At 47.2% G+C, this 72089-nt stretch overlaps 2 pseudogenes across 2 annotated transcripts; both read right to left on the bottom strand.

Moving 5' to 3' along the window:
* Positions 1 to 34433: 34433 nt before the first annotated feature.
* Positions 34434 to 45680, bottom strand: LOC102131334 (putative uncharacterized protein encoded by CRHR1-IT1; annotated as a pseudogene). The gene is made up of 3 exons (XR_006693008.3): positions 45567 to 45680; positions 44139 to 44229; positions 34434 to 43297 (listed from the first exon to the last, which is right to left on the bottom strand). The product of XR_006693008.3 is annotated as a putative uncharacterized protein encoded by CRHR1-IT1 (transcript).
* A 432-nt stretch (positions 45681 to 46112) lies between these two features.
* LOC102127053 (ADP-ribosylation factor 2-like) lies at positions 46113 to 71750 on the bottom strand (annotated as a pseudogene). Its single transcript, XR_010581918.2, has 5 exons — positions 71535 to 71750; positions 68371 to 68530; positions 62485 to 62595; positions 51707 to 51831; positions 46113 to 48304 (listed from the first exon to the last, which is right to left on the bottom strand). The product of XR_010581918.2 is annotated as an ADP-ribosylation factor 2-like (transcript).
* Between the last annotated feature and the right edge of the window lie 339 nt (positions 71751 to 72089).

The raw sequence follows: 72089 nt of genomic DNA, 5'->3' as shown, positions 1-72089 counted from the left end.
TTTTTGAGACAAGGTCTCACTCTGTCACCCAGGCTGGAGTGATGTGACACGATCATGGCCTATGCAGCCTTGACCTCCTGGGCTCAAATGATCTTCCTACCTCAGCCTCCCAAGTAGCTGGGACTTAACAGGCATGTGCCACCACACCGGGCTAATTTTTTTATTTTATTTTTATTTTTTTTGTAGAGATGGGGTTTCACTATGTTGCCCAGGCTGGTCTCAAACTTCTGGGCTCAAGCAATCCTCCCACCTCAGCCTCCCAAGGTGCCGAGATTACCGGCTTGAGCTACTGCACTCAGCCAGAAAATAAGGCCTTAGAAATAAATTATCAGTGATCATGTTCTTAGAAGCAAAATATAATTAGGGAGTTGCCATTCTTTCTAGTTGAGTATAGAATCCACCTTAAAACATACAATAATAATTATTAACATATTGAGTGCATACGACCCTGTTTTGAGCGCTTTATATATATTACTTAATTTGCACAAGAACCCTATAAGGTGGTTTCTATAATCATTCCCTCGTTCAGAAAACTGAGGCACAGAGAGTCTCAGTCACACACCTAGGAAGTGGCAGATTTATGCCCGTGTAGGTAGGTCACTGTCCACATTCTTAACCATCAGGCTCTACTTCTTCTTGCATAGTGTAAGATTATTATCTAACTTTGATACATTTGATATTCTTAGACATTTCCAGGAACTTATTACATGTGAAAAAAAAACCGCTGGGTGCAGTGGTTCACGCCTGTAATCCCAGCACTTTGGGAGGCCGAGGCAGCCAGATCACGAGGTCAGGAGTTCGAGACCAGCGTGGCCAACATGGTGAAACCCCATCTCTACTAAAAATACAAAAAATTAGCAGGGCATGGTGGTGGGCACCTGTAATCCCAGCTACCTGGGAGGCTGAGACAGGAGAATCACTTGAACCCAGGAGGCAGAGGTTGCAGTGAGCTGAGACTGTGTCACTGCACTCCAGCCTGGGCGACAGAGTGAGACTCCGTCTAAAATAATAATAATAATAAGACAAAGTTGTACTGGGATAGGACAGTCTTTGGGGAAGCCATTTCTCTTTGCTGCTTAGCTTTTGTGAGCATGCTGTGGTCAGCTTTCAGACCTCAGGTTAAAGATGGATTGAGGAGGAATTTAGGTGAGATCAAGATAGAAGTCATCTTGCCATGATCAGAGTCATTAGCTTGTGAACAACCCTATTTATACTAAAGGTTAGGAGGCTGAGTTTTTCTGGGAAACACACTAAAACTCCTGTACAAGGCAGAAGCCCACGTGTTTGAAACAAAACAAAATATCTTTGGAAAGGGCTGCTCAGATGCAGGATGTTTGCATGGGACGGAGATTTACCTGTCACTGGGAACATTGCCAGTAGCCTGGAGTGTAGCTGTAACCCAACGCCGATCCACTTTGGATGCGGGAAACTGAGGTCAGCCTGGGAGGAGGAGAAGGCTAGAGGACGTACCCACTGTGCCGATCAGATCTCACATCTCCCTGACGCAGGTTAGGTGTCAGAGTTTCAAAGTGAAGAGGCAAGCGCTTCATCAGGATGGATGCCTTAAGCTTGGAAACCAGATTTGCTGGGAGTAAACATCCAGGTGGGCCTAGACTAGAAAGCTGGTACTAAGTTAGTTAGACCATTTCAAAGGTTTATCACAAAACCTTTGAAAAGCTGCGAACATGCCAGAAAAAAATTTTAAAAGTACATATGCATATAGCTGTAGATTCAACACAGGCAACGCATCTCCTACCCTCAAACAAATCCATGCCCCTCCTCAGGTTAAGAGCGCCTGCAGAGTGCGAGGGTATTTGGGATGTGAGCCATGAGCCAGGAAGGCTAAAAGGGCCGAGCAACATGGGTCACATGACCCGTCCTCTGGTTCAATGCCAGGTCCGGAAGGTTACAAAAGGTCTCCGCACCAGGCTACGCCTGTCAGAACCCCTCACAAGCTGTTCTCATTCACACTCACAGCATCTCTGTGAGAGGCATGGGGTGGCGACCTCATTCCTCCTGTGGTCATTCAGGAAAAGGGAGAGCCGGATGCCTTGTCCATCTGTCCATCCTGGGGCCTGCCCTTCCTGCCTGTCCCCACACCTTGCCCCTCAGGCTGGACAGACACCCCATCCATCTGCCTTTCCTCTACTTCTAGTGTGGGAGGTGGGTGGAGGGGAGTCAGGGTGTCTACAGACAGGGTTTCAGCTGGAGGAGGCCTGGAGACCCAAAACTCAAACCACTTAGGAAGAGGCTGCTGTGAAAAGGGCCGGTGCGGTGTAGGGCCCGGGAAAGAACTTGGGGGGCTTGAATAGCAGGATAAGCGGGGCAGGCTCCTCATGAATGGGACCAAGGAGCCTGTGGAGGTTCTTCAGGGAGAGGGTGGAGCAGGATGAGGGTGGAGCTGCAGGAGGCTCCAGGCAGCCCCTCCACTGCCCTGCAAGCATGGGCTAACGGAGGCTGTTGGCCATGGCTATGGTAGAAGCTGTGGCTGGCAGAGAGGTGGCAGGGGAGTGTCCCATCAAAGCATGGAGCTGTGGAGAAGGAGGCATCCCAGAGTGGGCTCTGGCCCCGCCTCCAGAAGGAGGTGTGGAGGAAAGGCTTCAGATGCCAAGTGCAATGCCCCAGGCCCCGGGAGAGGGGCAAGAACTTCCGATGCCGCTAAGCAGTAGCTTCCCAAGGCTGCCCCAGGTGCTTGTGTCCAGCCCTGTGTGCTCCTGATCTGACTCTCCCAGGAAGCTCTCGTGAGCTCTGGGTGACAAGATGGAGTCAATGTGCATCACCCTGAGCACTTGTTTCTTTTTTTTTTTTTTTTTTTGAGATAAGGTCTCGCTGTTACCCAGGCTGAAGTGTAGTGGCATGATTACGGTTCATAGCAGCCTCAATCTCTTCAAGTCAAGCAATCCTCCTGCCTCAGCCTCCCAAGTAGCTGGAACCACAGGCATGGCACTATGCACAGCCTTTTTCTTTTTTAGTAGAGACAAGGGCCCCCATGTTGTTCAGGCTGGTCTTGAACTCCTGGCTTCAAGCAATCGTCCCTCCTCAGCTTCCCAAAACACTGGGATTACAGGCCTAAGCCACTGCACCTGACCTTGAGCACATGTTTCTTGGACAAGTGCCAGCTGTTGGCATCTGTATGGCTGGAGAGCGGGAATCAGGATGGAGGTGAAGAGAGGGGCAAGGTCAAGGGCAGGGGGTGATGTTGGTGTCACTGCAAACAGACCTGGGCACACATGTCTGTGAGGGAGAATCAGGAGATGATATTGCTGAAGGAAGCTACACGTTTGCACAGGGGCTTTCAAAGCCACGCTATCACATCCTCATCCTTGGCTCACTAGATCTTTAGCAGACGGAGCTGACCTACCCTGGGGCACCCTACAGGGCAAAGACTATGAGAGCAGGGTTCACACACCTTAGAGAATCCAGGGCCAGAGCACACCAGGTTCAACCTCCTCATCGGATATGCATGAGGTCGGCTCAAGTTCTATGCAAGCCCCCAAAAGGGGTGAGTCTTGCCCAAAAATCACTGAGATCATCAAGAGTGGGAAAGCATGGACCAGAGCAGACAGACTGGGCTTAAATCCTGGCTGTGCCATTGATGAGCCTGGCAACCTCGGTCATGCAATCTGACCTATCTGAGCCCCAGTTTCCTGACATGGGCAATAGGGGTAATAGCACTAACAGTAAATGGAAGGACACACATCCAAGCACTGCACTCCATCCTGACAAATGCTGGTTCTCTGTCCAGGTCTTTGGGTGCCACGCCCACCTCAGTCCTCTCACCTACCCACTCAGCTTGTCGACGAAGGCTGTGGCTCCTGATTTGTGTGTCAGTTACCCATCACTGCATTTAAAAAATGACCCACAACTTAGTAGCTTAAAATAACAAATGTTTAGTATCTCACAACTTCCGTGAATCAGAGATTCAGAAGCAGCTTGGCTGGGTGGTTCTGGCTCAGGGTCTCCAATGAGGTTGCAGACAAAACATTGGCCTGGGCTGCAGTTCTCCAAAGGCTTGACTGGGGATGGTGGGTCGGCTTCCAAGATGGCTTATTCCCACAGCTCTTGGCAAAAGGCCTCGTTTCTTTGCTAGCTATTGGCAGGAGGCTTCAGTTTCTCGCCATCTCTCCACTGGGTTGCTTGAGTGTCCTCACAACATGGCAGCTGGCTTTCCCTTACAGTGAGTAATCCAGGAAAGAGAAGAAAGCCATGGTGCCTTTCATGACCTAGTCTCAGAAGTCACATACTCTTGTTTCCACTTTATGCATTAGAAGGAAGTCATCCAGTCCACCCACACTGGAGGAGAATTAGGCTCTGCCACTTCAGGAAGGAGGCTCAAAGAATTTTTAGACCTATTATGAAACCACAACTTGAAACAAATGTCCTCTCCAGTGACTTTTGGCTTTTCTTACATAGAACAGAAACAACTGGGCTAGGGACCCTTGGCAAATGGGGAGCCCTGAGTGTTGGCGTGTCTGGCTGAAGTGAGGCTAAGATAGCCATAGATCTGAGGACACTGCCAAGGTCTCCATGATCCTCAGCGAACAGCCTCTGAAGAATAAGGCAGGACTGGCCGGGGGGCGGGGTCAGGGGAGGATGCAGGCACACCACACCATCCTGCAACCCCATTCTAATGACCTGAGTTGGGCTGGGAGGGGAATGAGCCGCCAAACCCACAAGACTCATCCAAGAGGCGGGGGGCAATTTTAACAATTTGGGGCACAGCTAAGACAGTCGGTCAGGGTTTGTACCTTAAATGGGGGAGAATCCTGGCACCCATTGGAAGGTCTCTGTGTGCTAGTATTTTCCATTATCCCAGATGATGAGCGTCACCTGCAGTGCTCGTTAAAGGGCCCCACCTCTTTTGTGTTTGTTTATTTGAGATGGAGTCTCGCTCCGTCGCCCAGCCTGCAGTGCAGTGATGCAATACCAGCTCACTGCAACCTCTGCCTCCCAGGTTCAAGCGATTCTCCTGCCTCAGCCTCCCGAGTAACTGGGACTACAGGCGCCCACCACCACTCCCAGCTAATTTTTGTATTTTTAGAGTGGAGATGGGGTTTCACCATGTTGGCCATGCTGGTCTTCAACTCCTGATCTCAGGTGATCCACCTGCCTCAGCCTCCCAAAGTGCTGGGATTACAGGCATTAGCCACTGCATCTGGTAAAGGGCCCCAGCTGTAACCGACTGCTTCCTATTTTTTTACAGCAGAGGACAGGTGATCCAGAAAGTTAGTAAGTGCCCTGAGATTCTTACAATCATTTGATAGGAGAAATTATTTGATAGGAGAAAGGACATTTGAGAAGTATCATAGGGCTAACGGGAAGGAGGACAAGCCAATGAGAACCACAGCTGCCTTCTGTAATCTGTAAAATGGGAACAACCAGGATTACCTTGATTGCCTAAAGGCAAACCTTGAACAAATGGCTTCTTGGGGTTCCTTTCAGCTTTGGACCAGAGCAGAGAAATGAGGAAGATTTTGGCAACTGGAATTTTAGCTCCAGGAAACTCCCTTAGGGAAAGAGATTGCAGTTAAGGCAGAGGAAGCAAGCATCCCCATCTTTCCCCTGGGTGCTGACACACATCTGAGGAGTTAGTGTCTTGGGGCCCTCTAGAGCCCCCTGGGGCTACCCACCCACTCAGCAGCCTTGGCAGAAGAAAATGTGTCAGCTGGGCTTGGCAGCTCTCCCAGCACCAGCCCAAGATGCTCTGAACAGAAATAAAATCTGCCTTCTCACTCCGGAGGATGGGCTCTCCTGCTCCCTATGAGTCAGCCCCACACGTGCAAACCCAGAATAAGTTGGGTGGACAGATGGAGGAAAGAAGGGAGGGGAACCTGATGCAGGCTGTGGGGCAAGCTGGCAAATCCAAAGGCTTTGTTGGCAGGGAGATCTGGGTTCGAGTCCTGCCTCCACCACCTCCTGGCTCTGTGATCTTGAGCAAGTTGCATGGCCCCAGTTTCTTCATCTGTAAAACGGGAATAAAAATACCACCATGGGCCCAGGCGCGGTGGCTCACACCTGTAATCTCTGAACTTTGGGAGGCCAAAGTGGGTGGATCACCTGAGGTTGGGAGTTTGAGACCAGCCCGACCAACACAGAGAAACCTTGTCTCTACTAAAAACAAACAAATAAACAAACAAAAAATTAGCCGGGTGTGGTGGTGCACGCCTGTAATCTCAGCTACTCGGGAGGCTGAGGCAGGAGAATTGCTTGAACCTGGGAGGCAGAGATTGCGGTGAGCCAAGATTGCACCATTGCACTCCAGTCTGGGCGACAAGAGCAAAACTCCATCTCAAAAATAAATAAATAAATAAATATATAAATAAATAAATGCCACCATTGCAGTTATGACAAGAAGACAGCAGAGCTTAGCTCTGGAGCCAGACTTCCTGAGTTGACTCCTGGCTCAACAACTTACCACCTGTGTAACTGCATGCAGGTCACCTAACTTCTTAAAGCCTCAGTCTCCCCATCTGTAAAATGGAGGTAATTATAGTGCCTACCCTACGGGTTGCTGGGAGGATTTAATGCATTAATTCATATAAAGCATTTAGGATACTGAAGGACCTGAGCACCTGAGAATCTTGGCATTCATGGGGGTCCTGGAACAAATCTCCCACAGATACTGGGGGACAACTGTACTGCCAGGCACATTGTCAACGCTAAGTGCTCACCATATAAAGGAAGGCTCAGCAGTACCCAGGGACTGTTCTTTGTCACCCTATAGCATTCCCTTCCCTCCAGAAAGCTGTGCACCTGCCAGGTGCTGGATGGAGCTGGGGAGGAAAAGGCGGGGAAGGGAACTGGCCTTCACTGAATCTTGGTGACAGGCCACTGTGCCAGCTGCTTCCACATCCAAGTCCTCCTCCTGCTCTGTCCCCTCCCTCCTTCCTCTCCTAGTCTGTTTCCATTCCACACTCCTTCACCCACACAGGTCATCCCCCCAATCCCGTATTGCAACACTGCTAAGCAGAGATCGGTCAGTTGACAAACTTGAACTGAGGTCCTCCCTAATCACAAAGCCCCATACAGAGTTCCCAGGAAGGAGCCAGGGTGCCAGGGGCTTGGGAGATAAGACAAAGGAAAAAACCAAAATCCAGATCTCAGGGAGCACTGGGTGCCCCACCTTGGAGAAGGAGGTGTGGTTGGAGGCCAGGTGGCAAGCCAGCTCTAACCACACCAGTGATAACGCCGCTCTAGGCCACTGCTTTGCAATACCCTGGAATCAGCAGGCAGCTTTAAAAGTTCTGGTTCCACTCCCAGAGAGTCCAAGGTAATGGCACTGAGATATGGCCCAGGCACTAGGAATTTTAATTTAAAACTCTCCAGGTGATGCTCAGATGCAGCCAGGACTGAGAGGTAGGACTCCAGAACAGTGATGGTGCTTAAACTGCAGCATGCATATGAATCACCTGGAGGACTTGTTAAAACACACATCACTGGGTCCCAACCCCAGAGTTTCTAATTCAGTAGGGCCTTGGGACTCACCCCAAAAGTTGCACTTCTAATATGTTTCCAAATGATGCTGATACTGCTGGTTCCCTGGCACTACACTTTGAGAATCACCCTCTTAGGATGGTGATCAACAAACTACAGCCCTTGAACCAAAAATCCAGCCTGTTTTGTAAATAAAGTTTTATTAAAACACAGCCATGCCCAGTGATTTACATATTGTCTATGTCTACTGTCACAATACAATAGTTGAGTAGTCAGGACAGAGACCACGTGCCTTGTATAGGCTAAAATACAATCGAGCTCTTTATAGAGAAAGATTGCTGACCCCAGTTCCAGAAACCTGTGAAGCCACAGATAGCAGGATCCTGGGTCCCTGAGTGACTGCCTCGAACAGAGCTTTTGTACTGACCTGGAGATGTTTTATGAGGAAGAAATAACTGTCAACATTCTTTAAAGCACTGTATTTTGAGGCCTCTTTATTACAGTGGCTCAGCCTCTGCTACATTCCCAATCCTGGCTCCAGCATACCCTGGCTATCCTTATAATCTCTTGAGTCTCAGTTTGCCCATGTTGAAAAATGTGAATAATATTGACCCTGTGGGTTATTGGAAGGATTAATAAAATATAAAACCCTGACAGTAGATCTTAGTTTTCTTACTGCTGCTCCCTTTGAGGGTGGGAGAAGGAAATCATTTCTGTTCCCCAAGAAGTCCCAGTTGTCTGGGGGAAAGCAGGTGACCATCTTTGTCATCCTACAGTATTCACTTCTGACCCTATGACATGTCACAATCTGACATGCCAGAGAAAGTTGCTAAACCTCTAGGTGCTTGTTTTGCTCCTAAGCCAAAACACACTCCATTTCCCCAGTCCCATCCCCTGTTCCCAATTAATCCAGTTTTCTTTTATTTGGAGGCTGCCATAGCTGTTCACTTACACAAGTGTCCTTTTCAACTCCGATGAGCCGATCTTGGAGCTACTTTAAAATAACAGTTTCTCTAGGTGGGGAAGCCTCTGGCTGGGCCAGAGGGTGAGGCAACCGGCTTAAGTGGCCGCCCACGGCTGGGGAGGGAAGGAGCTACAGGAGAGCACTCTAAACCAAGGTCAGTAATTATACGGTTTCTACTTGGCTCCACTTAGTGCCAGCTGTGGAGTGAGGTTGCCACTCCCCACTACTGGTAGAGAGTGGGTCGCTTGGTTTAAAAGCATGTCTTCATCATCTGCTGAGTGTCAAATACTGAGCTAAGGAGCTAGGGAGGAAGACAGGGGAAGGGACACATAAGAAACAGATCTAGAAATGTCACCATCAGCAGCACTTTGCAGGATGCAGCTAGAAAGAGGCCAAGAAGGCCAGGCACGGTGGCTCACACCTGTAATCCAAGCACTTTGGGAGGTCGAGGTGGGTTGATCACCTGAGGTCAGGAGTTCGAGACCAGCCTGGCCAACATGGTGAAACCCTGTCTCTACTAAAAATACAAAAATTAGTCAGGCATGGTGGCGGGCACCTGTAATCCCAGCTTCTCGGGAGGCTGAGGCAGGAGAATCACTTGAACCCAGGAGGTAGAGGTTGCAGTGAGCCGAGATCATGCCACTGTACTCCAGTCTGGGTGACAGAGCAAGACTCCATCAAAAAAAAAAAAAAAAAGAAAAAAGAAAAAGAAAGAAAGAAAGAGAGAGAGAAAGAGAAGAGGAGAGGAGAGAGAAGAGAAGAGGCGAGGCCAAGAAGCCACCAGGTCTAAAGGCTCAGGGGTGCCAGGGTCCATGCATTACAGCCCCTTCCACACCTGGCTGATCACCCAGTCACCTGGAGAGTTGATAAAATATGCAGGTTCCCAGGTCTACCCAGGCCCATGGAAGCAGATTCTCCACAGTTGTAAGCAAGCTCCTTGGGTGATTCTCATGGTGCCTGGCACTGGCCTTAGAATAGACTTTGAGGCAACACTACATTAGATGCAATAAGAAGAAGGACTTTGACACTCACAGATCTGGGTTTAGATTCCAGGTCCAGGGCACAAAAAGGACCAAGCATAAAAGTAAAAATGGATAAGTTGTACTATATCAAGATAAAAAAAAAAAAAACTTCTGCTCTTCAAGACATACCATTAAGAAAATGAAGATAGGCTATAGACTGACAGAAACTATCCGCAAAAACTAGAGATAACATTTGACTCAGCCATCCCATCACTAGGTATATACCCAAAGGATTATAAATCATGCTGCTATAAAGACACATGCACACGTATGTTTATTGTTGCACTCTTCACAAAAGCAAAGACTTGGAACCAACCCAAATGGCCATCAATGATAGATTGGATTAAGAAAATGTGGCACATATACACCATGGAATACTATGCAGCCATAAAAAAGGATGAGTTCATGTCCTTTGCAGGGACATGGATGAAGCTGGAAACCATCATTCTGAGCAAACTATTGCAAGGACAGAAAACCTAACACAGCATGTTCTCACTCACAGGTGGGAATTAAACAATGAGATCACTTGGACACAGGGTGGAGAACATCACACACCGGGGCCTGTCGTGGGGTGGGGGAAGAGGGGGATAGCATTAGGAGATATACTTAATGTAAATGACGAGTTAACGGGTGCAGCACACCAGCATGGCACATATATACACATGTAACAAACCTGCACATTGTGTACATGTACCCTAGAACTTAAAGTATAATTTTAAAAATGAATATAAAAACTAGAAACTATCGGCAAAACAAGTATCTGATAAAGGACCAGTATCCAGAAAATTAGAAAAAAAAACTCTCAAAACTCAATAGCAAGCCAATAAAAAAGAACCAACCCAATAAACAACCAATTATTTTTAATGGACAAAAAATTTGAACAAGTACGAACTAAACAAGAGCTACAGATGGCAAATAAGGACATAGAAGATGCCCAACAATATCAGACATTAGGAAAATATAAATTAAAGCTACAAGATACCATCTAACACCTACGAGAACGGCTTAAATCAAACCCTAGGTCTACTGATTACTATTTGTAAAACCTCAGGCAAAGTACTTGACGACTCCGTGCCTCAGTTTACACAGCTGTAAGAGGGATAATGTCTTCTCCCTGGGGATATTGTCAAAAATGTTTAAAGTAATGTTTCAAGCGTGTGCATCGAATAGATACTAAGTGCATTTGGTTTCCACCTTTCCTTTGCCCCCCTCTTTTCTCCTATACAAGGGACCTGAATCATTTACTCAAGATTTTTACTCTTCTGTACTTCACAATCTAAAGCCTAATTATCCTGCTTCCGTTTCATAGGAAAAGAGACTGTTGAAGGTAGGCCCGGTGATGGCAGAGAGAAAGAACAGCAAAAGACACCCATGATGTATCCACTCTCTCATTCACTCCTTTGTTCGTTCATTCATGACGTACCTGATGCCTTCAGGCACTGCACTAGTGCGTTCAGAATTTATTCCTTCCGGTGGGTTCTTGGTCTCGCGGACTTCAAGAATGAAGCTGCGGATCCTAGCCGTGAGTGTTACAGTTCTTAAAGATGGCATGTCCGGAGTTTGTTCCTTCAGATGTTCAGATGTGTCCGGAGTTTCTCCCTTCCAGTGGGTTTGCGGTCTCCCTGACTTCAGGAGGGAAGCGGCAGACCTCTGCAGTGAGTGTTACACCTCATAAAGGTAATGCAGACCCAAAGAGTGAGCAGCAGCAAGATTTATTAGGAAGAGCGAAGAGAAAGAACAAAGCTTCCCAGCTTGGAAAGGGACCTGAGCTGGTTGCTGTTGCGGGCTCTAGGGGCCAGCGTTTATTTCCTTATTTGGCCCCGCCCACATCCTGCTGATTGGTCCATTTTATAGAGCGTTGACTGGTCCATTTTACAGAGAGCTGATAGGTCCGTTTTTACAGAGTGCTGATTGGTGCGTTTACAAAGCGTTAGCTAGATACAGAGCGCTGCTTGGTGCATTTACATTCCTTTAGCTAGACAGAAAAGTTCTCCAAGTCCGCCCTTTATGCAGGAAGTCCAGCTTGCTTCACCTCTCAATAGAGATGAAGGAGCCCCAGTCCCTTCCCTCAAGGAGCCCTCATTTCTGCAGGGGAGACGGAAATATTGTCTTAACCTGGCCTCTCTCAGTTGAGTAACAGACCCTAGTTCACCCCAGCTCCAGGAGAGTTAGGCTTCATGTGGCCTGGAAGGCTCTGGCTCATAGACCCAAGGAAGCAACCACAGCCTCAGGCGCTCAAAATCCCAAGGCACTCCCCCAGTCTCTCACGTCTGCTTGTCTCTTCTTTAGCGGAGGTCTTGCCCTCTCTCTCACATCCCTGATCCTGCCGTCTCCACGTGCTGGGTCAGCCCTGCAGCCTTGGCAGTGCCCACACGTGAGTGGCTCGTATTTTTCCAGAGGAGGATTCTGATTGGCCTTGCTTGGGGACACACTCTATCTTTTGGCCAATCGCCTTTGCAGGGATGGCAGTCACGTGCAATTTGAGCGTGCAGTTCCCAGGAAGCAGGGCCAGAGACAACTTGGATGCAGGTGGTTAACGGGGGAGGCAACCATGGGAAGCAATGAGGGGGTGTGGAGGGTGAATGAGGTGGTGGTTAAGTGGGCCTGAAGCCGTGCAGAGTACGTCAGAATCGACTCCCCGAAGGCGCGGAGACTGAAGCACCTATCCCCCTCCTCTCGTCTCCCACTTCCCCCTTCCCCCATCTCCATTCCAGGCTGCACCCGTGCAAGGACTGAGCAGAAAAGGCACAGTGAGGGGCAGCCGCTGGAGCTGGGGTTGGAAGAGGGCCAAGGGGTGAGATGCCAGGCACAAAAGCCTCTGCTCCTGTGGCCAGGAAAGCAAAATGATGAAGAAGAGGGTGGGAAAGCTGGGCGTGGTGGCACGTGCTTGTGGTCCCAGTTACTCCAGAGGCTGAGGCAGAAGGATCGCTTGAACCCAGGAGTTCGAGACCAGCCTGGGCAACATAAGAAAACCCAGTCTCAAAAAAAAACAAAACAAAAAAAAAAAAAAAAAAAAAAGAAAGAAAGAAACAAAAGGGCAGGGGCGGGAACACTTTCTGGGCACAACCTGGTTGTGGGGGTGCTCTCACAATCTAGCAGCTCCTCTACCAACAGTTGTAATACAATGCCCTTGGGGAGCTGCCTGGCCCAGGCCAGGGTCAGCAGGGACAAGATCAGCTTTCTTCAAACCACCGCATTCATTCCCTCCCCTATCCTCCAACCGCTGCCTATGGTATTCTCAGCTTCACGAGACAGGCAGGACAAGGGGACCACTCCACCCCGGCTCTTAGGCCCGGAGCAGTGAGGTCAGAAAACGCATCCCAGCACCACTCTTCTCATTCTCGCACAGAGAAATGGAAAAGAAGCACATTCCTGCCAGATACTGAACTTTTCTGCTTTCCACTCTGCCACTGCCCCACAGCAGAGCAGATAAACTTCTGCCATTGCCAAGAGAAGCAGACACTTAGAACGGTGAAGCAGGGTCCCCATCGCCGAGTCTAGTGAGAGGTGAGCCAACTGGACTTTCTGGGTCAAGTGGGGACTTGGGGAACTTTTCTGTTTTACAAGAGGATTGTAAAAACGCACCAATCAGGAACTTTCCTGTCTTACACGAGGATTGTAAAACATACCAGTCAGCGCTCTGTAAAACGCACCGATCAACGCTCTGTAAAATGCACCAATCAGCAGGATTCTAAAAGAAGCCAATGGCAGGGAAGATTGAAAAAAGGAGGCCGGCGCGGTGGCTCACGCCTGTAATCCTAGCACTTTGGGAGGCCGAGGCAGGCGGATCACGAGGTCAGGAGATTGAGACCATCCTGGCTAAAACGGTGAAACCCCGTCTCTACTAAAAATACAAAAAATCAGCCGGGCGTGGTGGCGGGCGCCTGTAGTCCCAGCTACTCGGGAGGCGGAGGCAGGAGAATGGCGTGAGCCTGGGAGGCGGAGCTTGCAGTGAGCCGAGATCGCGCCACTGTACTCCGGCCTGGGTGACAGAGCGAGACTCCGTCTCAAAAAAAAAAAAAGGAAAGAAAAGAAAAGAAAAGAAAAAAGGGCACTCCGATAGGACAGAAACAGAACATGGGAGGGGATAATCAGGGAATAAAAGCTAGCCGCTCCCCCCCAACCCCAGCGCGCAGGCAACCTGCTCTGGTCCTCGGTCCACGCTGTGGAAGCTTTGTTGAAGGTTTGTTCTTTCGCTTTTCACAATAAATGTTGCTGCTGCTCGCTCTTTGGTCCCGTGCCATCTTTAAGAGCTGCAACACTCACATGAAGGTCCACGGCTCCATTCTTGAAGTTAGCCAGACCATGAACCCACCGGAAGGAACCAACTCCGGACACATTAGGGCTGCCTTCAGCCTGGTCCAAAAAGCCAAGGTGGGCTGTGTCTGTGGTGACTTGTACCCAACCTGGCAGGGATGGACCGTAAAAGGACAGGATCCAGGAAGGAAGGAACGCTGCTTACCGGGTTCTACCCTCCTGGGCCTCAGAATCTTGGCTCTCGAAGTCGGTTCGTCCCCGTGACTGAGGTTTAGCCTTAATACCTACACATGTTCTTGAACTTGGACTTTATGAAAAGTACAAATGATTGATATTTTAAATGGCTTAACCCTCCCAGACTCAAAATGAGAGCTCAATGTAATTAAACTATATGGAAAATATTTTGATTGTGCTTATCAGGCAATACTTAATAGTATCCACGATGTGTCAGACTTTCTAAGGACTTACTGAATCATCAGACGTTTTGAGGGGAGATAGAATTATCTCCATTTTACAGATGGAGAAACTAAAGTCCAGCAAGGCTAGATAACTTGCCTGAGGGCACAGAGCTAGTAAATGGCAGAGCTCATTACCAATGCCTTAAACTTCCTCGCAACTCAGGCGTAATTAATAAGCACACAGCTAGTAAAAAATGGCTAAGTGGATGTCCAGCTCTTTCCCTGATTGAATTAGAGTTTGTTCGTTATTTGGGGGAGCTTGGACCTTCTCTGGGGCCCCAAGGTCTTTATACTGCACAGGAGGTTTGGGGTTTGGCACTGTCTCTAAGCCCTTTGTCGCTCATTGTGTGTCTGCAGTTGCTTCGAGTTCACCTGAGCACTGGTTCTGTAGCAACAGCATTCCCAAGGAGGTTTGTGCCCTCTGAGATGTAGTATGCAGGATGCCAGGTTCTGATGGATGCCAGGGCATGGCTGCCTTCTTGATGTAAAGGCTCAGTGCCCTGACCTGGGTACTCTGTAATTATGCTACCCATGTGATGCCCTCTGCCTCTTCTCCCTGTTCTCGTGAGGTGAGCATGGGAGGGGACTGATCCACTTTTCTGGACAGCAAGAATAGCTTCTTGATTGAAACGGATGCTCTACTGGACAAAAGATGTGAATGTCTTGACCCCTCCTAGGGAACATCATTGATCATCCTCAGCGTTTCTGCAGCCCGGGAGTGGTCATGTTTAACGTTTTTTTAGCCAAGACCCCATGGGTTTCATACCTGATGAGGAGTGCCATCCGGAGGATGAGGGGTGTGGGCAAATCAGAAGACCTCTGGAGCCTTCCAGATTGCATGAGCAGCAGCCAGCTGGCAGCCATCCAAAGTGGGGAATCAGGAACTCGAGCTGAGCAAATGCGTTGTACCTGTGGAGGGGCAGTTTGGAGCTACCACCTCCAGGAGCCTTCTCTGAGCCTAGCCCCATGAAGAAGAGGGAAGGAAGGCGGAGGGAGGGAAGCCCAAACTTGCAGCAGCAGCAGCAGCAGCAGCGGCGACTGGTATTTCCCACCCAAGGGCCCGGGATACGTTTGATGATGCCCAGATGTTACAGGGCACCTGCTGCATCTATGTCCTTTTCCAGACAGAAGAACACCACCCACCTGGGAAATAGGACATGTACACGACGTAAGAGCTGAGGACCCAGGGCAGCATTGCCTGGAGGGGCTGCAGGGAAGAGGTAAGCTGCAAAAAAAATGACACACCTTGACTGGCCAAGAGGAAGGTAAACATGTTCCAGACAGAACAACATTTGTTCATTCACTTGTTCATTCTATAAGCACTTCTTGCTCTCCTCCTCTGGTCGGGCACTATTTCAGGCCCCAAGCTCAAAGACGAATAGAAAGTGACCTCCCTCCTAAGCAGGGCTGTGTGTAGGGTGACCTAGGAAGGGGACCTGGAATGCAAAATAAGGAGGCAGTTGTTATCAGGTACCGACGTGCACTGGTGTGGCTGAGAGTGTCTCCGTAACTTTTGCACCTCGCTTGCCCTACTCCTGAGGGGGCACAGTCTATGATGAGCAAAGGCCTGGAGGTGAAAAGCCATGACCTCTCAGTGTAGCATTCAAGGACCTCAGGGTTTGACTCCACCCAGCATTTGAGGACACCTCCTGCCCTTTTAACCTCAAGCCCTTGCCAGGTCAAACCATGTATATTCTTCCAAATATGGTGCCCACCTCCATCCCCTACCTGGAACTCCCTGCACTCCACCCCCTCACCTGCCTGGCAAACCCCTGCCCACCCATCAAGCCTCAGGCGAAGCATCACCTGCTCCCTGGTGCACCCTGAGCCACCAGAACTAGAACTGGCAACCTTGATGCCCAGGACAAGGACAATAAAGGTGTCCTCACATCAGCTTGGAAGTGCCTGGTTGTGGCTGGGGCGACAGTGAGGAGCAGAATAGTATTAAGTGCACTGCCTGGGAGCTTCCTATTGTAAATAACTATTCCTGCCAGGCACTTGCTGCATGGGAAAGCATGTCCTAGCCTGTAAGTGTAACATTCTCCATCACACCATCTATAATTATTTCCCCCAAATGTCATAGCCTCTGTATTTGGCTGGCCTGGGGCAAAATTCCAGTTGTCTGACTTCCAGCTCTGCCAATCACTATGCTTCCAAGAGATGAGGGTTTCCCTCTTTGAGCTCCCAAACTCCAATGGGCATCCTGCCATGAGCACAGGCATCTCATGTTAGTGTCTTGCCTTCCCTCCCACCCATGCAGTCAGCTACCCGAGGGTGAGTGGGTGGAGAGGGGGGCTCCCTGTTCATCCCTGGAGCTCCAGGAGATGGTATGGGTTGGAGTATCGCAGAGCTGGCAGATGTGCTGGAGCTCAGAGTCACCATCGAGGGGACCATCAGGCTCGGACAGTGCAAGAAACAAGAGGTGACCAAGGCACGGGCAGGTGCCACCCATGGCAGAGACAGCTGGAGGCCACATGTGAGTCAGCCAGAGAGGGAGGCAGAGAAGGTGGTAGAGGAGGAAGACAGAGGCAGAGAAGGAGGACAGTCCCCAGATCAGCTCCTCTGATTCAGAGCAAAGCACAGGACCTCTGTGAGGCAGAAGCAGTGATGAGGCCTTGTCACACCCATGCAAGTGGCTCCATAGACGTGCCCTGTCTGCTCCGATGAGAATCTCCTCACAGCATGCCAACAGATGTCTCATCAAGGAGAGAAATTGCAGAGAAATTACAACCCCTTGTTGTGAGTTCTCCCACGGAACTAAAAACAGCACATCAGTCCCACGCTCCCTGTCTCCAGATGGATTCTGCAGCCTCCCCACCCTGAGTGGGACTAAGGAGGAAGGAACACTGACCTGGGGAGAGGGTCCTTGGGGGAGAACAATCCTTGAAGCTAAGAAAATGGGGTGCCCCCCAGGCTGGGTTTGCAGCGTTGGAGAAAAAGCACCATTCTCTATGACACCCCGATCTCCAGGCAAGCCTTGGGGAGCCAGGAGACAGGGGCTCTTCTGTCCCCTTTATCTCAGTGGGGTCAGTCGGGCATGGTAGGCTATGACACATCAGCATCAGCTGAAAAATCAACCTTTTCCCTGACGTGACCCACCTGGAAAAGAGCTCTGAACCCTGAGAAAGGAAACAGAGGTTAAGAGCATGGCTTGAGAAGCTGGAGTGAAGCAAGTCATAGGAAAGCACCTGTGAACATGAGGCTGCTATGTTAGTACAGCTGGGTGGGGTGGCATCAGGATTCTGAATGCGGTTAGTCATCTGGAACCTAATTGGGTGGACCCCAAATCAACTATCCAGTCCCCTTCCAGGCCCACTGGTCTGTTCTCTCCTCCCCTGCTCCCTGGTCTATGGGAAGGCTGCCCAGGTGTCAGGTAGGGTGGCTGCGGTGGGCTTGGACACCTTGGGCCTGGCCTTAGCAGTGAGGAGGGGGTGGATTGCAAGTTCTGGAGGAGGGGCTGCCGCCACCAGAGCACATGGAAGGATGTGACAGTGATGGGCAGGGAAGACTTCCTGTCCCAGCCCAGGGCCAAGGCACTCTCTTCCCAGAGCAAATGGCCCTGGGTCAGAGCAGCACGGGATCCCTTAGGCGTACGTGGGGAGCTCCAGCCAAGCACAGCTTCTTGCTTCCCATGGCATCAAACGGAAGCTCCTTGGCCATCCTGCCACAGCTTTTCCCTGCCATGCCTCTCTTATTTCAATGTTTGTTAGAAGCTGCTTCCTTTTCAGCCTAACTGGCTATGCCTGTTGTGTGCCACACAAGGTACAAGGCCCCTTGGAGGCTACCCACACACAGGGCACGCCTGCCCTCACCAGGGGCAGTTTCCCCAACCTGGCAGGGTGCAGTAAGGACCCTGACCACAGCGGAACAGAAGCTCAGGAGCTGGGGGAGAGGAGGAGCAGGTTCCAGGTGGCAGTCTGGACACAGGCAGGTTTGGTGACATTTGAATGGGTCCCCAGAGCTGGGACTCGTCACAGCTTGCTCACCCCTACCTCATGGCCTTTCTTTGGCCATTGCCCACGCCTGGACTGCCCTCTACCTTCCTGCTGGATTCCTGCTTCTCACTTTGCTAAGTGCACCCACAGCAATGGATCTAATACCAAGATAAAATAAAAATACTTGTAAATGCTGCCGTTTATTAGCACTGGTTGTGTGCCAGGAACAATGCTAAACATTTTACATGGATAATCCCTTCTAATCCTTACAACACCCTCACAAGGCAGGTATTATGATCAGCTCTATTCTATAAATGGAGAAACAAAGTCTTGGATTAGGTAACCTGCCCATGTCACACAAAGCTAGTAAATTGAATTGTTTCTCTCTAAAACCTACATTTACGAAGAACTGCCCTCCATGTTCCCTCCCAAACTCTGTTCCCCAGTGGGTCCTCAGGGTGCCCCATTTTCATTATAGTTCCTGGATCAGCCGATCTAAACTTTACGTGGGAAAATCCACCTGTCAGGAGGAGAGAAAGATGACAGTCCCAAGAGGCAGCTCAGGTCACAGGTCTGACCCAAATGGCACTTTGCCGCTTTGGAGGAGTCCCTGAAATCAGACTGACTGTGAGAACGTAGGCCTGCTTACTCTCCCCGGGCTTCAGTTTCCTGATGTTTAAAATGATGCAGTTGAATTGAGGCAGTGGCTCTTAACCCCAGACTGCACATCAGAACCACCTTGGGAACTTGAATAAATGTCCACGCTCAGGGCCAGCCCCCAGAAAGTTGATGAAATTGACTTTCTGCGTGGGGCCCAGACATGAGTAGTGTTTGAAAGCTTCTCAGGTGACTATTATGCAGGCAAGGCTAGAAATCACTGGTCTCTGAGACTCTCCTAGTTCTGTCCTTCTCCAGGAGTCTACACTCAATGGGCCTGTTTTTGTTTTGTTTTGTTTTGTTTTGTTTTGTTGAGACGGAGTCTCGCTCTGTCACCCAGGCTGGAGTGCAGTGGCCGGATCCCAGCTCATTGCAAGCTCTGCCTCCCAGGTTTACGCCATTCTCCTGCCTCAGCCTCCCGAGTAGCTGGGACTACAGGCGCCCGCCACCTCGCCCGGCTAGTTTTTTTGTATTTTTAGTAGAGACAGGGTTTCACTGTGTTAGCCAGGATGGTCTCGATCTCCTGACCTCGCGATCCGCCCGTCTCAGCCTCCCAAAGTGCTGGGATTACAGGCTTGAGCCACCGCGCCCGGCGGGCCTGTTTTTATAAATAAAGTGTTATTAGAATACAGCCATGCCTATTCATTTACATGTTGTCTGTGGCTGCTTTTCGGTGGGGGTGGGAATGTTCCAGAGGAAGGGGGAGCCTCATGTCAACATGGACCCGGTACCTATGCACTTGCTCAGATGCTGCAGGCAGTTGCCAGTTTCCTGTGAAAGCAACTTTGCTTCCTAAGGACTCAAGTTCAAAGAGCCAGGAGAGCAGCCTGTCACAGCACTTTTGCAGTTAATAACCCAACTGTTTCCTGAAGATAGTTGTGAAACTGCCCCTCATCCCGCTCTTCTCTTGCTCCTCACCCCGGTTCGTTTCATCCTTCCCTGTAGGTCCTGTGCTCCAGCCCCTTTGTCGCTGTTACATGCTAACGTTTTCTCCCTTTCCCACACGCCTCTGCCTCTGCAAATATACAGCAGGACAGAAGCCCTTAATGCCACCTTCTGGCCAAGGAGAGCCCTGGGCTGATGTTCCCACCTTCCATCTGGTGCCTCTACTTCCTTCTATGCACTGAGATCCCTGCTCCTGTCTGGGCCTATGGGATAGGGGGGCTTGTGCTCCTGCAAAGTCAGCCACAGAGTGAATTGCTATCAACAGAATCTTTCCCCACAGCGTCCATTATGCAACAAGAGATTATTTCAAGGATGGCAGAGAAGACCTTAACAAGCAGGGTTGTGAATGGTCCTGCATCATGGGGCCCCAGCAGCCTTATAGGAAATGGGTGGTATCACCACCGCCTAGTAATTCGTTCCTCCTCTCCTTAATCTGCAATCATCCTCTTTTTTTCTTTTTAGCTGCTTTGTTGAGATGTAATTCACGTACCATAAAATTCACCCATTTAATTCAATGGCTTTTAGTAGATTCACAGGCCTGTGCATCCACCCCTTTGTTACCCAAGTTGACAGTGCCTCCAATTTGTGGGCTAAAGAAATGTTTATTGTGGTGTGCCACAGAGGTTTTGTGGCTATTTGTTATACAGCATTATCGTGGCAATAAATAACAATGATCTCATTTGTTTCTTAGCACAATCTTGTGAGGTTGGTAGAGTAGAAAAAAAATCTAAAGTTAAGAGATTAAAATAGAGGAGAGGGAAGAAATTAGCATGTATTGAACACCTACACTAAACCAAGTTCTAGGCTTGGAATTTTTGCATATTTGTTATCTTATTTAATGCTCACAACAACCCTGTGAGATTGCTGTATTACAGGGAGGAATGCATTAGGTGCAGGCAATGGAATACCCAATTGCCAATGTCATATGGAATAAAGATACTTCACTCTCAGATAAGAAGTCTGGAGGCACACACAATCCCAGAGTCCATGCAGCAACTGACACTGCCCCCAGAGGGCTGACAAGGGTTGCATGCCAAGTTCTGGACAGAAATATAGTTATAATTCAGCACGAATCAGGCTGTACTTTGGGCCCATTTTCTTGTTACTAAAGGTCAGGTAGCACTAGATCCTGACTGTTTACATCCCCATTGCTCCTTGTAGACAAGCTCTCTGACATCAGAATCCTAAAGCTTTTTTTTTTTTTTTTTTTTTTTTGGAGAGACGGAGTTTTACTCTTGTCACCAGGCTGGAGTGCAGTGGCAGGATCTTGGTTCACTGCAACTTCCACCTCCCGAGTTTAAGCAATTCTCCTGACTCAGCGTCCCAAGTGGCTGTGATTACAGGCACGCACCACCACACCCGGCTAACTTTTGTATTTTTTTTTTTTTTTGAGACGGAGTCTCGCTATGTCTCCCAGGCTGGAGTGCAGTGGCGTGATCTCGGCTCACTGCAAGCTCCGCCTCCCGGGTTCACGCCATTCTCCCGCCTCAGCCTCCCAAGTAGCTGAGACTACAGGCACCCGCCACCACGCCCGGCTAGTTTTTTGTATTTTTAGTAGAGACGGGGTTTCACCATGTTAGCCAGGATAGTCTCGATCTCCTGACCTCGTGATCCACCCGCCTCGGCCTCCCAAAGTGCTGGGATTACAGGCTTGAGCCACCGCGCCCGGCCAACTTTTGTATTTTTAGTAGAGATGGGGTTTCACCATGTTGGCCAGGCTGGTCTTGCACTCCTGACCTCAAATGAGCCACCCGCCTTGGCTTCCCAAAGTGCTGGGATTACAGGTGTGAGTCACTGTGCCTCGCCAAATCCTAAAATTTTATGTAGTGTATCCATACAATGAAATAATATTCAGCCATAAAAATGAATAAAGTAGTGATACATGCTATAACATGGATAAACATTGGAAACATTGTGCTAAGTAAAAGAAGCCAGTTATAAATACTATATATTAGGTTACTTACGTGAAATGTCTAAAATAGGTATATCCATGGAGAGAAAAAGTGGATTAATAGTTGCATAAAGCTGGGGGATGTAGGGGGTGGGGGAGTGATAGCAAAAGCATAGAGAGTTTCTTTTTGAGGTGAAGAAAATATTCTAAAATTGACTGTAGTGAAGTTTACACAACTCTGTGAAGATACCAGGAATACTTTAAGTGGGTGAATTGTATGGCATGTGTAGTATATATCTCAATAAAGCTGTTAGCAGCCCCTCCAAAAGAAAATCGTAAGTCTTTTCTTTAAGGATCACTTCAGATGTTTTTCACAGAGGAATGGGATCAGCAAGAGAATCCAGCTTCTTCATCTCCCTGTCCCACGACTTCATCCTGCACTCTTCAGCCAATCAACGATCTCCACATTTTGGCCCACTCCAAAATCCTTAAAAACCCTAGCCTCAAACTCCTCAGACAGATGAATTTGAAGTCCCTTCCCCTCTCTTCATTCAGTGACCCTATGATTAAACGTCTTTCTCTGCTGCAACCTAGTGTCTCAGCATATTGACTTGCCTCACACATTGAGCAATGAACCTATTACAGTTCCACTGCTCAGCAAAATGCTCAAGGACCCAGCTTCTTTCTATTTCTCTGCATCACCATCCTTGCTGTGTTGTCTTTTCTTTCTTAGGCTTATCAGCTCATGGTTGCAGAATGGCTGCCACAGCTCCAAGCATCACATCCTCACCCAACCACATTATGGTAGGAAGATGACAGTAGGACTTTTTGACATAATCAGAAAGAAAAATCTCATTGGTTAAAATTAGGTTACATGCCCTCTCCCAAACCAATCAATAGCTAAAAGAAAATGACATGATTACGCTTAGATCCGACCAATTGCAGTTTATCTTGCTGAAGCTGCAGGAGAGGGCCTCTTTCCCTAATGTTTCATCTAAACAAACTCAAAGGAGAAAGGGAGATTGGCTTGTGGATGAAAAACAAACAGTGACATCCTTGGGTATTATTCCTACTTTACAACTAAGGAAACAGATTTAAGAGTTTTCAGGTAAATTGCTGAAGGTCATCCAGCTGCAGATTGGTAGAGCTAGGATTCAAGTCCGAGTTCGTCTGGCTGCAAAGCCCTTTCTACTCCACTGTCAGGGTCTTTGGGCAGATTTACAGAGCTAAGTGCCAGAGCACAGCTAGAACTGGAAACTCCAGTGGGAGCTTCACCCTCACCCCAGGCGCCTGGGCACTCCCTTTACACATACAATGCCATTGAACAGTTCCCATCTTCCTTCCTCCCTTTGAATATTTCCAGTGCCTCTGGAATAGCCACGCTGCCACAATTTATGGTGCATCACTGGAGGAGCTCCCATTGTGTAATGTATTCTAGCCTGAGAAGCCTCCAGTCAGGGCTTCAGGGTCTTCAAAATGATTTAGACTCCTGCCTCTCCCTCACCATAAATCCAGAAGCCTGTACATCACATTTCCTGCAATAAGGGTACGTGTACCTGAGCCTGATAAATAGATACTCCCCCATCTACCCACCCCAACCCTCTGCCTGCTCCTCTCCAGAAGAAACAGCCTCAGCTCTTTCAACTCTGCATATTTTACCCTCTTCTTATCACCTTTCTGGCTCCCAGAGAAGCATCCCAGGGATGCTTGCTTCTGTCCTGATGATCAGGTATTGCAGGCTTGTTCGTCATGCTGACGTGTGTCAACTTCAGGCCCATGAGGTCAATTTGATAGCCAGAAAACATCCTTGCGGGTGGCTCCCACTTGACCTCCCTTCTCACCCTCCAGTGGGCCTGGGAGTTCACCGGTGTTTCACACAGGACTGTCACAGGAACTGTGAAATGGGTTCCTACTCCTTTGCAGGTGGCGTCTTCCAAGTGGAAAACACACACACACAAACATACCCAGGAAGGCTCGTAGTGACCACTCAAATCTCCTTCCGCCACTCAGCCCCACTCCACCTGGCTGGAGTTGCCCTCCTAGACTGGCCAGAGGGCTGCAGCAGTCACCACCAGGCCAGCCAGCAACTGTCCTTTCCCTGTCGTGGAAGAAACGTGTTCCTGAGCATTGAGTTTCGGAAGCTCAAGGAGAACTCAAGGCTGACAACGCATGCAGGCTGGGACTTGGAAACGATGTAATGGTCAAAGAACTATAGAACATAGAAGATGAAACCAGAGGGGAAAATGTTCAAGATCATCTAGGCTGTTGATTTTCAAACTACTTTTTAGCAGCAAAACTTTGTCTTCCAAATGAGATGTTTACATAGAATTCTAAGATATCAAATACAAATGAGGTCACTCTAATAAAGAGGAGGTGGTGAACTCGGGGTATACCTTGACCTTCAGCGAATCCTCGGGCTCTGTGGAACATGGTTACAAAATCATTACTGTCGTCATTTCTTTAATTTGAACAATGGGGAAATTGAGGCTCACAGAAGGGAAGTGATTTGTATGCAAAATGGGGAAATCTAAGATGTTGGAAACTGTTTGCCATAACCAGAGGCCAAGAGTAGGCAAAGGTCTCCAAAGCTAGAGTTTGGGAGAAAGAGAAAGGGGCGGGTCACAGGGAACCAGGGTTGGGAGCTCTGAAGCAGAGAACCCTGTGGCTGGCTACCTTGGACAGAGCTTCAGTGGAAGGCTCTGGGGCCTGGATAAAAGGCCCTCCGCTCCAGAGGAGAGGCCAGGCTCTCATTGTTTTTCTCCCACACCAGGCCTTGGGGAAGTATTTCAGGGAGATCTTTCACCAGACTCAATGCCTGTCAGCCATTTAACACACTGAATAAAATGCCAATCCCTCAACGACAACAGTTCCAGAGTGAAAAGTGGATTGAAGCTGATCCAAGACTAACTTGGAACTTTAATTCTTGTGCCACTGTTGGCCCCAGCAAAGGCCCTAACTTGTTTGCAGAGACAGAACAGGGGACACTCATATTCCAGACGGAGCAGGACAGAGGTTTGGGAATTGAGGAAAGGAAGGAATCCCTTCCCTGACTTCCTCCCCGGAGCCTAACAAGACCTTGAGTTGCAGGGCTTCTGTTTTATGCAAATGTGGAAGGGAAAGAACTAAGCAGAAACCTCCTAGGGCAAAATATAAAATGTGATGCCTTCAAGCCTTGGTTCTCCAGTGATCCCCAGAGCAGCAGCATCAGCACCTGCTGGAAAGTTGTTAGAAATGCCAATTCCAGGGCCCTACCCCAGACCTGCTGATGTAGACCTTCATCTCAGCACCTCACTTCTTGGGCTACTGCAGCAGCAATTGGGCTAAGGAGACTCAAGTGTGATGGGACCATTTGAGGTCGGGTTCTAAAGAGAACAGAAACCTCCTGAAGATGACCCATAGGACGCTGCTGTTAGAATAAGAAGCCTGTTTCGGCTGGGTGCGGTGGCTCACGCCTGTAATCCCAGCACTTTGGGAGGCCAAGGCAGGCGAATTACCTGAGGTCAGGAGTTCAAGACCAGCCTGACCAACATGGAGAAACCCCATCTCTACTAAAAATACAAAATTTGCCAGGCATGGTGGCGCATGCCTGTAATCCCAGCTACTCGGGAGGCTGCTCGGGAGAATCACTTGAACTTGGGAGGTGGAGGTTGTGATGAGCTGAGATCGTGCCATTGCACTCCAGCCTGGGCAATAAGAGCAAAACTTCTTCTCAAAAAAAAAACAAAAAAACAAAACAAAAAGAAAAGAAACCTGAAGAAACCTGTTTCAAAAATAACAAGAGTTGGTCAGGATGGAGAAATCAGAACCCATACATGTTGCTGGTGAGAATGTAAAATGGTGCTCTCACTGGGGAGCAGTTTGGTGGTTCCTTAAAATGCTAAACATAGAATTATCATTTGATCCAGCCATTCCACTCGTAGGTATGTACCCAAAGGAATCGAAAGCAGGAACCCAAGGCCAGGCCCGGTGGCTCACGCCTGTAATCCCAATACTTTGGGAGACCGAGGCAGGTGGATCACCTGAGGTCAGAAGTTCGAGACCAGCCTGACCAACATGGTGAAGCCCCATCTCTACTAAAAATATCAAAATTAGCCAGGCATATAGCCAGGTGTAGTGGCATATGCCCATAATCCCAGCTACTTGGGAGGCTGAGGCAGGAGAATTGCTTGAAGCTGGGAAGCAGAGGTTGCTGTCAGCTGAGATCATGCCACTGCACTCCAGCCTTGGTGACAAGAGCAAGACTCTGTCTCAAAAAAAAAAAAAAGAAAAGGAAAGGAAAGAAAGAAAGCAGGAACTCAAACAAGATACTTGTACACAAATATTCACTGCAGCATTATTCACGATAGTCAAAAGATGGAAACTACCCAGTGTTATCAGTAAATGAATGGATAAACAAAGTATATACAGACAATGGAATATTATTCAGCCATAAAAAGGAATGATGTTCTGACACACGCTACAACATGGATGAACCTCGACATTATGCTAAGTGAAAGAAGTCAGACATAGAGGGACAAATATTTCACTTATATGAGGTACCTAGAATGGGCAAATTTGTAGAGACAGAAACGTTGATTGGAGGTTACTAGGGGTTGGGTGGTGTGGGGGATGTGGAAATATTGCTTAATGGGTTCAGAGTTTCTGTTTGGGGTAATGAAAAAGTTTCAGAAATAAATAGTGGTGATGATTGCACAACATCATGAATGTGATTGATGCCCTTAAATTATCCCCTTAAAAATGATTAAAATGGGCCATGTGCGGTGGCTCACGCCTGTAATCCCAGCACTTTGGGAGCCCGAGGTAGGAGGATCGCTTGAGGTCAGGGTTCGAGACCAGTCTGACCAACATGGTGAAACCCCACCTCTACTAAAAATACAAAAATTAGCTGGGTCTGGTGGCACACGCCTGTATTGCCAGCTACTCGGGAGGCTGAGGCGGGAGAATTGCTTAATCCAGGAGGCAGAGGTTGTGTTGAGCCAAAATCGCGCCACTGCACTCCAGCCTGGGCAGCAGAGTGGGACTCAGTCTCAAAAACAAAACAAAAACCAAAAACAAACAACAAAAAAAATAATTAAAAAGGTAAATGGTAAATTTTGTGTCTATTTTCCCACACAAATTCTCCTGGTGGAAGATTAAGGCAGGGTCGACTTACAGGTGGTTGTGAAGTGAGAACAGGAGTCAGGGAGGAGACCCCTGTGAAGCCAGGCAAAAGCTGAGGTTCAACTGGGAAGGGTAACGGACAGTGATGGGGCCAGGCAGGCGTGAGGGACAGAGAAGGGGAGAAGGTGTAAGTTCAGGGCCATCAGTAAGTCTATCTCAGGGTGGAAGACATTGGAATACAGTCAAGGGATTAGACAGAAGAAGACAGCTCAGGCTGCTGATTTTGCTACTGCACTCCAGCCTGGGATGGTTCTGGGTTTGAAGGATTTGGGGAAAACAGACTGCAATCCTAACTAAGCTAGTCTCAAAGCTTTAGCGTCCCAGGCTGGCCACACTACTGGCCTGGGCAGGGCCACAGCAATGCTCAGTGGCTATTTCAGGCCACCAGGACACATCTAAAGTTACTGTGCCTCTCTGAACCTCTCAGGTGTCTCCTGCATCTCCTGATGTCTGAGCTACAGCCCTGGAGAGGCCTGAACCCCTTACCTCTGTTGCTTGACCTGAGGGGAAACCAGGTCCCTAGGTGACCCAGGACAGCCAGAAGAAGAGCAGAGTGCATGTGAGTCCCAGGGAGCATGTGGACACACCCAGCTGAGCACTGGCTTGACTTACTCTGAACTTCACCCGAGATCGCATGGATAGTCAATGAAGGATAACCAAGGCCTCCTGGCTGGATTCACCAAGCACCTACACAGGTGCTCAGAGGCCCTTTCTCTGTATTCTAGAAAAGCAAGTCCCTTCCTTTTGTGGGCTTAATTTCCTCCTGTGTAAAATGAGGAGCTGAGGCCAGGTGCAGTGGCTCATGCCTGTAATCCCAGCACTTTGTGAGGCTGTGGCAGGAGGATCGTTTGAGCCCAGGAATTTGAGACCAGCCTGGGAAACATAGTAAGACCCTGTATCTACAAAAATAATAATAATAATAAAATAGCTGGGTGTGGTGGCATGTACCTATAGTCCCAGCTACTTGGGAGGCTGAGGTTGGAGGATCACTTGGGCCCAGGAGGTCGAGGCTGCAGTGAGCTGTGATCGCACCATCACTGCACTCCAGCCTGTACAACAGAGTGAGACCCTGTCTCAAAAAAAAAAAAAAAAGTAACTGGACTGGGGATCTCCCAGGTCCCTTCTGGCTCTGACCTTCTGGGGCTTTTAGAAGAGGGTCATGACTTATGGGGAGGTAAGGATAGGGAGGCCTGAGTAAGAATGGGAGAGGGAGGAATAAACTGAAACTAAAGGTGACAGGTGGCCCCTGGGTGAAGGGATTACCCAAGACCCTTCCATTAGCGTCACCTAATGATTCCATGAGTTAATCTGTAAATGCTGTGTGCAGCCTGGCACATAGTAAGCTCTCAATCAGTTTTAGTAGTGATTATTATTGTGATTATCAACAGCCTAGATTCATAAACGTTCTGCTTACTTAATCGCCGGTACCCACAAATCTTCAAATGACCACATCATTGAATCAGGAATTGCTGAGTCATTGAATCTGAACACTGCTGGACCATCAAAAGTGAGTCTCTCCAAGTCACAGCATGGACCCATCGCTGAGTCGGCACAAAGTGCCCTGCTGAGCCATGCCTCTATCCATGTTGCCCTTGCTGCTTTTGGTGTCCTTCTAGAGCTTTCCACAAGGCAAATTCCGCTTGAAGGTCCAATCCATGGATGCACTGTGTGGACATGACTTCATTTGACTCTCCCACCTCCATGAATAGTTGTTGCTATATGGTACTAATAAGGAAACTGAGGTCCTCAGAAGTCACACAGCCTGGCGCTTCACGCGAAGGTCCATGGGTGGCTGGTGTTTCACTTTAAGGCCCATGGGTGGCTTTCTAGCTTCAAGAATGAGCTGAGCTAACCTTTCCCTCAGTGCTGCCCAGTTATTTTACCTTCATGTGCAGCACACACCACAGCATGCTATAATTTCTCTGGGTGCCTGTTTCCCCAGCCCCCTCAACTAGGAGTGCCATACAGGCTGATGAGGGTCATGTCTGACCTTCCTCCTGTCCTCCACAAGTGCCAGGCTCATCGGGGTGCCAAACAGGTGCTGTGAATAGGATCAGATATCTGTAGAAGGGTCTGGACTACTGGCCAGGTAGCATGGGTACAAACCTCGTGAGGGAAACGACATCCTGGGGTTTTGAGTCTCCATCTTCCTTTGGGTACCCAGCCCACCCCGATCCTCATTCCCCACTCTCTCAGTGGCCCTGCTGGAATCATGTGCTGGCCCACCTTTTCCTGCCTTAGCACGGTCTACCATGATGATTTCCGTGGTGGGTGCTGAACCCATTGGAAAGCAGGTAAAAGCTCAAGCCCTCTTCCCAGAAAAAAATTCTAAACCTGGCCATATGAGATTTTTTTTCACACCCATAAAGTTTTGCATATAATATCAATGGATTTTCTTTTCTAGAGACAGGGTCTCGCTCTGTTGCCCAGGCTGGAGTGCAGTAGCATAATCTTGGCTCACTGGAGCCTCAAATTCCTGGGCTCAATTGATCCTCCTGCCTCAGCCTCTCAAGTAGCTGGGACTACAGGCTCAGGCCACCATGCCTGGCTAATTTTTTAAAAAAATTTTTGTAGAGATGCGGGTCTCACTATGTTGTCCAGGCTGGTCTTGAACTCTTGAACTCTTAGCCTCAAGCAATCCTCCCACCTTTGTCTGCCAAAGTGCTGAGGTTACAGGTGTGAGCCACTGCACCCGGCCCAATATCAATGGATTTTAAAGTTCATCAATGGAGTCCCTAAATTGCACCCCAAATTAGAGAAAAGCCCAGGAAGCTTGGGAAGCAACTAGTATAAATAACAGAGATAGGGCACTGAGCTCTCTGGGTGGAAATAGGGGTCACAGTGAACTTCAGAGGGGAGCCCAAATCATCCCTCCCTAAACCTCCTTGGGCCATCCTCACATCTCCCCCACCTCTTCCTTGGCCCACCTTCTCTGAGAAAGCCTCTGCTCTCCCCAGTATGGCTATACCACAGAGGTTTGTCTAATGTGTGAGTTGTTTTGTATTTGCTTCATTAGAAAGCCTTTTAAAATGCATTTTCAGGTCTGTGTTCAGTACAGTGTGTCTCGAAATAAAAATTTTCAGGCAAATCACCTTAAGAAGTTTGGCTGTTTTTATTCCTTCCCACCTAGCATTGTCAGTACAAACCATGGGAGAATGTCATAAACCACAAAGCAAATGTGGGGCATCCGAGGGCCCTGACCTGCCTGATTATCTCCCCCACTACATCTAACTGGTGGGGACCCGTGGCTATCACCTGTACAGCTAGACCAGAAGATAGACTGTGAGATATCAGTAGCCCCTTCCCACACTCAGACCCAGGTTGACCTTGACTACAGTTATAAAACTATCCCTTCACAGGGGTTCTCGTCTCAGTTTTACAGAAGACGAAAAAGGCTCGGGGAGATGACAGAGACTCAGTAGGTCCCTGGCAAGGCCTGGTCATCTGGCAAGGTGAAGAGGACCTCAGAAACCACTGCAGGTGTGTGTTTTTCTGCTGGTTAAACATTCCAAGAGAAAAGGAGACACTCAGAGATTGTAGACAGGACCTAGAATTGGCCTGAAGTTTTCTAGACACTGTAATTCAATCAGCTCAAAAAGGCCCGGACAGGGCCGGGGACAAATGTGGGGACAGGGCTGGCAGCTGGGCTCCAGACCGAGTGTCCGAGTGCAGGGCTATTGACTCTGAGTCATGACATTTGACTCCAGTCCCACAAGAGGGGTGATGTGTCTGACAGAGGAGCAGCAGGAAAACGCTGAGTCTTCCACTCCAACTCAGGCTTCTGAGGTCTCTGTGCAGTTTCTGCAGGAACGATTCCTTTCAGAAGTGAGACAGAGGGCAGCACGAATTTCTCCTCTGAGCACAGGGGCCTGACGTCCTCAGAAGACCACCTGTGTCCTCAGATCAGATGTGGCCCTGCTTCCCATCTGCTTTTCTGTGCCCATCCGACTCTTCCTCTGCCTTGATGGTACCTGCACAGACTCAGGGCATCTTGAGTCAGATGTGCTTCTCCCTGGATAGATGATCATCTCAGTCCCACCACAGAGGCAGGTAATGAAGGGGCACAAACCTATGCCTTGCAGATAGTGGGCATTCAATAAGCTTTTGCTGAGTTAGCAATTTGGTGGGGGGCGGAAATCGTGAGGGCGATGTAGAATCTGGAAGAGCAAGTCTGTTGGGGGAAAATGCATTGAAATCTACTGGCTCCAAAGGAAAACGGTTCTGTCCTAGACAGAGTAGGCTTTATTGGGAAGCTAATAAGCTTATGCTTAAGGCCCACTACTGCAGAGTTTACGAGCCCCTTCCTAGGCCCCGTATCTAATCTGGCATCCATAATTTTGTATTATTTTTCTTATACCAAGCACCCAAAATTGTGTAAGCTTCAGGTTTCACAAAACCTGGATCTGTCCCTGGTCCTGACACTCTCTAGCTTTGCAAACACTGAGCCCCTCAACCCACTTGAGGGTAGAATCCCAGAATTAGATGGGCTCTCAAAAGAGTATCTGGTTTATCCTTCAAGCAGGTATTAAAGATCCATCAACTCCCAGGAACTCTTTTTTTTAGGGATCTGCAAGGATAGATATCCAGGGGTTGGGTAATTTATAAACAATAGAAGTTTATTTGGTTCGCCGTTCTGGAATCTGGGAAGTCTGAGATTAGGGGACTCCATTTAGTGAGGGCCTTTCGGCTGCATTATAACAGGTGGAGGATGGCCCGGCGCAGTGGCTCACGCCTGTAATCCCAGCACTTTGGTAGGCTGAGGTGGGCGGATCACTTGAGGTCAGGAGTTCGAGACCACCCTGGCCAACATGGTGAAACCTCATCTCTACTAAAAATACAAAAAATTAGTAGAGCATGGTGGTGGGTATCTGTAATCCCAGCTACTTGGGAGGCTGAGGCAGGAGAATTGCTTGAACCTGGGAGGTGAAGGTTGCAGTGTGCCAAGACTGTGCCACTGCACTCCAACCTAGGCAACAGAGCAAGACTCCATCTCACACATACACACACACACACACAGAGAGAGAGAGAGAGAAAGAGAGAGAGAGATAAGAGAAGACATTTCACCCGTGAAACCAGAACAAACAATTATACACAAAGGAATAATTTAAACGGGATTGTGGTGATGGTTACAGACCTCTGTAAATTTACTAAAAATCATTGAATTAGACACTTAAAATGAGTGAATTTTAGAGTATGTGAAGTGTACCTCCAATAAAACTCTTTTTTAAAAAAATCGGAAAAACAGTGCAAACTTCTGAAAATTTGATCACATAAATAAAATAGTTAATAGAGGATTTGGAAGATAAGGTCAAGGAAATCCTCCTGGAAGTGGAAAAAAATAAAGGTATGGAAACTCAGAGAGAAAATGAAAAGCAGAAGATCCATCCAGGAGGCCCAGCAAAAGAAACAGAGAGGAGAGGAAACGGAGGAGAGTCCATTATCAACGAAATAATATAAAATTACTTCCTAAGACTGAATGGCCTGCGTCTGCAGAGTTTACCAGCCCATTGCGCACCCAATACAATGAATGAAAAAGGCCCACGCTAATTTCATAGTGATGTATATGAAGGTAAAATCTTAAAATTTAGGCCAGGCATAGTGGCTCATGCCTGTAATCCTAGCAGTTTGGGAGGCCAAGGCAGGCGGATCACTTGAGGTAGGGAGTTCAAGACCAGCCTGGCCAACATGGTGAAACCCCGTCTCTGTTAAAACTACAAAAATTAGCTGGCCGTGGTGGCACATGCCTGTAATCCCAGCTACTTGGGAGGCTGAGGCACAAGAATTGCTTGAACTCGAGAGGCTGAAGTTGCAGTGAGCTGAGATAGCACCACTGGACTCTATAGCCTGGGTGACAGAGTGAGACTCCAACTCAAAAAAAAAAAAAAAAAACTTAAAATTTTCCAGAGAGAAAAAAACAGATTATAAAAAAAGATCAAGACTAAGAATGGCATTGGACTTCTCACTGGCAACGTCTTATTCTAGAAGTCAGAAAATAGAGAAATGTATTCAAATCTCTCTCTTACAGTGTAAAAACAACAAAAGACAAACTTTAATTCTACAAAGCAAGTTTTTCATAAGATCAAAATATGTGCGTGTGGAGGGATGGGGGTTCTATGTTTATCTCTTCTCCACTCTCTCTCTCTTTTTGCGTCATCATCTCTGTGTCCTATTCTCCTTCCTTTCCGTCTGCCCTTCCCGTTCTATCTTTTCTGTGCTCTCTCTTTCTTTACTGGCCATCACATAGAAATGGAAAAATTTTTTCTAATTACTTCCTTCATTTGTTAAATCATTTTGTGTTCTCTGTTCTCCATTTTAAAAGCAAACAAGCGGAACACTTCATTTCTGCATTAAAAAATCTAAATTAAATTGCTTTTTTGTTTGTTCCCTCTGTGGCCTCTGATGCATCTCCCTGGGAAGCCCTGTCTCACCTTCCTCCAAGTGGGTGCAGTTCAGGTTTTGTGAGTGCCTTCAGTTGGGAACAAGAGGCTCCCCTACCTCTAAGCTCAAACTCATCCTGTACACTTAGAGACAATTCCAAACTGGTCCCTCCTAGTTTATTAGGCAAAAAGAGTTGAGATCTTTTGTCCTCAATAGGAAAAGCCCTTCTCATTCTAGATCCTTATATCCAGCGGGCCTTCCAAACTCCAACTCCTCACTAAAGCAGGTGTGTCACTTTAGGCCAGGCTTCCAGCAGGGGTTAGAGGCTGCTCTGTGTCCAGACTTGTGCAGAGGTGGATGCTGACGTCAGTGAGAGGTGAAGCCTGCTGGACCTCTGGGTGGAGTGGGGACTTGGAGAATTTTTGTGTCTAGCTAAAGGATTTTAAATGCACCAATCAGCACTCTGTGTCTAGCTAAAGATTTGTAAACGCACCAATCAGCACTCTGTAAAATGGACCAATCAGCACTCTGTAAAATGGACCAATCAGTGCTCTGTAGAATGGACCAATCAGTAGCATGTGGGCGGGGCCAAATAAGGGAATAAAAGCTGGCCACCTGAGCCAGTAGCGGCGAGCTGTTGGGGTTTTCTTCCGCGCAGTGTTGGTTTTGTTCTTTTGCTCTTCATAATAACAGTTGCTGCTGCTCACTCTTTGGGTTCACGCTACCTTGAAAAGCTGCAGCACTCATGGTGAAGGTCTGCGGCTTGACTCCTGAAGTCGGTGAGACCACAACATCGCATGAGTTGGCAAGACCACGAACCTACCAGGAAGAACAAACGACTCCCTAGGCGCCAACTTTTAGAGCTGTAACCCTCCCTGGGAAGGTGTGTGGCTTCACTCCTGAAGTCAGCAAGAACCCCCCCAGAAGGAAGAAATTCTGGACACACCATCTTTAAGAACTGTAACACAGTGAGGGTCCGTGGCTTCATTCTTGAAGTTAGCAAGACCAAGAACCCAAGGGAAGGAACCAATTCCAGACACATCAGTAACCACAATCCATTCCTCAGCACGCGTTTGCAAGTGCTAACTATGTCCTTGGCTCTGCAGAGAAAACTGAGCTGTGGCTGTTCGTGGCCTCAAAAACTCAAGGTCTAGGGTAAGGAAGAAAGACAACTAAACAAATGATGACCTCCCAGTGTGACGGTGTGGTAGTAAAAGCATGCCCGAGGCATCAGGGCCACTCAAGGGAGGTAGGAATTTCTGCGTTTCTGGAGCACTGCAGGCTCCCAGAGCTTCCTGGGGATTGAGGCTTGGGGACTTGTGGGACACTCAAATGGAGAAGGCCCAATCTAGGGGAGGGCAGGCTGGGCAGAGGGAGCAGCCGTGCCAAGGCATAAGAGGTGTGTAAGAACATTTCTGTGTGACTCTGGGGATGCGTGGCATAAAGATTGAGGGGTGGGCCGATAGCCTGACTTTCCCCTGAAGCTTCCCAAGCCCTTGTGACGTCTATCACCCTGCCGGGGCACAGGCAGCAATGTCTGATTCAGCACAATTCAGGGGAGATCTGTGAGTGACAGCCCTGTCATTAGCAGGGCAGAGGGGCACTGTCCCCGGATCAGCTTTTGAATGTGACAGGCAGGCTGTCAGCTAGCAGACCCATTCACCCCCAGCCAGAATCTCACCTCTGCTGCCCCCATCTTGTCTCAGGAAGGAGGATCTCCCTCCCGCTGAATCACCCGGCGCTTCCTGGAGGCTGAGGCCAGTAGCAGCTCGCTCTTCAGTGGGGGGCTGGGCAGGCTCCGTCTTCAGGGCCGGGGTGTCTCCAGATTCTGGCTCCCCGTTGACGATGGTGAAGCCTGCAGCAGCATGGACTAACTGCTGTTCTGCCTAGCTGTGGGCACTCAGAGGGTCCTGAGCAGGGCTCACTGCTTATTCCATGTCTGTATCCCCCCATCCTCTCCCTCCCCAGCGCCTGGCGCAGGGCAGGGACTTCATCCGTGTTTGTTAAATAAATGTGCTAAGAAAGGGAAAATAAAAGCGAGAAAGATGGGGAGACAGAGAAGCGAGATTGATTTCTTAATGGGAGAAAAAGAGACCAGATATTGGGGCACTGACAGCACCAGATACACAGACATGACCCCGAGACCTGGAACCGCGGCACAATTGGCCACAGAGATGACAACAGCCCCAGATGACACCTGTGGGGCACTGGTTAAATGCCAGGCAGTGTTGCCATCTCTTTATAAGCGTGAACTTGAACTCTCACAACTCCATTTTGCAGTCCAGAAAACTGAGGCAAAATGTAGCTAAGTAACTTGCCCAAGGTTACACAGCTAATGCATGAACCCAGGCAGCCTGGCCTCAGAGCCTGCACTTCTAGCCGTGCAGTGTGACAGCTAATCATGGGTGTGGCAGGGAGCAGTCTTCATGGGATCCAGAGGAGATAGCAGCCCCAGGGGACAAGAGCACTGACCAGGAGGGAAGGGCCATCACTACTTTCTGGTGATCTGCTCAGTGCAGGCTCTGGACCTCTGGCCTTGGCACTGGCTTCCTGGAGACGATTCTGCACTCACTCACTGGCCGCTGCAGTGTGCTGGATGGAAGATTGCTGATGAGAAGGTGATGGTCTCGAGGAGGACTTCTTTGGCCTCCAGTGCCAACTGTGGGTCAAAGGAGCCCAGCTCCCAAAGCCTTTGACACCATCTGTTTTTGTTGCAGAAACAGCTGACCAGATGGTCAGCTTGCTTTGCCAGGTGCCCAGATCCCTGCCAGCACGGCTGGCTGAAAAGGTCAGCAGAGTAAAGATGTGTTCCCACAGCAGCTTTCAAGGGGTACCGAGAAGCCTTTCTCTGCAGAGCCCACCGTCTCTTCCCTAGCACGTCCTTCCCTCCCTAGCTCTCCTTGGGCTGACACCTCCTACCCCAGTGTCTGCTCCTGATCTAATAGTCACCACTATTTGAGTATTCCCATGTGCCAGGCCCTATACCAAGCCTATTGCATGCCTCTTCTCATTGAACCCTCACCACTGTATCCTATAAAGCAGGTATCATCTCTTCTCTCTATAGCCAGGGAAGGGAGCCTTGGGGCATTCCTTAACAAGCCCCTGGTCTCACAAATGCTAAATGGTGGAGCTTGGGTTCCAAACAGGAGGTGTTGGTGCCAAAGCCCAGCTCTTTAGCTGGGCCTGTGAAGACTGGCTTTGCTTTCTGAGCTTCACACAGGGGTCTTGGGTTCTTCTTTCTTTTAGCATTGACTTTTTCAGCCTGCCTACCTTCATCTTGGATGGGAAACTAAGAACAAGGGTGTTTCCAAGAGTGGAGCTGGCAGCCTCTGTCACAGGCGGATGGGAGCCCAAAGGTGTCATCTTCATCTAATGCTAAAATGCTTCACAGGGATTAAACACACTGCCTGCCGCAGTGGTTCCCGCGGCCACGTGGGGGCTGGGTGGCTTAAATTGGGGAGGTGCAAATGTGATGGGGGGGACCTTTGGTGAGGGATACACACCCAGGACGTGCAGGTAAAGGAAATCCAGACTGGATCCACCTATAGTGCCAAACACGCCCACGTCTAGTCTGGCTTGACTAGACTTGGACATGTTTAATCAAGCTGCCCTGATTTATTGCTGACTGCATTCTCCAGGCCACAGCGCCATCTGCAGGGCAGCCCTGCACCAGTGGGGGCAGGTCCTGGGGCCTGTCCCAAGACCCTGTGATGGTCAGCATTAAGGTAAAGGTTGTGAGCTACAAAGCCGGCAGCGATTGCAGTCCTTTCAAACTTAGGGCAGTCGTACAGGCACCACCCCTTCTCAAAAACCAACCTCCTGAAATGATATGGGCAGATATTAGCATGCCCATTTTATAGACGAAGAAACTGGGCCTCAGAAAGCCACAGTCACCCCCCAAGGGTGGAGTCAGGCAGGATTCCAACTCAGGCTCTTTGACAAAAAACTCTGGGCTCTACATCTGCCTCTCCTGATGCAGAAGAAAGAGAAGAAGCATGGAGGGTAAAGGATGAAGCGAAAAGCCACTGGCTGGGTGGATTGAGAGCCAGGATTCGTGGCTTGGTTTTGTCGCACTGTCTCTGCTGCCAAGCCCTACTCACCCCCACCAGGAAGAGCAAACATTCCCAGACACAACATCCTCCTGGGTCTGTCATCAGGTTGACAGAGAGAAAATCGAGCTCCTTACAGGAGACTGTCAGGGTGGGCTGGGGTGGAGTTTTTAAATGTCTCAATGACTGGGAAGATAATTGAGGACATTATATTTTTTACTCTTTTCAGTGCCTGTCTCAGCAGCAAGCACTTGTCAGCCAGATCCTGGAGGCCGAAGGCTGACTACCCTGACAAAAAGAAGACACTCAAGTTGTCTAAATTCATCGATTTTTCTGAAATTTGAAATCTGCAATTTCCGGAGCTGTGTTCTGTTGTTAAGTGGCTGTCCAAATTCCTGAGCTCATGTTTAAGTGTCGCCGACAAAGAAGGAAACAATCCAATCAGGTTTACATTGGCGGTTCAATTAGACACATATGAGGTAGTCACTCAGAAGCGGTTCACAGCAAATTTATTCCTGGGACAACCTTCTTTTACCACCCAACTTAAATCTCCCAGGAATTTGTTCCAAGAATAGAAGCTAACTGCTATAATATCCCGAGCTAATTGCAATATTATCCTGATTGGAGCCTAATGAGAAGGCACATCTGCCTCGCTAGCCAGCACTGCCTCTCCCCCCACACAGAGCCCTCACAGATAGATTATCTTGTTCTAGACAGCTTTGTTATTTGATTATCTACACTATAGCTCTTTCTTGCTAATTTACCACTTTTACATATTTATGCCCCCTAATTAGTCAACAAGTATTTATTAAACACCTACTGCATGCTCATCCCATGTATCCCAAGCAAACAGAAGGATGTTTGCTTCCGGTTCCAAAGAGAAATACATGCTTCTTTGGGGTGCTGGTCTCTTTTGGGGTCTTCAGTCAGATGAACAAGTAACATATATGGATCAGAAACTTATGCCTGTAATCCCAGCGCTTTGAGAGGCCAAGGTGGGCAGATTGCTAGCGCCCAGGAGTTCAAGACCAGCCTGGGCAACATAGTGAAGTGTCACCTCTACTAAAAATACAAAAAATTAGCTGGGCATGGAGGCGTGCACCTGTCATCCCAGCTACTTGGGAGGCTAAGGTGGGAGGACCACCTGAACTCAGAAAGTCAAACCTGCAGTGAGCCGAGATGGCACCAATGCACTCCAGCCTGGACAATGAACCTTGTCTCAAAAAGTAAAAATCATATATATACAGCAGTATTTGTACATAAAACACATGCTTGGAAACCCACACGTCTGGGATATCTGCATATGCCTTGTGGAGAATTTCTAGGGTCGGTTAGAAGGAGAAAGAAACATAAATTATATTGTTCTGGAACTCTTCTCTACATCACCCAGCCGAGGAGCATAAGGAGAGTGCTTTCGTTTCATTCATTAACTCACCAAATATTTGCTGAACATTGACCCTGTGCTTGGCCCCAGAAGAGAATTTTGCAAAAACACAGTCCCTTATTTCAGATTTGACAACACAGTGGGGAGACTATATCTTTTTTTTTTAATGCAAATCATAGAACAGAGGCAACATTCAGGACTGATGAGGAAATTTGGCCCTTGGGAAATGGTCAGAACGGCTCATTCTGCTAAGAGCAGAGCATCTTGTAAAGTTCTACCCAGCTTGTTGCCCCACTTAGCCCTCCACAGGTTGCGGAAGCAGAGGAGGGAGCCACTCCTGTGGACTCAATTCTCACCCTTGCTGGTGAAAAGAGAAATCATGGGTTCTCATTGCTCACAGCTCTGCCTGGAACGACTTCCTTCTCTCCACTTCCAGACCCAAGCCCAGGCTTCCCAGGTTTCACCTTTGGACCTTTTCCCACTCCCTGCACCTGGGGCCCAATGCTCAACCCACCTCTCCACCCTTCGCATCCTTCCGTGGTTAAATGTAGGCTTCTCTCTTCCTGTCTGTGGCTGTCCGTTACCCCAAGTCAAGGCCTTACATCACCTTGCTCGCCTCAGGGAACCCACCCCTCCTGCGCCTCGGAAGGCTGAACTCCTCCAGTGCCCAGTTTGTCCTGACCTCAGAAGTACAACCCACTCCACTCAGAAGAAGCAAAGAGGGGTTTTTAAAGAAATATAAGCAGCTTCACTGAGAGCTCATGGCTAAACTCAGATTTTAAGAGGACAAGAACAAGAAAAAGGACAAATTGTAAGAATAGTTTCCGAAATGTTTACTAATGAGATGAATATGTGTAAGGCATTTAGCACAGTGCCTAAAACACATTAAGTAACCAACAAATGGTAGGTGGTATTAATACCATTATTATTAAATCCCAGAATGACGAGATTACAAGAACATGCACGCATAACAAAAGCAGTCTTAAAAAGCTAATTTTTTTTTTTTCAGGGCCAGAGTAACAGGAAAGAGACCCATTATTCAAGACAGATGATGTAATGTGAATAAAAGAGTGAACATTTTAAGGTGTCTTTTATCCTAATATTCTTCTATTTTCTTTAGAAGAGAGAATTATCTTCAACCTGGAAAGGATAATAAACATGATTATGGGGAAATCGGGACCCAAGACAGATGACGCAGCACTCAAGGAGAGCCCTTCTGCTTTATGCGAGCCCAACTCTCTTTATGCGAGAGTTACGCTCTTAACTCCCACTAAATATACCCAAGTCCTTTACTGTGTGGTTGCAAACCCCTACTGTAAATATTGAGAAGTCAGGAAGCTGAGAAGGGTGGGGAAGAATTAGAGATGAGCAAATGTTGCCCAGGTTTGTGAGAGAAGGGGGATTCCAGAAACTACAGATGGGTATGTCTGAGATTGATCTGCAGTCAGATAGGCTTATAAAAGATGGCAGATGTTACTAGTGGTCAAAGTGGCTAAGAGTAATTAGTCAAATTAACCTTATTTCCATTGCTCAGGGATTGGTACATGAAGGCATTGCTACGCATATTGCATACTTAATTTTAGCAAAGCACCTGATAGAATCTTTCAGGATTCCTGGTGGGTAAGATGGAGAAATAAGGGCTAGATTTAAAGTATGATTAGCCAAGTTACATAGATGGCTGAACCTCCACATCTAATGAATGGAACAATGTCTACTACAGAGCACATTATAGGTGCTTAGTAAATATCTGTTACTGTTACACAAATGAATCAAGTTGGAGGGAAGTTTCTGATGGTATGTCCCCATCCAATTTTATATATATATAAAATATAATATATTTTGCACCCAGGCTGGAGTGCAGTGGCGCAATCTTAGCTCAGTATAACCTCCACCTTCCGAGTTCAAGCAATTTTTGTGCCTCAGCCTCCCAAGTAGCTGGGATTACCGGTGTGTGCCACCACGCCTGGCTAAGTTTTGTATTTTTAGTAGAGACGGGGTTTCACTATGTTGGCCAGGCTGGTCTTGAACTCCTGACCTCAAGTAATCTGCCTGCCTCAGCCTCCCAAAGTGCTGGGATTACAGGTGTGACCCACCATGCCCAACCTCAGGTGTAGTATTGATCCAAAATGATATCTGATGTACAGGAAGGGGGAAAGATCTGTTTTGTATGTAAGAGTAAGTTAGTCGAAATATAGTGAGGACAGTCAGTGAATGGAGGGGAACATTGAAAGAGACAGTGCTGGCAGAAGGCTGCAGGATGTTTACACCCCTGGGACCCCAAGGAGGTTGGTGAGAAGAGAGTCAAGTTAGATTGCAATCAGATGGCGCCATAGACCCGGCTAAGATTGGACTGGGTAGGCCCACCCTAGGCTGATCCCGTTCGGGAGCCTCTTCCTTATATGAATGGACTGTAATAAGAAAAGCCTGTGATGATAAAGTCTATTAAGGGTGGAAGCAATATGTGGTCTAGTTGGCTCTGCCTTGGGAATAGTTTTAGGGAGGGGTTTGTGCAGTGGACAAAGGATGAGATCAAGAGGAGACTCTATTGAAAAAAAGAAAAAAAAATGCCATCCAGGCACGGTGGCTCATGCCTGTAATCCCAACCCTCTGGGAGGCTGAGGTGGGTGGATCAGCTGAGGTCAGGAGTTCGAAACCAGCCTGGCCAACATGGCAAAACCCCATCTCTACTAAAAATACAAAACTTAGCCGGGTGTGGTGGCACACACCGGTAGTCCCAGCTACTTGGGAGGCTGAGGCTATACAAAAATTAGCCAGGTGGGGTGGTGCATGCCTGTTGTCCCAAATACTCAGGAGGCTGAGGCAGGAGAATCACTTGAACTCAGGAGGCAGAGGTTGCAGTGAGCCAAGATCACGCCATTGCACTCTAGCCTGGGTGACAGAGTGAGACTGTCTCAAACAAACAAAACTATTGGGGAAAGGAAGACAAAGCCAGCAACTTCCTGGGTACCCAAGTCCGGCACATCAGCAGGTGTTTGTGTGCTCCCCCCGACAAGTTCCTCACCACCTTTACCAGGGGTTACAGCTCCATGGGAGAAAAGCCTGATAGGTGGAGATGGCAGAGCCCCTTCTCCTAATGGTGGCTGTGTGTCTGCTTGGCTTAGCAGCAGTGTGACAGCTTGCTCTTTGGATCGCTCTTCCTTGCCCAACTACTGCCAAACCAGGTTGAGCCCACCTCAAGGGATTGGGCAGGTAGAAAGTGTGGGTCAGTACAATCCTCACAATAACTTAGATGACGACATTAGAGCTCAGACATTAGAGCTCAGAAAGGTAGATGTTTTTAACCATGGTCACACAGCTGGCCTACAGTGGAGCAAGGATTTGAACCCAGAGTCTTAATGCTAGGATCCAAATTGTCAACCACACAGCACTGGGCTGGCATCTGCAGAATCTCAGGTTCTGAGATTGGGTCCCCACATTTTAAGAAGGATGTGGACAGATCAAAGGGGTAGCTCCTGGAGAGCCACCAGGAGAACGGGAGAATGGGAGAGGCTGGAAATCTTGTCCTGTAAGAAATACAGGGAGGGCCGAGTGCGGTGGCTCACACCTGTAATCCCAGCACTTTGGGAGGCCGAGGAGGGCGGATCACCTGAAACCAGGAGTTCGAGACTAGCCTGGCCAATGTGGTGAAAACTCCATCTCTACTAAAAATACAAAAATTTGCCAGGTGTGGTGGCGCACGCCTGTAATCCCAGCTATTTGGGAGGCTGAGGCAGGAGAATTGCTTGAACTCGGGATGTGGAGGCTGCACTGAGCCAAGATGGCGCCACTGTACTCCAGCCTGGGCAACACAGTAAGACTCCATCTCCAAAAAAAAAAAAACAAAAAACAAAAAACCTACAGGTCATCAGGGAATTCTGAGATAAAAATGACTTGGGAAAATGCAATAACTGTCCTCAAGCTCTCAGAGAAATGTTATGTGGCAAAACACAGACATTTATTTTTCATAGCAGTATAAGAATAATGGTAATGATATATTTTGACATTCTAAGGATTAGAGAGTTATCCTAAACCGGAGTGGGCTGCTTTGAGATACTGAGCTCCCGGGCACTGAAAGTATTCAAGCAGAAGCTGGATGTCATGGGCCAGGCTTTCAATAAACCTGAAATCTACTCTTCCTCTTCTCAAAGTGCCTACAGCACGGCTGAGACCTACTTTCTCAGCTCCCTTGTCACTATTGGTTTCTTGACTATAAATTTCATACAGCTTTACCGAGGGATAACCTATGTACTGTACAATTTATCCATTGTAAGTGAACAATTTGATGGTTCCTAGTAAATCTATACAGCTCTGCAATCATTGTTACGGTCCAGTTGCAGAAACTTTGTGATTATAGTTTTTTTCCCCAAAGAACATTATTAGCATCAAGGGTAGATCCAGGTCCTATGGGCCGTGGTCTCCGCAGACCTAACAGCAGGACTCTGTGCTGTGGCTCTTGCCTCACAGCCTCTCCTCATTCCTTCTTGGGTGTCACCTGATCTGCCCTGCCACATGCTGCTTGGCCTTCCTGGGCCCTGGGTGCCTCCCCCCACCCAAGGTGTCTCCGATGGGCACCTTTGCTTCCTTCCCTCCTCCTCTGCCATGGCGTGGGGGCAGGGGCTTGGTCTTCAGCAGATTCCAAGGCAGTAGGGTATACTCAGAAGTATGTGAGCCCTGCTACCCCAGAGCTGTATTTGGCTCATGGCCATGTGGCCTCCAGCAAGTCACCTTATATTCGTTATTTCTGTTTTGAGACAGGGTCTCACTCTGTTGCCTAGGCTGAGTGCAATGGCTCAGTCTCATCTCACTGCAGCCTCTATCTTCCGGGCTCAAGTGATCCTTCCACATCAGCCTCCCAAGGAGCTGTGACTACAGGCACGCACCACCACACCCAGCTAATTTTGTTTGTTTATTTATTTATTTATTTATTTATTTATTGTAGCGACGAGGTCTCACTATGTTGCCCAGGCTGGTCTTAAACTCCTGGGTTCAAACTCCTGGATTCGCCTGTCTCAGCCTCTTAAAGTGCTGTGATTACAGGCATGTGCCACCATGCCTGGCCACTTTATCTTCTTGGACCTTAATTTTTCCCCTTTTGTAATGCAGACATAATATACATGCCTTGCTCGGTGCAAAGATCAGAAATGATGAAATGATGTGTATCAAGTGACTAGCACAATATCTACTTTTTTTTTTTTTTTTTTTGAGACAGTCTTCCACTGTCGCGCAGGCTGGAGTGCAGTGGCGCGATCTTGGCTCACTACAGCCTCCGCCTCCCAGGTTCAAGTGATTCTTCTGCCTCAGCCTCCCGAGTAGCTGGGACTACAGGCGTGCACCACCACACCTGGCTAATTTTTGTATTTTTAGTAGATAGTTTCACCATGTTGGCCACGCTGGTCTCGAACTCAAGTGATCCACCTGCCTTGGTCTCCCAAAGTGCTGGGATTACAGGTGTGAGCCACCATGTCTGGCCAATATTCACTATTTTTAATAAATGGTATCCATGATTACTGCTGCCACCTTCATTATTGACACTCAAAAGTCCTCTGCTTTGAGCGCTTATTTTGCCTTTCTCTTCTTGGAATATCCCTGTTTTCTGGGTCTCTCCTGGTGTCCAGCCCTTACCATAGACACAGAGATGGATTCCCCTACACTTGGGAACCCCCAAGGCTGACCCTAGCCAGGGAGTGCATGTGGGTTAGTTGGGATGGAGCAGCAGCACCACCTAGTGGCAATGTGCAGCAGCACGCTAATTACTGGCCAAATGCAGGAGTTGGTCTAATAGCTACATTAGGACACTTTGGAAGTCGCCTACTCCAGCTGTTCGTCCAGTGCTTGTGTGACCACAGCATCCTCCTAGAGATGGCTTCCCATGCCATGCACTAGAGCAAAAGAGGATGGAGAGAATGAAAAAACAGGAGAGAATTTATCAGTGTAATGCTCCTCAGGGACCACAGGGTAGTTAAAAAAAGTTTAAAAAGCATCTCCACCAGATGTAGAGATAGGAAGTAGGTCGGTGGTTAGTGGTTGCCCAGTGCTGCGGGGGATGGGGGAAATGAGGATTGATCACTAAAGGGTACAGGGTTTCTTTTCAGGGTGATAGAAATGTTTTAAAAGTGACCAGGCACAGTGGTTCACGCCTGTAATCCCAGCACTTTGGAAGGCTGAGGCGGGCAGATCGCTTGAGGTCAAGAGTTCAAGACCAGCCTGGCCAACATAGTACATCCCCGTCTCTACTACTAATACAAAAATTAGCCAGGTGTGGTGGTGCATGCCTATAATCCCAGCTACTCGGGTGGCTGAGAAAGCAGAATCGCTTGAACCCGGGAGGCAGAGGTTGTAGTGAGCTGAGATTGTGCCACTGCACTCCAGCCTGGGCAACAGAGTGAGACTCTGTCTCAATAATAATAATAGGCCAGGCGCTGTGGCTCACACCTGTAATCCCAGCACTTTGGGAGGCTGAGGTGGGTGGATCACAAAGTCAGGAGATCCAGACCATCCTGGCTAACACGGTGAAACCCCATCTCTACTAAAAGTACAAAAAATTAGCTGGGCGTGGTGGCGGGCGCCTGTAGTCCCAGCTAGTCTGGAGGCTGAGGCAGGAGAATGGCGTGAACCCGGAAGGCAGAGCTTGCAGTGAGCTGAGATCGTGCCACTGCACTCCAGCCTGGGTGACAGAGCAAGACTCTGTCTCAAAAAAAAAAAAAATAATAATAATAATAATAATGCTGATGAGTTTGTGGCCAGCACTGCTATTCATACTTGGACAAGATATCTCCAGGGAAACACCAGAGCAAGACATTCAAAGGTAGGAGACATTTAATCCTCATAACCCTATGAGGCAGGAATCAGTATCCCCATTTAACAGTTAGGCAAACTGAGGCTCCGCGATACAGAGGCTAAGAGTCAGTGGCCTGAGGCTAGCAGCCAGTGAGGGACATGGCAGGGATGCAAACATGGCTTTCAGGGACCCAAGTCTTTCCTCAAAACTACTGTACTGAAAACTGCTCCCCACTTACACTTACTCTGACTCACCGGCTCCAGCGTCACAGTGTGGGAAAGGCTGTAGTGGATGTGCTGTGAAAAGTCCCAGCAAGGCGTACTACCAGGGCCTAAGGCCAGGACAGCACCTCTGAGTTTTTCCTCCATAAACACAGCCTAGGAGTTTCAATAGAAACTCTGCTAAACTGGGCCGGGCGCGGTCGCTCAAGCCTGTAATCCCAGCACTTTGGGAGGCCGAGATGGGCGGATCACGAGGTCAGGAGATCGAGACCATCCTGGCTAACACGGTGAAACCCCGTCTCTACTAAAAAATACAAAAAAAAAAACTAGCCGGGCGAGGTGGCGGACGCCTGTAGTCCCAGCTACTCGGGAGTCTGAGGCAGGAGAATGGCCTAAACCCGGGAGGCGGAGCTTGCAGTGAGCTGAGATCCGGCCACTGCACCCCAGCCTGGGTGACAGAGCGAAATTCTGTCTCAAAAAAAAAAAAAAAAAAAAGAAACTCTGCTAAACTGGATGGGGAAAGAGATTTCAAAAAGCTTAAGACATTCAGAAGCACATGGCTATCCTCTCCTCCTTCCAAAGCAAGGTCTTTATTGTCTGAGCAATCAATAAGTATTTAACGAGGGCTGGCACTGTACTAGGTACACTGTAGCATAAATACAAAAGTGAAAGACACAGTCCCTGCCCATTTGAGGTGTACAATCTAAATATTTCTCGAAGGCCAGGTGCGGTGGTTCGCGCCTGTAATCCCAACACTTTGGGAGGCTGAGGAGGGCGGATCACAAGGTCAGGAGTTCAAGACCAGCCTGGCCAACATGATGAAACCTTGTCTCCACTAAAAGTATAAAAATTAGCCGGGCATGGTGGCAGATGCCTGTAGTCCCAGCTACTCAGGAGGCTGAGGGAGGAGAATCGCTTGAACCAGGAGGCAGAGGTTGCTGTGAGCCGAGATCACGCCACTGTACTCTAGCCAGGGCAATACAGGAAGACTCCATCTCAAAAAAAAAAAAAAAAAAGGTTAAGTAGTAGAAGTGCTTAGGTACTAATGTGGCCAACAGTTGTCTGGATAAACGAGCTCTAGACCACTCAGTGAACCTCCTCTCCAGGACATTTTTATTAATATTTGAAGAACAACATAAAACACATTTCCAGGTGGTCCATGAGATGCCATGGCCATCCAAAAGAGGGAGGCAATGTGGTGGAGCGTGGTCTTGACAAGAGCTATTTCCCATAGTGAAATTTGCCACGAACTCGGGGGCAATACCAGGGGTAGCTGGGAATCTCACATCTCCCAAATTAGCCCCTTGAGTCGGTCACAAACTCTCAGAACTCACAGGCGTGTGGTTCTGGGAATGGAAACTAACCAAAACCATCATCTGGACTGAGACAGCCAAATCTGGGGACAGCGCCATCCCAAAAGTGAACCGTCTGCTTCACGGGAAGAACATTTATCTCAGAGCAGGGATGTGGGAGCTGCAGTCACAGAGGACCGAGACCCCAGACGGTGATGGCCAGAGGGCAGACACGACCCTCCGCTGGCCTGCGGGGCTCTGGGAAAGAGCTGCGGCCTCACACTGGGTCACCTCCCCACGGGGTCCCCATCTGGCAAATAAGGGAAGGAACTAGCATATGGAAAAGGCTGGATACCTTCCTAGTGTTATGAAGTCTTGACATGCCAGTGAAAAAGCTCACTGATATCTTTAAATAAAGCATCTTACATCAGGAACTCTGGGCTAAAATACAGCGTCAGGGAAAAGTTCCACCAATCTGAACCTCTTCACACCTGCAATAAGCAAGTACCTTTTCTTTCCTGAGGATCATTTGCTTTAAAGCACTGAAGAGTGAGCTGCTAGCCCCAGCAGTGATGGTAAAGAATGACGATTTCTGGGGAGTGTAGTGGCTCATGCCTGTAATCCCAGCACTTTGGAAGGCTGAGGTGGGTGGATCCCTTGAGCTCAGGAGTTAGAGACCAGCCCAGGCAACATGGCGAGACCCCATCTCCACAAAAAGTACAAAAATTACCCAGGTGTGGTGTGCACACCTGTAGGAGGCTGAGGTGGGAGGATTGCTTGAGCCCGAGAGGCGGAGGTTGCAGTGAGCTGAGATCGTACCACTGCACTCCAGCTTGGGCGACAGAGTGGGAGGCTGTTTCAAAAAAAAAAGAAAATTTTTAATAAAAAATAAACATGAAAAGGTACAGTAAAAATATGGTTAAAAAAAAAAAAAAAAAGAATGACAATTCCTTCCTTTTTACGAAAGGACACCAAAGACTAACAGGACTCCAGATGCCAGACCAGGATTGCAACAGCTGAACTCAGTTCCCACTCCAACTCTCCTCCTCCTTTCCACCATGAAGCCCGCTCTGGCCTTCGAGCACCAGCAAGCCCTCTGGACTTCTCCATCAACTGCAAAAATGATCATCAAAGCTACTGAAATGGAAGGTGGTGTTTAAAACTTAACACGGGGTTTCTTAAAATGTAACCTGCTTTTCTTATGGCGTGGATAAGGCACTGTGAGAAAGCTGCCTCCACTCCCAGCACACAGGTACACGTGCACGCAGCAGAGACCAGCCGATGTGGCCACAAGGCACAAAGAATAGATCCTTCTGGTCAATTCTGGTTCTGGAGCTGGTTGGCGAGCCAGTCCAGGCCTTCGTAAAGCCCATGTCCGGTAGTGGCACAAGTAGCCTGAATGTGCCAGTTTCCGTAGCGGAGGGAATGGAGGCCGAGCTTGTCTGTTATCTCTGCCGCGTTCATAGTATTAGAGAGATCCTTGAAAAAGAACATTCAAAAGTCAATGTATACTGTTGTATCCGTATAGCGAAATATGCTCTTCCCTGCTAAATGTGCCCAAACCCACAGTCTTCTCTGTCGATGGCAACCCCAACCTTCCAGTTGCTCAGGTCAAAAAGCTTGAAATTATCCTAACTTTTTTTCTCTCAATGTCACAGCCAATCTGTCAGGAACTCCTAATGGCTCTGCCATCAAAATTTATCCAGAATCTGACCACTTACTAACTTCACAGCTGTCACCCCAACCTGACGCCACATCACTTCTCACCTGGATGACTGAAATAACTTCCTAACTGGCCTCCCTCTTCTCTGCTCTGGATCCCGTGAAGCCTGTTCTCAACCAAGCCACCAGTGAATCAGATTGAATCATTCCTCTATCAAAACTGCAACAGCTCCCCCTCTCTCAGGATACGAGTCAGAGTCCTTACGGTCCACAAAGCCTCCTGGACTGGAGACCTCACCGAAGTGGTCGGTTCCATCTTTTCAATATGGCACTCACCATACGTTACTGTATCATGACATTTACTTACTTAAGTATATTTATTATTAACTGTCTATCTGTCTCCCCTAACTAGAATGCAAGCTTTACGAGGGCAGGAATCTTGATCTATCTTGTCCTCTGATGTATCCCAAGTGCCTCAAAATGTGCGTGGCACAGAATAAGCTCAAACTAAATTTGAATAAATCAGCATTAAAGAACAAAGTAAGGCCGGGCACGGTGGCTGACACCTGTAATCCCAGCACTTTGGGAGGCCAAGGCGGGTGGATCACCTGAGGTTGGGAGTTTCACACCAGCCTGACCAACATGGAGAAACCCTGTCTCTACTAAAAATACAAAATTAGCCAGGAGTGGTGGCGCATGCCTGTAATCCCAACTACTTGGGAGGCTGAGGCAGGAGAATTGCTTGAGCCCAGGAGGCGTTAAGTTACGATGAGCCAAGATAGCGCCATTGCACTCCAGACTGGACAACAAGGGTGAAACTCCATCTCAATAAACAAACAAACAAACAAACAAACAAATGAACAAAGTAGCTGTAGATGTACTGATATGGAAGGACTTCCAAGATATGCTAAGTGAAAGAACACAATCATACAATTGCTTACACAGGCAGAGAAAGTTGGATTTCTGGAAAGAGAAAGAATAAATTTAACAATGAAGAGTAGCACTAGACTATTTCACTTGAATATTCTGAAGTGTATGCGTATTTATACCATGAGAACATTCTGTTTTTATCATTGAAAACAACAAAGGCACCAAGCACAGTAGCTTACACCTGAAATCCTAGCACTTTGCAGGGCTGAGGTGGGAGGACAGCTTGAGCACAGGTGTTTGAGACCAGCCTGGGCAACATGGCAAGATCTCAGCTCTACAAAAAAAAAATTTTTTTTTTTTTTTTGAGATGGAGTCTCACTCTGTTGCCCAGGCTGGAGTGCAGTGGGGTGAACTCGGCTCACTGCAAGCTCCGCCTCCCGTGTTCACGCCATTCTCCTGCCTCAGCCTCCCAAGTAGCTGGGACTACAGGCACCCGCCACACGCCCAGCTAACTTTTTGTATTTTTAGTACAGACGAGGTTTCACCATGTTAGCCAGGATGGTCTTGATCTCCTGACCTCCCGATCCGCTCGCCTCGGACTCCCAAAGTGCTGGGATTACAGGCGTGAGTCAAAAAACAAAACAAAAAAAAAAAAAAGAAAAATTAAAAAATTAGCTGCGCATGGTGGCATGTGCCTGCAGTCCCAGCTACTTGGGAGGCTGAGGAAGGATCACTTGAGCCCAGGAGTTCGAGGCTGCAGTAAACTGTGATCACACCACTCCACTCCAGCCTGGGCGATAAAGACCCTGTCTCAAAACACAACAAAACAAAAAAATCACACACACATACACACACACTCCAGATTCATTTTCTTTCTTTAATAGTCATATATTCACTAGTGCAAACTCTGGACTGACATTGAACCTGAACAGTGGAGTAACGGTTGTACAAATGATGATCCATTGACCATTTAAAATCATGTCTACAAAGAGTTGGATAACAAGAGACAATGCTTTTGATAAATCTAAAGTGATAAAGCAGATGCAACATTGTCAAAACAGTATGATCTCAATTACATAATGAATGCACTCATGGAAGAGAAAGTGAAGGAAGGATGTCAGAATGTGACAGTGGTCATCTCAGGCTGGTACAATTCCACGTGGTTCTTTCTACCTTCTTTTTCATGCTTAGTTTAGCTCAGAGTCCTGAGGTTGGATAGTTCTACGCTTGGTCTTCCTCCCATGTTTCTTTTACTGTTTTACATTTATGTACAAGCCCTTTTCCTCCTCCAAAACAGGCCCTATATGATCCAATCTCATCTCCTCTCTCCCCCGCTCATTCTGTTCCAGCTGTGCTGGCTGCCATGCTGTTCCTAGAACCGTGTGGCTCCCTTCCTCCCGGCCTTCTGGTCTCTGCTCCAATGTCATCTTATCAGAGAGGCATTCCCAGTCTTTCCCACACCCACCCTGCCCCCTTACTATGCTTTTCCTTCTTCCACAACACTTACCATCTGACATGTATTATTATTTATTTTACTGTGTAGCCCAGGATGGAGCGCAATGGAATAATCTCATCTCACTGCAGCCCCGAACTTCCAGGCTTAAGGGATCCTCCCACCTCAGCCTCCTGAATAGCTGGGACCACAGGTGCATGCCACCACATCCAGCTAATTTTTGTACTTTTTTGTAGAGATGGGGTTTCACTATGTTGCCCAGGCTGGTCTTGAACTCCTGGGCTCAAGTGATCCCCCTGCCACAGCCTCCCAAAATGTTGGGAGTACAGGCATGAGCCACCACACCTGGCACATTACATTTTATTTATTGGTTGACTCTCTTCCCACTAGCAACGTAAACTCCATGAACACGAGGATTTTGTCTGTCTTGGTTTAAGCCTAAAACCAGGTCTGGAACTTAGTAGATGCTCGATGGCTCACACCTGTAATCCCAGCATTTTGGGAGGTCAAGGTGGGCGGATCACTTGAAGTCAGGAATTCACGACCAGCCTAGCCAATATGGCGAAACCCAGTCTCTATTAAAAATAAAAAAATTAGGAGGGCATGGCAGCACATGCCTGTAATCCCCGTTACTTGGGAGGCTGAGGCAGGAGAATCACTTGAACCTGGGAGGTGGAGGTCACAGTGAGCTGAGATCACACCACTACTCCAGCCTGGGCAACAGAGTAAGACTGTCTCAGTAAGAAAAAGATATTCTAGCAAGGAGATGGTGGGAGACGTTATGGTTGGGACTGGAGAGAGGGAGGCAGACATCTCATTTAAATGTCTACATTCATAAGTGAGACATTTGGCAGTAAATTTCAGTTCCAGCATTCAGAAAGTCAGTAACAACATACCTGTTTATTGGCAAATACCAATAAAACTGCATTTCTGAGCTCATCATCCTCTAATAAGTAAGTTAGTACTTCCCGGGCCTCATCAATCCGCTCTCTGTCATTACTGTCAACCACAAAAATCAGACCTAGAAAGAAATCACGAGCATGTTAGTGATCTGAGCCTGGAAAACACAGCTGTTTATGTATCTTCACGGCTTCTCCCTGCTTCCGTGTGTGACTTCACAAAGGCAATCAATATGGAAGGATACATCATCTCTAGAGTTAGGAGGCCTGCTGTACACTCAACTCACCTTTTGCAGAAGCATCACAGCTCTGTACCATATTAACAAGAAGAATATATACTGAAAAAGTTAGTCTCATTTTATAATCACTTAATTTCCACATCAGGGAAAAAACATGTTTTTTTATTGATTGATTGATTGATTGATTGATTTTGAGATGGAGTCTCACTGCAGCCCAGGCTGGAATGCAGTGGCATGATCTCGGCTCACTGCAACCTCCACCTCCCGGGTTCAAGCAATTCTCCTGTCTCAGCCTCCTGATTAGCTGGGATATAGGCACACCATCACACCCAGCTCATTTTTGTATTTTTAGTAGAGACAGGGTTTCACCATATTTGTCAGGCTGGTCTTGAACTCCTGACCTCAGGTGATCCGCCTGCCTCAGCTTCCCAAAGTGCTAGGATTATAGGCATGAGCACTGCGCCTGGCCAAAACATTGTTTTTTTAAAACATGTAAAGTTCATTATAATAAACAGCATTCTGGGTCTAGCTCTCTACAGCAAAACTTGAGACAAAAGCTTAAGTGCAGGTACTTTCTTTGGGAAGTGATCCCAGGGAGCAGGAATGAGGGCCTGAGGGAGTAAAACAGGGCAGAAGAGACAGACAATAGAAGTTATCAAGCTGGGCCCCCACTGTGGGACCACTGCTCGCTATTGCTGGACATTCTAAGAAGCCATATCAAATGCCCATCAGAACTGTCCACCCAGGAGACAAAAGAGGAAACAAGTATCCTTCAGTACCCATTCCCTGTTAGTCAAGAACAACTCCACAGGTGTTAGGCCACCCACACTTCTGGGTCACATTGGTATGAACACCAACAGATTCCTAGGGCATCTGTATAGCAATGAATTTGGCTGTTCTAGAAGGTAGCCTCTAAACCCTGGGACTTTGCAGAGTGATAGGAGTGTCTTTGTTATCATGGCGGGCGCACATCTGTAAGTTGATGCTAACAAGATGACTCAGGGTGGGCCCCTAGATAGTTTATGCTAACAAGATCACCTCTGGAAAAATGAGGGTGCTAAAGTTTGAGTCACATGGCCAATGATTCAATCAATTGTGCCTATGCAATGCAGCCCCAATAAGAATGACGAATACTGAAGCTCAGGAGAATGTCCCTGATTGGCAATACTCTATACATTGTCACGCGTCGATGTGCTGGAAAGGTAACGGCCCCTGACTCCACGAGGAAGAACACTGAAGGCTTTGTGTTTGCTGCCCTCCCAGATCTATGTGTCTTTCCCTTTGACTGATTCATTTGCATCCTTTTGCTTTATTGATCAATTAATAAAACTGTAATTGTACAGTTGTACATCAGGGATGGGGTGTAATGGTACATCCCTCAATTCTGTGAATCATTCTAACAAATGATCAAACCTGAGGGGGTAGTGGAAATCGCCAAATTCGTAGCCATCTGGCCAGAAGTGTGGGTGGTCTGAGGACCCCCAAACCTACTGCCAGCTGGTGGCTGAAGTTGGGGATTCTTGTGGAGGATGGTGCCCTCAACCTGTGAAATAAAGCCCAACTCCAGGGGGTTGGTGCTGGAAGTCTCTGCAGCATCCCATACTATAGCATCGGATACATCCCAGGAAGTAAAAGATACCTGGGGCAGGCCAAAGAAAGGCATCACCCCATCACACCTGAGTGAGGGTGACCAAAGCCTGCACAGACCCAGTCACTGCTACATTGGCTGGAGGAAGCTGTGGGGCCAAAAGCATCTCCAGGGAGGGGCACAGGAAGCATCCAACACATCCTCCAAGAACAGGAAGGGGAGATGCCCTTGGTGGTAGTTCATGTGACATTAATGGTAACAACAATCTGTCAGCCAGGTGTGGTGGCTCACGCCTGTAATCCCAGCACTTCAGGAGGCCAAGGTGGGCAGATCACTTGAGGTCAGGGGTTCGAAACCAGCCTGGCCAACGTGGCAAAACCCCATCTCTACTAAAAATACAAAAATTAGCCGGGTGTGGTGGCGCACACCTGTGGTCCCAGCTACTCAGGAGGCTGAGGTGAAAGAATTGCTTGAATCCAGGAGGCAGCGGTTGCAGTGAGCCAAGATCGTGCCACTACTCTCCAGCTTAGGTGACAGAGTGAGACCCTGTCTCGGAAAAAACAAAAAAACAAAAAACAAAAAAATTGTGTTTGGCTAACAGTAAGCCCTTAACACAAAAATGTGAAGTGGCTGCCAAAAGAATAGTTTGATCCTAGACTGCATCACCAGTAGTGACGGGATCTCAGTTCCTAGGACATGGGTGACACCAGGCTTACTCTATATCAGGCAGAACATCCTGGGAACATTACACAGGCAGTGCTGGACTCCACACTCTGAGACATGGGCAAACTGAAGAAATTCAAAAAACGACCAGGAGAGCAAAGGCATTCGACACTCGGCCATATGAAGACCAGCTGCTGTAACTGGAGATTTTACCTGGAGAAAAGATTCATGAGGGGCTGATGGCTATCTTCAAGTAGCTGAAAGTCTATGATGTAAAGAGGATCCAAGCATTTTATAGAGCTCTGTGAGGTGGACTGAAGATCAGTGGTGAAAACTACAGAAGTCAGCCTAACAGAGTGTCAGCAGATGAAGATGCAATGGGCTGCCTCAGAAGGCATTGCTGTCACTGGAGACGTTTGTTTGTGCACAGCTTCAGTCACAAGTCATGGGGACCCTGCAGAAGACCCTGGAAGGAAAACAGCAGCAGGATAAGATGACTTCTTGGTTTCCTCTGACAATGAGATTTCATGACTATGTCCAGGCGACTAAACCAGTGCTGGCCCTCTTCCCTTTCCCTCCGTGCCTCCCAGGCCCACTCAACAGCTGCCTGAACCCGCGGCTCCAGAGCAGCCTGCTATGGCTGATAGAGAGTTCCTGCGGCTTCGGCATGTTTGGGGCTTACGCGTGAGTCAATGTCATGTCTGCTACATCATATCAGATTAAAAAATGAAAAACATTCAAAACTCCCCTGAAGATTTCATATGCTATCAGCAGTTCTGGTCTCTCATCATAACTAAGGAAGCCAGATTATCCAGAAATTTGAGATCCTTAGTCACCAATGCAGAACTGACAGGGAGGAAGCTGCCATATTATCCCTTTGCCATTCCTAATAAAGCTTTGTAATATTAGGTACCATTTTATACTGTCTTTATATAGGTCCTTACCTAAGAACCTAACATCAGACTGATCCTACATCTGAACTAGGAGAACCTACAAAAAGCATATTTACGGCTGGGCACAGTGGCTCACGCCTGTAATCCCAGCACTTTGGGAGGCTGAGGTGGGCGGATTACCTGAGGTCAGGAGTTCAAGACCAGCCTGACCAACATGGAGAAACCCTGTCTCTACTAAAAATACAAAATTAGCCAGGCATGGTGGTGCATGCCTGTAATCCCAGCTACTCGGGAGGCTGAGGCAGGATAATTGCTTGAAACCAGGAGGCAGAGGCTGCGGTGAGCCGAGATCGCACCATTGTACTGCAGCCTGGGCAACAAGAGCGAAACTCCATCTCAAAAAAAAAAAAAAAAAAAAGTATATTTACACATGTTACTATTAATGTGTTTTTTAAAATGGGAATATATGTATAGAGAGCTGGTATATACATAAAATATGTCTGGACAGATATACAAGAAATAAAAATGTTTGTCAGCCAGGCACAGTGGCTCGTGCCTATAATCTCAGCACTCTGGGAGGCTGAAGCGGGCAGATCACCTGAGTCAGGAGTTTGAGACCAGCCTGGCCAACATGGTGAAATCCCATCTCTACTAAAAATACAAAAATGAGCTGGGCATGGTGGCGCACACCTGTAGTCCCAGCTACTTGGGAGGCTGAGGCAGGAGAATTGCTTGAACCCAGGAGGTGGGCATCGCAGTGAGCCGAGATCGAGCCACTGCACTCCAGTATGGGCAACATGAGCAAAACTCTGTCTCAAAAAAAAAAAAAAAAAAAAAAAAAAATGTTGTCTATGGGAGGGGAACTGAATGGTTAAGGGACAGGAATGAGACAGTGACTTTTCACTATACAGTCCGCCCTCCACATCCATGGGTTCCATATCCATGGATTCAACCAACCACAGATAGAAATTATTAAGAAAAGAAAAAAACTGCATATGTGCTGAACATGTACAGACATTTTTCTTATCATTATTCCCCGAACAATAGAGTTTCACAACTATTTATGCAGGATTTATGTTGTATTTAGCATTATAAGTAATCTAGAGGTTATTTAAAGCAGGGGTCCCAACCCCTGGGCCACAGACCAGCACTGTTAAGAACTGGGCCTGTTAGGAATGGGGCTGCACAGCAGGAGGTGAGCAGCAGGTGAGTGAGAGAAGCCTCATTGGTATTTTCAGCCGCACCCCATCCCCATCTCTAGCATGACCACTTGAGCTCCACCTCCTGTCAGATCAGCTGCAGCATTCGATTCTCATAGGAGCGTGAACCCTATTGTGGACTGCGCAAGCGAGGGATCTAGGATGCCCGTTCCTTATGAGAATCTAATGCCTGATGATCTGTCACTGTCTCCCATCACCCCCAGATGGGACCATCTAGTTGCAGGAAAACAAGCTCAGGGCTCCCACTGATTCTACATGATGGTGAGTTTGTATAATTATTTCATTATATATTACAATGTAATAGTAATAGAAATAAAGTACACAATAAATGCAATGTGCTAAATCATCCCAAAACTATCCCCAATCCCCCCCTCCAGCCCCCGGGTCTGTGGAAAAATTATATTTCACGAAACCAGTCCCTGGTGCCAAAAAGGTTGGGGACCACTGATTTAGAGTATAAAGGAGGATGTGTATAGGTTATATGCCAATACTACGCCATTTTATATCAAGGCCTTGAGTATCCAAGGATTTTCGTATCCATGGGAGGTCCTGGAACTAATCTCCCACAGATACCAAAGGACGAGTATACACGTTTTCTTACTTCTGAATTTTGAACCAGATAGATACACTGCAATTCAACAAATTAAAATAACTGAACCTACAATCAAGGAGAAAAATATTTCTCCATAATAACTAATGGACCATCTTATGCATTCTATAAAAATATCAATTAAGAAATCACAGCCAGGCGCAGTGGCTCACACCTGTAATCCCAGCACTTTGGAAGGCCAAGGCGGGTGGATCACTTGAGGTCAGGAGTTCAAGACTAGCCTGGCAAACATGGTGAAACCCCATCTCCACTAAAAATACAAAAAATTAACCAGGCATCGTGGTGGGCACCTGTAATCCCAGCTACTCGGGAGGCTGAGGCAGGAGAATTATTTGACCCAGGTGGAGGCTGCAGTGAGCCGAGATCACACCACTGCACTCCAGCCTTGGTGACAGAGCTAGACTCTGTTTCAAAAAAAAAAACTCAGTGATGCACACCTGTAATCCCAGCACTTTGGGAGGCCGAGGCGGGCGGATCACCAGGTCAAGAGATCCAAACCACCCTGGCCAACATGGTAAAACCCCGTCTCTACTAAAAATATAAAAATTAGCTGGGCGTGGCATGCGCCTATAGTCCTAGCTACTCGGGCAGCTGAGGCAGGAGAATCGCTTGAACCTGGGAGGTGCAGGTTGCAGTGAGCCGAGATTGTGCCACTGCACTCCAGCCTGGCGACAGAGCGAGACTCTGTCTCAAAAAAATAAAAATAAAATAAAATAAAAAAGAAACCACAAACTGTTCAAATTCCAATCTATACAAGTGAAACCGACACAGTTAAATGTCTTTTAATAGAGAGCTAAAAGCATTAAGTTCTATCATACTCAACATACTGATGAAGAAAATTTAAACTAAAAGACAGCCTGATGTTTAGAAACTGGCAGAAAAAAAATAGGGCTGCATCCAAGACCACTCACAGCAAGTCCATTCTTCCAACAGCTCCCAATTGCTATTTCATGAAAAGTCCAAATTACCCACCCCAAGGTCCTAGAATACAGCCAGCTCCCTACCATCAAAAGCAATAGTCACCGAAACTTACTAAAATTAGGCTTGTTATGAAGAAAAGAGTGAAGAAATAAAGGCATTTATTTCATCTTGTTATTTGAATGTGAAAACTCCCAGTAGGGTAAGAAAAAAGAATTCTGCCAGAGAAATGATGAAGTGAAACCTCAAACAATTTGGGCTTTTGAGTGCCTACTGTCATCCAGCCATGAAATGGCTTTTTACATAAGCATTTTACATAAGTAATTTAAGCCCGATGATGCAGGCAGTAGGTATCATCTCCATTTTAAGATGAGGAAATTGAGACAGACGAGATTACCTAACTGTCAAGGTTTCACCGCAGAGCTGTGGTTCAAACCCACATGCTCTAGTTTTACTGCAGTTAAGAAACTGCAAGGGTTTGCCAAGTTGTCAAGTGCCAGTCCAAGATAAATGGATGCTCTGAGTATCAAAAAATATATATAATCTGCAGATCGAAACACGAAGATACAAACATCTAAGAGTCACCATGGGAGTTGCTGGGGCATCCAGTGGTTTCTCTGAAAATCTATGAAGGAAAAGAATAAAGCATTTTTCCAGCCTTTCTTGTACAAACTATATTTCAGGGAAACCAAATATTTGATGAAGGAATTCTTTGTTTAGAAAGATTTTAGCTAATAAATGCAGAGGAATAACAAGATTTAGGAGGGGAAAAAAATCACCATTTTATAACTTCTAATAAAATAATGGGTTTAGGCAATAGTTTTCAACGGATGCTAAAATGATTAGGTGAAAAGTTGATGGAGAATTTTAATTCAGGGGAATTAAGCTGATATCACCTGAAATCATTTGGCATCACTAAAAATGTGACAAGCTGGTGGCTGCCAGGGAGTGGGGGGACTGGGTGGGGGGAAGCAACAGGAGTTATAGTTTACAGGTACAAAGTTTCAGTTTTACAAGATGAAAATAGTTGCAGAAATGAATAGTGGTGATGGCTGCAGAACATTTTGACTGACTATACACTTAACAATGTTTAAGATAGAGCTGGGTGCAGTGGTGCACACCTGTAGTCCCAGTTACACAGGAGGCTGAGGCAGGAGAATCACTTGAGCCCATGAGTTCGAGACCAATCTAAGTAACATATAGAGACCTCATCTCACAAAAACATCACTACCACAAAACAAAACAAAACCAAAAAAAAAAAAAAAGCTTAAGATGCTAAATTTTAAGTTATGTGTATTTTACCACAATAAAAAAATAATGAGGTTGGGTGCAGTGGCTCATGCTTGTAATCCCAGCACCTTGGGAGGCAGAGGTAGGTGGACCACAAGGTCAGGAGTTTGAGACTGGCCTGGCCAATATGGTGAAACCCCGTCTCTACTAAAAATACAAATAAACTAGCCAGGCGTGGTGGCTCACGCCTGTAGTCCCAGCTACTCGGGTGGCTAAGGCAGGAGAATTGCTTGAACCCAGGAGGCCAGGGTTGCAGTGAGCCGAGATTACACCACTGCACTCCAGCCTGGGCAATAGAGGGAGACTCCGTCTCAAAAAAAAAAAAAAAAAAAATTAAAACATAGTTACCCAGCAATTCCACTTCTAGGCATATACCCAAAGAACTCAAAGCACGGACTCAAACAGATACTTGGACATGAATGTTCACAGCAACATTATTCATAATAGCCAAAAGGCAGAAGCAACTCAAGAGTCCATCAACAGATGAATGGATAAACAAAACGTGGTATATCCGTACAATAGAATATTATTCAGCCATTAAAGGAATTAAGTTCTGATACATACTACTGCATAGATGAACCTTGAAAACACTGTATTAAGTGAAAGAGGCCAGGCGGCTGAACTTCGAAAGACTACTATACAATTCCACTGAATAGGCAAATTCATAGAGAGAGAGTAGAATAAAGGTTACTAAGGGTTGGGAGAGAGGGGAATGGGCAGTTATGGCTTAATGGATACAAAGTTTCTGTTGGGGATGATGAAAAAATTGTGGAAATGGACAGTGGTGAAGGTTATAAAACACGGTGAATGTACTTAATGCCACTGAATTGTATACTTAAGAATAAACTTGTAATTTTTATATTATGTATATTTTGCCACGATAAAAATTTTTTAAAAATGTTTAAGTGTGACAACCGAACTTCTGTATTAGGATAGGAAGAATACTTATGAAGTATTCTTGCCTCTGAAATGAACCAGAATCTAATCAAGTCTCTAGAATAAACAACCAGTTCACAGGAAATCCACAGACAGCCAAGCAAGTTAGACGGCACCATAATAAAATAATCAGCCAAATCCAGAATGTGGAATAAACAGTTAACAACCAAAAAAAAAAAAAAGGGGAGGCCAGGCGAGGTGGCTCACACCTATAGTCTCAGCACTTTGGGGGGTCAAGGTGGGCAGATGCTTGAGCCCAGGAGTTTGAGACCAGATTGGGCAACATGGTGGAAAACCCATCTCTACAAAAAGTATAACAAAATTTGCTAGGTGTGATGGTATGCACCTGTGATCCCAGCTATCTGGGAGGCTGAAGTGAGAGGATCACTTGACTCCAGGAGGCAGAGGCTGCAGTGAGCCGAGATTGTGCCACTGCACGAGACCCTGTCTCTAAAATAAAATAAAATAAAATAAGGAAAACAAAAGGCATAGAAAAAGAACAACTGCTGTAGAATAAAAGACTAAAGAGGCAAAACAACAAAATGCACTGTGTGAACTTTGATCCAGATGCAAACAAAGCAGATGTAGAAAAGATACTTTTTTTTTTTGAGATGGAGTCTTGCCCTGTTGCCAAGGCTGGGGTGCAATGGTGCGATCTTAGCTCACTGCAAACTCCACCTCCTGGGTTCAAGAGAATATCCTGTCTCAGCCTCCCGAGTAGCTGGGATTGCAGGCACACACCACCATGCTTGGCTAATTTTTTTGCATATTTTTAGTAGAGATAGGGTTTCACCAGGTTGGCCAGGCTGGTCTCTAACTCTTGACCGCAGGTGATCCACCAGCCTTGGCCTCTCAGAGTGCTGGGATTACAGGTGTCAACCACCACACCCAGCCAGGATACATTTGATACAACTGGGGGAATTAGAATAGGGACTAGGTGCTAGATATTAAAGAATTAGTATTAATTTTGGAGATGTTATAATGGCATGGAGATTTACATATATATGTATATAAAAGGCCTTATCAGTTGGAAACGAACACTAAAGGATGTATGAATAAAAGGCATCATGTCTGAGATGGGCAAAATGCTAATAACTGTTGAGGCTTGGTGATGGGTACGTGGGGGTTCGTTATGTTGTCTTCTCTGTCTTTGTATTTGTTTTAGATTTTCCGCTAAAAAAGTTAAAAAAAATAAATGCACTACTTTGAGAAAAAACATTCTAAAAGCTATAGCCTGGAAAAGCTAACTGCAAATAGAGTTAATTGCCAAAGGTGACAGCTAAAACAATGATATAAAATATAGAGGGACAGTCGACTAGGGTGTTTAGTCGGGAAAGACTGACGAATGTGTAAGTCTTTACTACCAAGTACATGCAGGAGAACCTTCAAAACGAACAGACTCCAAATAAATTCTAAAATGAGTAATTTGTAGATTCCATATGGTTAATATTTTACATGAAAATCAGGGTGTAAAAACTATAGTCAGCCCTCTGTATCCACAGTTTCAACCCACCTTGAACCAAAAATATTAAAAAGTAATAATGCAGGCCGGGCACGGTGACTCACGCCTGTAATCCTAGAACTTTGGAGGCCGAGGCGGGTGGATCACCTGAGGTCGGGAGTTCAAGACCAGCCTGACCAACATGGAGAAACCCTGTCTCTACTAAAAATACAAAATTAGCCGAGCGTGGTGGTGCATGCCTGTAATCCCAGCTACTCAGGAGGCTAAGGCAGGAGAATCACTTGAACCCAGGAGGTGGAGGTTGTGGTGAGCTGAGATCATGCCATTGCACTCCAGCCCGGGCAACAAAAGTGAAACTCCATCTCAAAAAATAAATAAATAAGTAAATAAATAAAAAAATAAAAATAGTAATGCAACAGTAAAAAAAAAATACAAATAAAAAACAATACAATCTAACTATATAGCATTTACATGCTAGTAGACATTAGAAGTAACCTAGTAGTGATTTAAAGTAGACAGGGGGGCTGGGCGCGGTGACTCACACCTGTAATCCCAGCACTTTGGGAGGCCAAGGCAAGTGGATCACCTGAGATCAGAAGTTCAAGACCAGCCTGACCAACATGGCGAAACCCCATCTCTACTAAAAATAAAAAAATTGGCCAGGCATGATGGCGCATGCCTGTAACCCCAGCTACTCGGGAGGCTGAGGCAGGAGAATCACTTGAACTCAGGAGACGGAGGTTGCAGGGAGCCAAGATCACACCACTGCACTCCAGCCTGGGCAACAGGGCAAGACTCTGTCTCACAAAAGAAAGCTCCCCAGTAAGGGGACCCTAAGAGAGGAAGTGGCTGACAGTGTCAATAGAGCAGAGCACCACAAGGTATCACTTCAAGCATCTGTCTTTAGAGACATTTCACAGAAACAGTATCGAGGCTATACACTGAATAATCTTTACCTTTTGTGTTCTGGAAAATATGCCGCCACAGAGGTCTCATTTTGAAGTGGCTGCCAACATCTCAGACTGTGAAGGTGATATTTTTATATTCTACCGTCTCCATATGGAAACCTAAATGAAATAGGGGGAAAATGTTTAATTATGATTTGTGCTGGTTGAACAATTCAAAATAATTTCAACATGTGGATAGTACTTTTAATTTACAAAGCAGCCTGCTAGTCAAATATCTATAGCCTTCAAAGAGAATGTGCTGGCCCCCTCTCCCATTCATCAGGACAGGTGTCTCAAACCTTCTCTACTCTCCAATCTCCAGCCATGCACCTGCCCTTCCTCTCAGCAAGAGACTATCACAGTGTACTTCAGAGCAGAGAAGCCACTGATGGGACTGACTTCCATTTCCACCATACAGCGTAAAAGCCAGTCTACATCTTTACCCACGCTTTTCTTCCTCCCTCTTGGAACAACAGAAGAGGGTAACTCTCTTTCACCGACTCCCTCCCTCTATGATCCACATCCACTCCACCCAGACTGTCTGGAATTTTTACTATTCCTACTCTCTCCCATATCTGAATATCTCCAATCTGTTCACCTTGGCATGCTTAAGTCTTTTACCTCTTTAAAAGCAACAGAACAAACCTTTCCTTGACCCCCACATCTTCATCAGCACCCTCTTTCTTCCTTCCTTCAACTTCTTCCTTCCTTCCTTCACATCTTCACCCTCTATTTGCTCTTTTTTTTTTTTTTTTTTTTTTTTAAAGAGACAGAGCCTTGCTGTGTTGGCCAGGCTAGAGCACAGAGGTAGAATCATAGCTCACTGCAGCCTCAAACTCCTGTGCTCAAGGGATCCTCCTGCCTCAGCCTCCCAAGTAGCTAGAACTATAAGCATGAACCACCATACCTAGCTAAATATAAATTTTTTTTTGTAGAGACGGGTCTCACTATGTTGCTCAGACTGGCCTCAAATTCCTCAGGTCAAGCAATCTGCCCATCTTAGCCTCCCAAAGTGCTGGGATTACGGGTGTGAGCCACCATGCCTGGTCTATTTGCTCTTTTAAAGTCAAACGTCTCAAAGAAGTGTGGCTATATTCACTGAGCTTTCTTTGGTCCTCTCACGCAACAGCACCTTATCTCTGCTCCACCATGTTGGGTAGCTGGTTTTCACTAAGGTCAGCAATGACCACCAGGTCAACAAATCCAACACATGCCTTTTCAGCTCTTCCATAATCTGATCTTCTATCTGACACTACTGCTCACTCCCTCCTTGACACTCTTCCCCAGCTTCCCTTTTCCTTTTATCTCTATGGCCGTACCGTCTCAGTCTCCTTAGTGAGCTCAGCCACGTTTAACTGATCCTGCAATGATGGAGTCCCCCTGGCTCTCACTGGCCCCATCGATTCTCCTCTTTCTGCACCCCTCCCTACGCAATCTCACTCACTGCCATGACTTCATTCCTATCTCTGTACTAACTCTGAGATTTATATCTTCCAATCTAGCTCTGAGATTTATATCCTCTCTCCTGAGCTTCAGGCTCATAATCTAACAGCTTTGGCAAATGTCTTCAAGGCCCCAAAACAAGGTATCAGTCAAAAATGGAATTTAAGGTCCCTACCCCCCACCTCCTCCTCTGCTAGTTATCCCCTCATTGACTTCATTCCACAAGCTGATAGCCTAAGAGGAGCCCTGGAAACATCCGATGCTCTCACTCCTAGAACCCTACTACCATATCTTATCAATTCAACCTCTTAAACAGCTAATAGTCACCCTAATCCAACAGACCATCATTTCTAGCCTTAATTCTTGAAACCATATAACTAATTTCACCTCAGCCACTCTCCCTGTCTCCATCCAGTCACCACCTTCTAATCAAAGCAATCGCTTAAAAACACGTAGTGTGGTCACATCATTTCTCTACACATTTATGTTTGATTGGAATATTTTCAAACTTACAAAAGAAAGAATAATCTCCCCAAAAAAATAAAATTAAAAATTGAAAAAAGAAAGAATAGGCCGAGAACAGTGGCTCACACCTGTAACCCCAGCACTCTGGGAGGCTGAGGTGGGCAGATTGCTTTGAGCTCAGGAGTTCGAGACCAGCCTGGGCAACATGGCAAAACCCTGTCTCTACAGAAAAAACACAAAAATTAGCCAGGCATTGGTGGCATATGCCTGTAGTCCCAGCTACTTGGGAGGCTGAGACAGGAGAATTGCTTGAGCTAGGGAAGCAGATGTTGCAGTGAGCTGAGATCACGCCACTGCACTTCAGCCTGGATGACAGAATAAGATCCAAAAAAGAAAAGAAAGAGAGAGAGAAAGGGAGGGAGGGAGGGAAGGGGAGGGAAGGGGAGGGAGGGGAGGGAGGGAGGGAGGGGAGGGAGGAGAGGGAAGGAAAGGAAAGAAGGGAAAGAAGGGGAGGAAGAGAAGGGAAGGAAAGGAAAGAAGGGAAAGAAGGGAAGGAAGGGAAGGAAGGGAAGGAAGGGAAGGGAAGGAAAGGAAAGAAGGGAAGAAAGGGAAGGAAGGGAAGGGAAGGGAAGGATAGGAAAGAAGGGAAGAAAGGGAAGAAAGGGAAGGAAGGGAAGGGAAGGGAAGGATAGGAAAGAAGGGAAGAAAGGGAAGACAGGGAAGGAAGGGAAGGGAAGGAAGGGAAGGAAGGGAAGGAAGGGAAGGAAGGGGAAGGAAGGAAGGAAAAAAAAGAAGGAAAGATGTCCCTTTGGCAGCTTCCCACACCCAAATCCCAAACATCACTGTCAAGACCCACAGTCAGCTGGGCCTGCTCCCCTTCCAAACCTCAATTCTAGTCATGCCTTATTTTAGTGAGAGACACTCATTACATTGCAACAATCTAAATTCTTGCTAAATAAATAAATGCAATGCCATTCCAATCCTATAGCGATGGTAGGGGCAGGGGCAGGAAACTTAGCAAAATTATCTAAAATTTAACTTGGAGAAATAAATAAGTAAGCACAACCAGGAAATCTCTGAAAATGAATAATGAATTATTTTTAAAGCTATGCCAAGCCCTAGTAACACTTGAAGTAACAGAGTTCAAATATAAATGTAACTCTGTAGTTGTCCAGAAAAAGGTAGTTGTCCAGAAAAAGACACACATACCAGTGAGAATTTAGTATGTGACAAAGAAGGCATTTCAAATCAGCATGGAAAAATTATTCAATAAATGACATTGAACAACTGTCTACCCCAGCACTGTCCAATACAATCACTAGCCATTTGTGACTATTTGTTTATTCATTTATTTTTTTGTTTTGTTTTGTTTTTGAGACAGAGTCTCACTCTTGTTGCCCAGGCTGGAGTACATGGCGCGATCTTGGCTCACTGTAACCTCCATCTCCCGGATTCAAGTGATTCTCCTGCCTCAGCCTCCCAAGTAGCTGGGATTACAGGCAGCTGCCACCACACCCCCACCTTTTTTTTTTTTTTTTTTTTTTTTGTATTTTCTGTAGGGACGGGGTTTCACCATGTTGACCAAGCTGGTCTCGAACTCCTGACCTCAAGTGATCCACCGGCCTCGGCCTCCCAAAGTGCTGAGATTACAGGCATAAGCCACCACGCCCGGCCTATTTATTTAGTTTTTGAGACAGAGTCTTGCTCTGTAACCTAGGTTGAAGCGCAATGGTGCAATCTCAGCTCACTGCAACCTCCGTCTCCCGGGCTCAAGTGATTCTCCTGCCTTAGCCTCCCGAGTAGCTGGGATTACAGAAGCATGCCACTACACCTGACTAATTTTTGTACTTTTAGTAGATATGGGATTTCACCATGTTGGTCAGGCTGGTCTCGAACTCCTGATCTCAAGTGATCTTCCCACCTCAGCCTCCCGAAGTGCTGGGATTATAGGCATGAGCCACTGCGCCCAGCAATGTGGCTATTTAAACTTAAAGTGAAAATCAAAAATCAATCAACAAATAAAAATAAGTAAAAAATAAACAATGTTAAATACAATTAAAAGTTCAGTTCCTGGCTGGGCACAGTGGCTCATGCCTGTAATTCCAACAGTTTGGGGGGCCAAGGTGGGCGGATCACCTGAGGTCAGGAGTTTGAGACCAGCCTGGCTAACAGAGTAAAACCCCGTCTCCACTAATAATACAAAAATTAGCTGGGCATGGTGGCACACGTCTGTAATCCCAGCTTCTCAGGAGGCTGAGGCAGGAGAATGACTTGAACTCAGGAGGTGGATGTTGCAGTGAGCCGAGATTGCGCCACTGCACTCCAGTCTGGGTGACAGAGCGAGATTCCATCTCAAAAAAAAAAAAGTTCAGTTCCTCAGTTGCATTAGCCACATTTCAAGCACTCAATAGTCACATAGCTATTGGCTACCACTTCGAACAGCACAGACAGAACATTTCAATCACTGCAGAAAGTGCCTCCTAGACAGCACTGGCTTACCCATTTGGAAAATTTAACCAAATTCCTACCTTACTCACAACCATCTCATAACTCGAACATTCTCATCGGTTTCCCACTCCTCAATCGACGCAATCTCTGTAGTTACTGCCCAAGTTGAAAGGTGATCATTTGGAGGCCAGATGCGGTGGCTCACGCCTGTAATCCCAGCACTTAGCAGGGCAGATCACTTGAGGTCAGGAGTTCCAGACCAGCCTGGCCAACATGGTGAAAACCTGTCTCTGCTACAAATACAAAAATTAGCCTTGCGTGGTGGCAAACGTCTGTATTTCCAGCTTTCTCGGGAGGCTGAGGCATGAGAATTGCTTGAACCCAGGAGGCGGAGGTTGTAGTGAGCTGAGATCGCGCCACGGTACTCCAGCCTGGATGACAGAGCGAGACTCCACCTCAAAAAAAAAAAAAAAAAAAAAAGTTGATCATTTGAGTCCTGTGCCTAATTCAGTGTTCAGAACAGTAGTCATGTTCACATGCCAACCTGTGGGGTGTATCCTCAGTCAGAAGTTTGGATCTAAAGGCAGTTCACAAGGCAAAGATTCAGTTCTGTCAAAACTCATTTTGCAAATCTCTTAACGAGCCCATAAAACACAGTGCTGGTTCACAGTAAGAGCAATACAGCCAGCTTGTCTATTTCTCTAGTTGGACATCATCTCAAGCAGTTGGCTTGAGCCAGAGTGAAGAAAAGAAATCACACTCCGTCTCTAAGCACCAGGAGTGTACTTGGTGTAGAGAGATGCGATGCTGCTGCTAAGGCCAGCTGGAACAGAGGCTGACTGAGGAGGCACCAGCAGATTCCCAGCTCCCACCTCAGCCTTCTGCTGGGACACTAGCTGGGAGGAATGGGGGGCAGAACTACCCTCCCTGTTTGGCCCATTATCTTTTTCTTTTTTGCCAAGCAGATAGGGTTAATTTTGCTTAGTCTACCTGTGTTCACATGTCACCTTTGTGAACCTAAGAATGTGCAAGCCACTAGAAAAGGACAGAGAACCTGGTCAGGCACGGTGGCTCATGCCTATAATCCCAGAACTTTGGGAGACCATGGCAGGAGGATCGCTTGAGCCCAGGAGTTCGAGACCAGCCTAGGCAACATGGCAAGACCCCATCTCTACCAAAAATTCAAAAATTAGCTGGGCATGCTGGTGCATGCCTGTAGTTCCAGCTACTCAGGAGGGAGGTGGAAGGATCACTTGAGCCCAGGAAGTTGAGACTGTAGTAAGCAGAGAGGCACCACTGCACTCTAGTCTGGGTGACAGAGTCAAAAAAAAGAAAAGGATATATAATGTAACCTGGTTTTTGGCCTCTAAAAATGTATGCTCTTGGAGTAGACAAGATTTTTAAAAAGGATTATTCAATAACAGAAGCAGCATGTAAAAATAAAACATATTTCTCTGGTGAAACAGAACCTAACAGAAAAAATATATATAACATACTAAATTGTAAACTGGAATTGCCGCAGGTCTTTCATTAACTTACCTACTGTAGGGATGGTAGGCACAGTCTCCCCCAGCTTCAATTTATACAAGATGGTGGTTTTTCCAGCTGTATCCAAACCCAATATAAGAATCCGCATCTCTTTTTTCCCAAGTAGACTCTTAACGAGCTTTTCAAAAATGTTTCCCATTGTAATTGAATTCTGTAACATGACAAGAAAAGCAAGTCAAATAATTGTTCTTTGCAGAGATATAGAAGCAACATGCATAAAATACAAGTGTCAATTAGAAATGGCTTCCAGGAAAAATTAAACAATTTTAGGTACACTTTGGCCAATGAGTAGTGAGTCTTATCTTCAAAGGGAAACTCAACTAAACCTTTCAATGCCTTACCAGAAAATTATATTTTCCACTGCAGCATCCAAGTGGGATATGCAACTCAACCTCAGCACTGCTACGACAGTGGCAGTCTTTAGTCAATTTAGTACAGAAGTACAGGACCAGGCGCGGTAGCTCACGCCTGTAATCCCAGCACTTTGGGAGGCCAAAAGGCGGGCGGATCACCTGAGGTCAGGGGTTCAAGACCAGCTTGGCCAACATGGTGAAACCCCATCTCTACTGAAAACACAAAAATTAGCCAGGCCTGGTGGCGCACACCTGTAGTACCAGCTACTCAGGAGGCTAAGGCATAAGAATCGCTTGAACCTGGAGGCAGACGTTGCACTGAGCCAGGACCACGCCACTGCACTCTAATCTGGGTGACAGAGCAAGACCGTCTCAAAAAATAAATAAATTAATTAATTAAATTTTTAAAAAAAACAGAAGTACAGAAGCAATGATACAACAAATACAACTATACCTCATTCTAAACTGTACTGAAATGAGAATTTGTGAAGCAGAGAAGCTGTTTATTTTATGCAATATAAAACAAAGTCTTTAAGGCAGGTTAAACAACTATATCCCTTGGAAACGTAGTAGTTCCCTATGGCTAGCAGACAGCCTAGTAAATAACCTAAGACATTTCAGAGGCAAAGAAATTCAGCATTGGGAAGCTTCACTGCCAAGAGAGAGAACTTGGCAGAGTTGAGGAGGCACCACAGCATCCAGTTTTCATTTGAGTCTTTTGTTTTAAGACAGGGTCTCACTCTGTCACCCAGGCTGGAGTGCAGCAGCACAATCACGACTCACTGCAACCTCAACCTCCCCATCTCAAGCAATCCTCCCACCTCAGTCTCCAGAGCAGCTGCGACTACAGGCATTCGCCACCTCGCCCAGCTAATTTTTGTATTTTTTGTGAAAATTAGGTCTCACTATATTTCCCAGGCTAATCTCGAACCCCTGGGCTCAAGAAGTGATTCTCCCATCTTAGCCTCCCAAAGTCCTGGGATTACAGGCGTGAGCTACCAGGCCCAGCCAGTATCCAGTGTTCTATTGCTGTAACTATCACCTTTCTCTCAACCAGTTCTTAGAACTTTTTATTTAAGTATAGTTTACATACAGATATAAACGTACATAACTGTAAAGTTCAATAAATTTTCATGAACCAAACACATCTATGTAAACAAATCAAGAAAAGATGATTTATTAGGCTGGGCGCAGTGGCTCACGCCTGTAATCCCAGCACTTTGGGAGACCAAGGTGGGCGGATCACCTGAAGTCAAGAGTTCAAGACCAGCCTGGCCAACATGGCAAAACCCTGTCTCTACTAAAAACACAAAAATTAGCCAGGCATGGTGGTGCACAGCTGCAATCCCAGCTACTCAGGCAGCTAAGGCACAATAATCACTTGAACCTGGGAGGTGGAGGTTGAAGTGAGCTGAGATTGGGACACTGCACTCCAGCCCAGGGCAACAGAGCGAGACTCCATCTCAAAAAAAAAAAAAAAAAAAAAAAAAAAAAGATGATTATTAGATCAATTCTCCTTGTGTCTCCTCCCAGTCATTACTCCATAAAAGGTAATCACTATATTGACTTCTAACAGCATAAATGTTCAATATTTTATTTTTCAGTAGAGATCATGGTAGCTTACATAAAGTACATCAATAGCAAAGTTAGACTAACTTTACAGAAATGTACAGTCTCTTTGAGATCAGCCTACTTGAAATGTGAGCTTGACATTCTAAGTAAAGACTTAAAAGCAGTGCTGGGTCTACACCTCTAACCAAGCTCTTGGAAGTCTATAAAGATCTTCAGACCAGGTAGGGTGGCTTACCGCTGCAATTCCAGCACTTTGTGAGGCCAAAGCAATAGGATCACTTTATTTTTTGCTTACTAAGATAACACAAAACACGGGAGGATTGCTTTAGGCCAGGAGTACGAGACCAGCCTGGGCAACACAGCGAGACCCTGCCTCTATTTTTTAAAATAATACAAAAAAAAAAAAAAAAAAAAAAAACCTATATCCTTGTTCCAGAGACTGTGATTTATTTTCCTTTTAAATTGCTAACCAAAGAAAGCTTTACTCCTGGTCAGGGGAGGGGGAAGACACAAAGACGATAGGCAATCAACCATTCATTCGAACTCTGGTGACCACAGAGGGGAGGTCCACAGGCCTCACCGCTGAAATTCCACAGGCCTCACCGCTGAAATTCAACAGTGGCCAGCAGTAGCTTAATATCATGGATTACGCCCAAGTACACAACATTCCTTTCTAGGATGAGAGAAAGCGAGCCCAGAATTTTTCCTGTTCACAAATATGGAACATGCTGGGGGAGGGAAGGTATTTCCCGCTCAGATGCCCCTTGAGGCAGATAGTTCCACAGATTCCCCCTGCCAACCGCACAGACACACCCCTTTGACCTCCCTCTCCCTTCTCTTTCCTCTTCTTGCTACTCATGTGCCCCAGACCCCCGCGGTCCTGACACCCCTGCGCCGCTGAAGACCCTCTGGGGTATGATGGCTCCGATTACAGGGCCTTTTTGGCAAGCTCACTCTCCCGGCCCCAAGCGCCAAAAGTGCTTTAGGGAGAAACGTCGGCACGAACGAGCACTGTGGCCCAGGTGAGCGTGCGCGGCAGCCAGGCACGCCCGGCTGCCGGGGAAGAACGCCGAATGCCTTTTTTACCTGGGCCGCCAGGCCGCTCCTTCTCAACTTGTGCGCCCCTGGAAGAGCAGAGAAAGGGCCTTGCGTGGAACCTACGAAGCCTCCTTCGGTTCCTCGCTGCTCCGGCCGTCGAGAGGGCAAAGAAGGAACAGCGGAGCCCAATACCTTTCCGCAAGCCACCGCCGCCCTCCAGTTTCTGGCCCGCAGACGAAGCGGAGATCCAGCCAGGTCTTGCGTGCTGCCGCCCCAGGTGAGCCGGAGATTCACCTGTTGCCACTCAAGGCACCGCTACCTACATCACCGTCGACTCCGCCGCCTTTAGGATTTCGGCTCAGTTCAGCTAAACCACAACCGGCGTGGAGATAGGAACAGCAACCAACCAATCACCCACCGCCTCCTGGAGCTTTTGCACCAATGAGCTAGAAGTTTTATGAGTGACGACACATCTGACCAATGCAAAGGATAGTAAAGGCCTAGGAGGGAGGGAGCGCCGTAGGCGACGCCAGGAAGCTCTGGCAATACCCTGTTCATCTTCAAATGACAGCTCAGCGAGTTCCGGCGAGACACGCCCACGTCCTCCATGCCACGTGCGACCAATCAGAAAAGCAAAAGGATTGTCTATTTGCACAGCCATTCGGCTGGGAAAATCGCTGAGGTTTGAGCTAACCCTGGAGCATTCACACCAACCGGGAGCGGACATGTGGGCAGGGCCAGGTTAAT

Source organism: Macaca fascicularis, chromosome 16 (assembly GCF_037993035.2).
Source record: "Macaca fascicularis isolate 582-1 chromosome 16, T2T-MFA8v1.1".
NCBI lineage: Eukaryota > Metazoa > Chordata > Mammalia > Primates > Cercopithecidae > Macaca > Macaca fascicularis.
Note: the sequence above shows the minus strand (reverse complement) of the source record. Positions and strands in the feature narration are given on the sequence as shown.